The sequence below is a fragment of the Phascolarctos cinereus genome, unplaced genomic scaffold (genome assembly GCF_003287225.1).
Source record: "Phascolarctos cinereus isolate Bilbo 61053 unplaced genomic scaffold, phaCin_HiC Scaffold_2;HRSCAF=192, whole genome shotgun sequence".
NCBI lineage: Eukaryota > Metazoa > Chordata > Mammalia > Diprotodontia > Phascolarctidae > Phascolarctos > Phascolarctos cinereus.
In genome coordinates, this window is record NW_027555625.1 from 212,336,183 (window position 1) to 212,408,271 (window position 72,089).

The 72,089-nt window shown below is 37.3% G+C and overlaps 1 pseudogene; it reads right to left on the reverse strand.

Annotated features, from left to right (window-relative positions):
* Window positions 1-16,226: 16,226 nt before the first annotated feature.
* On the reverse strand, window positions 16,227-39,930 carry LOC110198190 (uncharacterized; annotated as a pseudogene).
* Window positions 39,931-72,089: the final 32,159 nt, after the last annotated feature.

Genomic DNA, 72,089 nt, shown 5'->3' on the forward strand with positions numbered 1-72,089 from the left:
CAGTCTTGCAAAGGCATATAGCATTTATTTCTCCATAAATATTCAAAGCAAGGTTAGTCAACCACAGGCAGGGCCATTTTTCACACTCAACTCAAAAACTCAAGGACATGTAAATGAGGCCAATTTAAAAGATGAGATTTTTTTTGGCCAGGTCATCCTACCAAATCAGCAGTGGACTGAATAAAAAATGTTCAGCCCCCAGATACAATCAAAACTGTTATTTGAGCAATTGCTCAAGGCCAATGCCCTTATACTGGCTTCAGAGAAAGACTGATCTGACCTCATGAAGACTCCAAGAAATTTTCCATTTCTACCTCCACAAACAATGCCCTCTGTAAATAAGCAGCATTCAGGTTCCAACTTAAAAAAGAAATACCCAAAGGAACATCCTGATACCAGCATGGAACCTTGGTTATTTGGGTCCTTTTGCTCCACAGGAAATCAAAGGGAAGCTTAAACCTAATCTCAAAGTGGCATAAAACATGTTTCCATTTGGAGTGTTGATTAAATCCAACTCCTCCAACACAATCTCAAACCACCCCCCACACCAGTCTCTCCATGCTCTTATCTCCAAAGCAATTGCTGAAATCTTGTATAAACAACTGAGACAGACTCTCCACAGCCCCTAAATTTTTTCTCTGGCAAGAGTTCTGAACTTATGCCCATGAACTTTTTTGGTCTATTTTAATAACTGTATTTATAATATAATTGGTTTTTGTAATTGTCTATTTTATTTTATGTATTTAGAAACATTTTTCTGACAAGGGGTCTATAGACTGCCAAAGAGATCCATGGCACAAAGAGGTTAAGAAATGCTGTTCTCTGGGAATAGATTAAGTGTTTAAGGAGATGAATTCGCTCTCTCAAACAATAAGATCTTTTTTTAATATGACTTTTACCATAATTCTTCCTTGATAAGAGGCAAAGAATTAGACATTAAAATCAAGTCATTAAGCATTTAAGAGCCTACTTTGTCCCAAGCTCTGTACTAAGCACCAAAAATACAAAGAAAGAGGGGGAAGCATAATCTCAAGGAATTCACTGACTAATGGGGGGCACAATGTGTAAATAACTGTGTACAAACAAGATACAGACAGGATAAATTGGAGATAATCTCAGAGGGAGGGCACTAAGATTAAAGAGGATTAATAAAGGCTCCTTTCAGAAGGTGGGACTTGAAGGAACCAGGGAAGCTAGGAAGCTAGTGAGGAGGGAGAACATTCCAGGCATAGCAAACAGCCAATAAAAACATACAATCAAAAAAGGCAGTGTCTTGTGTAAGAAAAAGCAAGGAGGACAGAGTCATTGGATCACAGAGTATACAGAGAGGAAAAGGTATAAGGAGGCTGGAAATGGAGAAAGAGGCCAGGTTATGAAGGGAATTAAAAGCCAAACAGGGGATCCTCTAAGTGACATGGTGTGACTGGAGTTTATTGAGTGTGATGTGATTAGGCCTGCACTTTAAGAAAATCAATTTGATAGCTGAATAGAGAATAGATTTAAGGCAGAGAGTGGGGAGTGGGAAGAGACCTGAGGCAGGGAGACTGACAATAAGGCTATTGCAATAGTCCAGGTGTGAGGTGATGAGGGCCTACACCTGGGTGGTGGCAGTGTCAGAAGAGAGGAAAGGACATATACAAGATATATTGTGAAGCTACAATTGGAAAGATATGGCAACTGACTGGAGAGGGCAAGAGAGTCAAGAGAGAGTCAGGAGTTGTGAATAATACCTGGTTTGTAAGTCTGGATGACTGGGAGGATGGTAATATCCTCAATAAGAATAGAGTAGTTGGGAAGAGGGGAGGGTTTGGGGGAAAAGATAATGAGTTCAATTTTGGACATGATGAATTAAAAATGTTTATAGGACATTTAATTCAATAAATCTAATAGACAGTTGGAAATACAAGACTAGAGGTCAGGAAATAGGCTGAAGCTAGACAAATAGGTCTGAGGGTCATCTGCATAGAAATGATCATTGAATCCCTGGGAGTTGATGAAATCACCAAGTAGAATAATATAGAGGAAGAAAAGAAGTGGGTCCAGAATAGAACTTTTGAGGACCACCACTAGGACCACCATCACAGAGGTAGCAGTGGTGACCTGGATGAAGATCCATCAAAGGAGATTGAGGAGTGGTCAGAGAAGCAGGAGGAGAACCAGGAAAGAGCAGTATCACAAGAACCTGGAGATAGGAGAGTATCAAGGAGAAAAGAGTGATTGACAGTGCCAAAGGCTGCAAAGAGGTCAAGAAAGGTAAAGACTGGCATTTGGCAACTAAGAGATCATTGGTAGCTTTGGGGAGAGCAGTTTCAGTTGAATGATGACAGCAAACACTTTGAGATTGATCCCATTCAACAATAGAAAAAAATGTTTCATTTAGCAACAAAACCAGGTGATTTTATGTTAAGTGATGTGGTGAAGTATATGGCATCTTCTTTGGCACAGAAAGAAAACTTGCCTTGGAGTCAGAAAACCTGGCTTCAATTCTGCTCTTTGAAAACTATGTGACCTTGGACAAGTCATGTAACTTCTCTGAGCCTTAAATTCCCCATCTGTAAACTGGGAATGATAATTATTTTTCATTTGTATCACAGGATTGTTGGAAGGATGTTTGTGTAAAGGTGTCGTAATCATAAAATGGTGTGAAAATGCTAACAATGATTATACTATAAATATCTGTTTCACTGAAGTGGTAATAACGAACATTTCCATAGCATTTTAATGTTTTCAAAGAGCTTTATATACATTATTTCATGTGATCCTAACAACTATCTTGTGAATTAGGTGCTAGTATTATCCCCATTTAATAGATGAAAAACTTAGATTCAGAGATCTTAGGATCATAGATTAAGAGCAGGACGGGACCTTAGAAGCCCTCCATTCCATCCCCCTCATTTTATAGATAAGGAAACTGTAGCCCATAGTGCTTAGGAGACTAGGTGACATAGCTAGAGTGATAAATCTAGTCAAAAAGTCCTGAGTTCAAATTCTGCTCCAGACATTTACTAGCTGAGTACCCCTGAGCAAGTCACATAACTTCTGTTTGTCTCAGTTTTCTCATCTACAAAATGGTGATTAATAATAGCATTTATCTCCCAGGGTTGTTGTGAGGGTAAAAATGAGATAATACTATATTTTTAAAAGTGCTCGGTCTAGGTGGCACAGTTGATAGAGCACCCGCCCTGAATCCAGGAGAACTTGAGTTCAGATCTGGCCTCAGACCAAACACTTGACACTTACTAGCTGTGTGACCCTGGGCAAGTCACTTAACCCAATTGCCTAAAAACAAAAAGTGCTCTCCAAACTTTAAAGCACTTTATAAATGTTCATTATCATCATCACCATCATCATCATCACTCATTACTACTGGGTGACTTGTCCAAGATCATCAAAATGATAAATGAGTAAGGTGGTGTTAGAACCTATGTTTTCTGACTTCAGATCCAGGGCTCTTTTCAGAGGTGAAGTGACTTGTCACATAACTAATAATTATCTCTAGTTCCTAAAGCTTCCTCTTCTTTATACCAGTTCATTACCTCCAAGTGGTAGGGGATAGAAATTATCAGGATTGTGGCCTGACTTGAACATGGTAAGTATAACAACAGCAATGAATGAATTATTGAAAAAAAAAACATTTATTTAGTTCTGACTCTGTGCCAAGCACTCTGTGCTTAGTGGTAGAGAAACAAAAACATAAAAGTGGGATATTTCCTGCCCTCAGAGAACTTAAATTCTAATGGGAAGACAACAAAGATTTGGGAGTAATATCCAGGGAAGGTCATGCCTAGGTAATCACGGCAATGGTGTGGTGATCCATAAGGCAGTAAATTGCATTGCCCCTTTCCAGGAACAATGTCATATGGTTGTATGGATTTGATTCCTGAGCTCAAAACATAAAATGAAGAGAGGGGGAGGGGAGAATAAGGAATGGGTTCTTAAGGCAGAGGATAAGATGGAGAAAGTGGACAGCTTGATGGAATGTGAAGCATTTCCTAACCTGGTAGTCTGGGGCCACCTAGATATGGTGGAATAGTTGAGTTTGCACTTAATCAGCTTGATAAATGGCAAAAGTTCCAAGAATGAGATGATTAACTCCCCCAGGGATTAGGGGTCTTTTTTTCTGGAAGTCCAGTAAGGGGAAGTCTGGGCAGGAGGCATCCCCTCCATAGGGAGAAGCAAGGTAGTGGCAGAACAGTTGGCTGGATGGGATGTGAAGCATGGTCTTTTGAAAGGGTTAGAGAAGGGAGAAATAGAATTAACTTCCTTGATTATCCAAATTTCTTCCCACTGTCTCCCCCACCTCCACTCCAAATGACATATAGCATATGACTATAACATTTATTTGCTTGTAATGTTTTTTTTAAAGGGGGGGGAGCAGGGTGAGATGGCATCCCCAGAGATGTTCTATTTTCCTAGTGAAAAGTTTTCCTTGCTTATGGGCCGATTTCTGCCCCACATCTTAGGGCTGTTTATTTACATTAATGTCACTGTTTCATATTCACAGGGGGCACTTTAGATGGTAAAAGTCTTCCATAATGTCTAAGCAGACTATTAAGAAAAGCTCAGAATGTGTCTTTTTCTCAAAAATTATGGCATTTTACAAGATTATTTGCATAATAAGACATTAATGACTGCAGAGTTCCCTAAGGAAGGCAACATTCTCACTAATAGATAAATCTTGGCATGTCTTTGCCCTAAAAAAGGTTTGCCAAAAGGGACCATCAGGCTTCTATGAATTTCCCTCATTGGCCTTCAGTTTTAACAGATAGGACAGCATTTTAATCAGTTCCAAATACCAACCACATTTCCCACTAGCCTGATAACATTTGCTACAAATGTCAACTTCCTCTTACTTTCAGTCTTGTGAAGAGTACCCTAATGTTTTGACCTTTGGTTTCCTATGGTTTTAAATGGAAATCAGTAAATCAAATAACCATTTCTTAAGTGCATATTATATGTCAGGCACCATGCTGGGTGTTTGTGTTGGAAACACAAAAATGAATTAATTCCTACCCTCAAGGAGCTTATAATCTATCACCAAGAAAAAAAAATCTCTCCTTAAATAAAATATAGTAGATATTCCAAAGGTTAAAAAAGAAGAGTTGTACTTTGGATTATGAAAAGTCACAATCCCCAAAGAATCAAAATTGAGAATGTTTAACAAGCAATGATAAATTTATGAGGACATGGGCAAGAGCTACCCAATTTAAAAAAGTTTGGATGGCTCTGATGTACTTTTGGAGGAAAAACCCACATTGACAACATCTTAGGTCCACTGACATATTCAAGTATAACAAGTCAGAGAAATATCCCTTTTTCTCACCTCCAAGACTCCCACAGTTTTTAATAATGAAGTTAACTGACACTTTACCTTAAATTAAGACTTTTGCATAACTGAGGTACAAATTGTTGGAAAATCTTAATTTCTTTTAAATAAATTATATGCTTTCCTTTTGTGGGGTTGGTACCTGTCTTAAAGGTCTCAAGATAAAAAGGAAGCATTTACATATTTGCCTACTCCTAACACTTTGAAGTTAATTAATGTAAAGTTCACATTGTCCAAAAATAAATAAATCCCTTCAAAGTTAATAAGCTTTGCATAGTGGAATGTCTCTCTCAGATTATACAAATATCACAATGATTCTTACCATAGTCGATAGTTACACTGCTTTATTTCATCGTATCTTGACCAAAAGAGATAATGTAGTTATAGAATTGCTCATAATTGAACTTACCAATGATATGGTGTGGAGAGAGAACACTGGTGGTAGATTTTGAAAAATACATAAGCGTTTCTGTCAGGTATTCATATGTTAATACACAAGTGATCTGTGATGCCATTAGTATAGACATTTCTTCCACCAGGAGGAATCCAGTGGTCTGTGACTTCAAAGATGAGTCTTGAAGCATTTCCAGACACTCAGAGAGATGAATCGTTTTGCCCAGTTACACAACTACCTTCCTACTACTACACAGCATTCTGTCTTCCACCTCTTGGCCTTTGCACAGGCTATTTCTATTCCTTGAAAGCTCTCTGTCTTTATCTCTGCCTCTTGTGACCCTCAGATCCATTCAAGGCTTAGGGCAAGTGTCAGTTCCTCCAGGCAACTTCTCATTTCTCTCTCCCAGCTCTTACATTGTTCCATATTTCTTTCACCTATCTCTTTGCCCCACCCCCTCTTCTAGCTCCTTGAGGACAGGACCTATTTAATTTAAATTTTGTTTTTGTAACCCCAGAACCTAGCATACTATCTGGTCATAGTAGGTGCTTAATGAATGCTTGTTGAACTGAATTGAATTGAGGCAGGAGGTTAACCCAGGTCTTCCTGACTGCAAGTCCAGCAGCTTACTACACCACAGAGTAACTTTTGTCTTCAAACGTAGAATAAAATATCTTCTGTATCTAAGAGAACTAGGCTGATCATAAATCTGCCATTAATTATGGATAATCTAAGGACAGAAAGGGTCCTACTAATGATGCATACTTGCTATAATGTAATAATGCAAACTGCTGTTGTAATTATTTATCTCCATCATTTATCCTACTCCCCTGTGGCTAATTCATGGATTTCTGCATACATTTAGCAGATGTGAGGAAATAATTGTTATTAGGTCACACTGCCTATTGAATATGAATTGAATGACTTTAAGATGTGATTTAACTGTTACCCACCCTGAGTGCAGACCCTGAGGCCTGTTAGCCTTCTCTTCTTCAAGATTTCTTAAATTATATAGGTATTAATCAGGTTCTTTTTTTCTACTCTCACTCCTATAACATTCTCATGTTTGAATGTCTTCCTCTCTTCCTTGGATTCTACACCTCCCTTCATCTATATAGCTAAGCATATAATTAACCCTAGAAAATCTGTATAGATGCTAACTGATATTATAATGGTACTGATCAATCAGATATCCCTCATTCTTATCACTGGCTCAGGGAGTATTAAAAACTATGGCAGAATAGAAAAAAAGGTAAATGAATTGGAGAAGAATCAGGTATGTATTCACAGCCATCCATAGTTAGAAAGTGTTTGTAGAGCCTCCCCTATTCACTGGTGTATGAAATTCCTTGAACAAGTGACAAAGTTGGGAGGGCAGAGCCAAGATGGTGGAGTAAAAGCAGTGACTTGCTTGAGCTCACCCCCAAATCCCTCCAAATACCTGTAAAAAATGGCTTTAAACAAATTCTAAAGCAGCAGAAGCCACAAAAAGACAGAGTGAAACAAATTTCCAGCCCAAGATAACTTGGATGATTGATCAGAATGGTATATTGCTCCAGGCTGGGAGAGGAACACAGTTTGGTATAGATGTGCAGGCCTCAGGAAACCTGGAGCAGGCTTCAGAGGACTGAATCTTGGACAGCTGTGGCAGTTTCCAGACTTCTCAACACATAAATGCCAAAGACAACTTAGAAGGTCAGTAGGAAAAGTCTGTGTCTGCAGTGAGAGAGAAGCTCTTGGTCCCAGCCCCAGTCCTGGAGCATGGCCCAAGGGTGGCTTCCAGCCCACAGACTGAGGGGAAACCAAGTGGCTGATCAGAGGAGGATTGCAGGGATCTCTCTGCAGGTGCAGGATTCTCTTGCTTTGCCCATGCTTGGATGTGGGTCACAATTCTGGATGGCAGTCCTGGGGCGAGTAAGAGTGCTGGCCTGGTGGAGCTTATAGTGGCTATAGAAATAGAATCCTCCTCATAGTTCCAAGATAGAAAAGAGTACTTGTAGTCACTCATAGATCAGAGCACAAGCCAGGAAAGGAGTAAACACCTCACACTTGATCACAGCACCTTGGAAGAACTGAAAATTTACAGGCCCCCTAGAAGTACCTCTGAAAACAGCTACACAAAACCCCAGAAGCATGGGACAGTACATTCTCCACAATGGAAGCAGACAGCTACCTTAACAAAGAGTTTATAACTCAAGTAATTGGCTGGGATCATAAGCAAGCAGCACAAAAAGAGTCAGACCATAGAATCTTACTTTGGTGACAAATAAGATCAAAACATACAACAAGAAGAAGACAACAAAGTCAAAGCTCCTACATCCAAAGCCTCCAAGAAAAATATGAATTGGTCTTAGGCCTTGGAAGAGCTCAGAAATGAGTTTGAGAAGCAAGTAAGAGAAGTAGAGGAAAACTGAGAGTGATACAAGAAAATCAAGAAAAACAAGTCAACAGCTTGCTAAATGAGACCCCAAAAAAAATGCTGAAGAAAATAATACCTTAAAAAATAGCCTAACCCAAATGGCAAAAGAGGTCCAAAAAGCCAATGAGGAGAAGAATGCCCTAAAAAGCAAAATTGGCCAAATGGAAAAGAACTTACTGAAGAAAAGCTTACTGAAGAAAATACTTCCTTAAAAATTAGTTGGGGTAGGTGGTACAATGGATAGAGAACTGGTCCTAAAGTCAGGAGGACCTGAGTTCAAATCTGGCCTCAGACCAAACACTTGACATGTACTAGCTGTGTGACCCTGGGCAAGTCACTTAATGCCAATAGCCTAGCAAAAAAAAAAAAGAATTAGAATGGAACAATTGGAAGCTAGTGTCTTCATGAGAAATCAAGACACTGTAAAACAAATCCAAAAGAATGAAAAAAAAAATAGAAGACAATGTGAAATATCTCATTGGAAAAACAATTGACCTGGAAAGTAGAACCAGGAGAAAGAATTTAAAATTATTGGACTACCTGAAAGCCATGATCAAAACAAGAGCTTAGACATCATCTTTCAAGAAATTATCAAGAAAAACTGCCCTGATGTTTTAGAACCAGAGGGCAAAATAGAAACTGAAACAATCCACCAATCACCTCCTGAAAGAGATTCCCAAAGGAAAACTCCTAGGAATATTGTAGTCAAATTCCAGAGTTCCCAGGTCAAGGAGAAAATATTGCAAGCAGCCAGAAAGAAATAATTCAAGTATTGTGGAAACACAATCAGGATAACACAAGATTTAGCAGCTTCTACATTAAGGGACTGGAGGGCTTGGAATAAGATATTCCAGAGGGCAAAGGAGATAGGATTACAATCAAGAATTACCTACCCAGCAAAACTGAGCATAATCCTTCAAGGGGAAAAAAATGGACATTCAGTGAAATGGAGCACTTTCAAGCATTCTTGATGAAAAAAAACCAGAGTTGAATAGAAAATTTGACTTTCAAATACAAGACCTAAGAGAAACATGAAGAAGTGAACAGGAAAGAGAAATCATAAGAGACTTATTAAGGTTGAACTGTTTACATTCTGCATGGAAAGATGATATTTGCAACTCATGAGTGCTTTGTCAGTATTAGAGTAGTTGGAGGGGAAAATTGTATGTATGGATAGATAGGTAGATAGATAGATAGATAGATAGATAGATAGATAGATAGATAGACAGACAGACAGACAGACAGAGGGCACAGGGTGAGTTGAAGATGAAGGGGTGATATCTGGAGAATAAAATTAAGGGGTGAGAGAGGATTATATGGGGAGAACGAGAAAGGGAGAGGTAGAGTGGGGTAAATTATCTCACATAAAACAGACAAGAAAAGGCTTTTACAGTGGAAGGGAAATGGGGGAAGGTGAGAGGGAATGAGTGGAACTTATTCTCATTGAATTTGGATTAAGGAGGGAATAACATACACACTCAATTGGTTATGGAAATCTATCTTATCCTACAGGAAAATAGGGGAGGAAGGGGACAAGAGAGCAGGAGGATGATAGAGGGGAGGGCAGATTGGGGAAGGGGGTAATCAGAAGGAAACACTTCTAAGGAGGGACAGGGTCAAAAGAGAGAATAGAATAAATGGGGGGCAGGATAGGATTAAGGGAAATATACTTAGTTTTTCACAACATGACTACTATGGAAGTGTTTTGCATGACTACACATGTATAACCTGTAGCGAGTTGCTTGCCTTTTCAATGAGGTTGGGTGGGGAGGGAGGAAGGGAGAAAATTTGTAACCCAAAGTTTTAAAAACATATGTTAAAAAAGTATTGTTTTCACATGCAACTGGAAAATAAGATATACAGGAAATGGGGTATAGAAATCTATCCTGCCCTACAGGAAAATTGAAGGGGAAGGGGATAAGAGAATTGGAGAGAGATATAAAGGAGGGCAGATTAAGAGAACGGGTATTCAGAATGCATGCCATCTTGGGGTCCAGGGAGGGATGAGATGGGGAGAAAATTTGGAATGCAAAATCTTGTGGAAGTGAATGTTGAAAACTAAAAATATATTAATTTTAAAAAAAAAAGAAATAAAAGAAGGTACTAGGTGATATTTCACTTGAGCATATGCAAATAAAAATTACAAACTAAAAAAAAAAGCAACAAAGTTTTTCCTGTCACCATTAATAACAATTTACATTTATACAGTGGTATTATGGTTTCAAAAACATTTTCCTTAAAAGAACTCTCTAAGGTAGTTAGAACAAGTATTATTATCCCTAAAGCAACAAGGCAACCTGAATCAAAAATAGAAGGTGTTTCAATATTAGAAACAGATATAGATTTATCAGTGGAAATGACATTAAAGAAGATGTATTTGGTTTAAGGTTTAAGGAACACAGGTATTTTCCATATGACTTGCAGCTGAAACTTCTTATATGTGTCATCTGTCTGCATTAGCATGTGAGCTCCTTAAAAGCAGGGATTGTCTCTGCTTTTCTATTTGTATCTCCAGGGCTTAGCCAATTGCTTTGCACATAAGAGCTTAATAAATGCTTTATCATTCATTTGCATGAATGAAATTTGGACAACATGATATTTGATAAGAAATGCTTTTTTATTTCATTTGTGTGAATGACATTTAGATACCCTGTGTGGACATACATACCTCATATATTCATTCCTGTAAAAGTGAAAGAAATCTACACATTGTGTATTTTTTTCTTAAAAAAAAAAAACCAAGACTCAGATAAAAAGAATTCTAATGGAACAATGATGAAGTTATTGTCCTGATTCTTTTTTGGGTTTAGGAGGACAACAGTTGTACACCAAAACAAAACTATTCTGGCTTTTTTCTCTGTCTTGAAAATCCATCTAGGTCATTACCTGATTTGGCTGATCAGAAGGGGAAAAATCTTGAGACATACACTCTGTGATGATGAAGAGGACAATCTGGTGCTGAAAAATAGATGGAAGCCACTTTAACGTTATATCAATACAGTGACAAACATCAGGAGCTTATGTAAAAACAACAACAACAACAACAACAACAAAACTACCCAGATGATTGCATTTTTCATATGTCATTCAGATGTTCTGGCATTGTGTTAACAAAGACTAAAAACCAAGGAAAATCATTGAAACTTATGAAGTCTCTTAAGAAGTTCCCAAGCTAATTTTTGTAGGTTTGTCCCTTCAGAAGGAAGCTTAGGAATCAAAGATAAACTATAGACCAAAATCATTCCAAATGGAATAGCTCTCTGCTTTTTATGGATGGGGTGGGGGTACAGGGGAAAAACTATCCTAGAAGATTAAGTTCTAATTAGAAGGACCTCTGGGGATATCATGCTTAAGCCATGTTTGTCTTAATTTTATTTGCTCTCACTTCTCTTTCCTAAGTTTACTGCACAGAGACAGTATCTTGTTCCCCTTTTATTATTTTTCAAAAGAGACATCATTTGAGATCCAAGGTCTTCAATGTTTCTTGTAGAAACTGTTAGTTTTTTGATCTTAGCAACAATTCACAATATTCATGCCATAATTGTACTTGGCACTGACATTATCAAGCTTGGAGGTTATTGTCAGTAGTTGAAACCTCCTGGAAAATGATACGGTGTTACCAGAAAGTCAAGGGTTCGCAGAGGACAATGTAATCATGTTCTGAGCCAATCCATAAAAGCAAAGCTTAAAAACATGAAGGAAGCAAGTCAAATTTCCAACTTTCCTCACAATTCAAATTAGGCAACCGATAACTAAGTGTGAGCGATCACAGGTAAAAGAATTTGGTAATTGCCGTAAATCTGAGAATTGACAAATGACAGCAAATTCAGAAAAATGAAGGAGGAAATCAGTTCTTAGATGGTTAATATTACACAAATACTCAGGGGAGTTTTTCTGAAGGCCTAATGGCTCTTATTTTCAACATTATACTCCTTTGTTTCTACTCTTAACCCAGGACAACAACTTTTAGAACAGAAAATCAGCCTGCCACAAAAGATGCTTTTGACTCATTCTGGTATTAACCTCACACAAAGACAGAAAAGAGACATTATTTTTATTCACACAGTTTTATTAGTGAAAAGTGCTGGCTCAGATTTTCAAAGGGATCAACAACGAAGAGAAGGAAATCAATAGAAAGGACAGATTAATGGCTGACTACTGCAAAGCTCTGTATGAACAGTATACAGCTGGCAGGAAGGGAGAGGAGAGGAGAAAAAATGCCTACCATAAGCTGAGGCATAATGACAGAAAGGTAGGTAAGATTTTAAAAGAGAAAATGAAAAACAATTAGGAAGTGACCATTCAAATACTTTTCTGCACTTACCTTCCATTCAACAATTTCTTTTGATTCAGTCAGTGAAAATGGAATGGCAGATACATTCTGAAATTCCCTCCAGGTTAAAAAAAAAAACATGAGGCCTTCCTTCCCTTTCCTTTTTCTTTCATTCTATCATTGCTTCTTTTCTTTCCTTTTTTTCTTTCTTCTTACTTCCCTTTCTTTCTTTCCTTATTACTCTTTTCCTTCTTTCTTTCTTCATTTCTTCCTCCTTCCTTCCCTCCTTTCTTTCTTCCCTCCTTCCTTCCTTCCTTCTTTTTCTTTCTTTCTTTCTCTCTTTCTTTCTTTCTTTCTTTCTTTCTTTCTTTCTTTCTTTCTTTCTTTCTAATCACATCTCCCCTTAAAGATTGAGGAGAGTAGGAAAATGTACTTCTGTCCCTTGTGGAGGACAGACAGGCACGTAAATGATAAACCTTCATTAAGTACTTATTTCATGCCAGGCAGTGTGCTAAGTTCTAAGCGTGACAGACTGCGGTCTAGGTGCTTCTTCTTATCTTAGATTCTTCTCCATCTTGGTTTTGGGTTGAATTTGGGCCTACATATACACAGCAAAACCTTCTCTGTACTCAGCAAGATAAACTTGATAAATAAGCAAGCAAAATAGGTCACATTTATGTGCAGACAAGCTGTAAAGAGCATGGCTCTGGAGAATCTCAGTGCAAAACTCACCTCTCACGTGCATTATTTGTGTGAACTTGTTTAACCTTCCCGGGTCTCAGTTTCTTCATAAGTAAATGAGAAGGTGGGAGAAAATGATCCCTGAGGTCTCTTTTCCTTCAAAGTCTAACATCCTATCTAGCACTTTAAGTTTTACAAAATCATTAGACTGAACATTGTGCCCCCTTCCATTCTCCCTTACCTCAAACTGCACCTACTCCCATAAGCCAAAGGCAGTGACTTTCCTTTCTGCATTTGTATCCCCAGAGCTTATGTTGGGGCTTTGTATAGAGTAGGTACATAATAAATACTTATTGATTAATTTACATTCCCAAATGACCGAGGTAATTCCAGAATCTGTATTTCTCAAAAGTTTCTCTGACCCAGTGACTGATAAGAAGAAACAAGGGAGATATAAAAAATAAAAGTATCAATAGAAACATTAGATTTAAGCCAGAGGACCTAAGTTCAAATTCCAGTGCTGCTATTTACTACTTGTGGGACTTCAGGCAAATCGTTTCACTGTTTTAGTCTTCAATTTCATCCTATAATTCTAAAATAAATCAAAACAGCAATCATATTTCTATTTCTATTTACAGAACAGCTCTGAAAGATTTTTTTCCCCCACTTTTCAAACCTTCAGGTTCGAAGTAGGCTAAACACCCAAGAAAGTTACCTCTCTCAGGGAATCCATTACTCATACCAGCAGCAGCCCCTACCCCAACCTCATACCTGACATATTTGTCAATAGGAAGTTGCTATTTATTTACCCAAAGCCCAGAGGTTATGTCAATCCTACAGAAGTTAATTTACGTATTCAGTGTCATACCAATTAAACCACCAAGAATTATTTTATAGAGCTAGAAAAAAAATTACAACAAAATTCATCTGGAAGAACAAAAGGTCAAGAATATCAAGGAAATTAATGGGAAAAATGTTAAAGAAATCAGTATAGCAGTTTCAGATATCAGATTATATTACAATGTAGTAATAATCAAAAAATTTTGTACTGACTAAGAAACAGAGTGATGAATAGTGGAATATATTATATGCACAATACATAGTAATAAATGACCGCAGTAATTTAATGTTTGGTAAACTCAAAGATCCAAGCTTTTGGGGTAAGAACTTAACATTTGACAAATATTTTAACTGTCCTAACAATGATGAAGTTTTAGAAAATACACGTATCCTCTTCTCATATAGGAAGGTAAATGGTTTAACCTTATTAAGTTTCTTATGATTTCTCTTTCATGTTTACCTTTTTGTGCTTGCCTTTCTTGAGTCTTGTATTTAAATGTCAATTTTTCTATTCAGCTCTGGTTTTTTCATCAGGAATTTTCGAAAGTCCTCTATTTCAGTGAATACCCATTTTTTCCCTTGAAGGATATTTAGTGTAACTGGATAGATTATTCCTAATTGTAATCCCAGTTCTTTGCTTTCTGAATATTATATTCCAAGCCCTATACTCCTTTTACATGAAAGCTGCTAAATCTTGTGTGATCCTCACTGTGGCTCCATTGTATTTGAATGGTTTCTTTCTGGCTTCTTGAAGTATTTTCTCTTTGACCTGGGAACTCTGGAATTAGGCTATAATATTCCTGGGAGTTTTCATTTTGGAATCTCTTATAGAAAGTGACCAGTAGATTCTTTAATTTTCTAATTTATCCTCTGGTTCTAGGGATAGCGGCCAGTTTTCCTTGATAATTTCTTGAAATATGATGTCTAGGCTTTTTATTTGGTCATGGCTTTTGGGTAATTCAATAATCCTTTAATTATCTCCCTTCAATTTGTTTTCCAGGTCAATTGTTCTTCAGATGAGAGATTTTACATTTTCTTCTAATTTTTTTTTCATTCTTTTGGCTTTATTTTACTGTTTCTTGATGCCTCGTGGTATCATTAGCTTATACTTGCCCAATTCTAATTTTTAAGGAATTATTTTCTTCAGTGAATTTTTATACCTTTTTAAGGAGTTATTTTCTGCTTTTTTCACAATAGCGATTTTATTAAATTAGTTGCTTTATAAAACATTGCAGAGGTCATAATTGTTAAAATAACAATTTACCCAAACTGTAGTAACTGTTGCAGTTTGCTAAGCATGTTTGCAAAGTTTAAAGTGCCAAAACCCTGTGAAAGTTGTTGTTTCAGCCTAGGAGAACAAAGTAAGTTTTGTTTGCCAGACATTTTGAATTAGGCAAATAAAACAGGTTAAGAATTTTCCCGCTCTTTTTTTTTGGGGGGGGTTAAGTGACTTGCCCAGGGTCACACAGCTAGTAAGTGTTATATGTCTGAGGCTGGATTTGAACTCAGGTCTTCCTGAATGCAAGGCCGGTGCTCTATCCACTGCGCCACCTAACTGCCCCCAGAGTTTCCCCCTGAGTTTCCCCCTGAGTTTCCCCCTGAGTTTCCCCCCAAAGTTTCCCCCCTCTTAAGAGCTGCAATAGTAGAAATATCCTGGTAAATATGAATTAGACTGTTTATACACTTGAAATACCACAAGCTGGATTTTGTCAAATGCAATAATGGAGACATTACCTCTGTGGCTTCAAGGTTGGTAGGTTTTGGTCATTTTTTTTTAAATGTCAAACTACTAGCCATATAAAACACAGTATCCTTACTCTGAAATAAGCAGTCTTCTTTGCAATGTATTTTTTAAAATCCTCACACTCTACCTTAAGATAAAGCCATTTTAATACTAGGTGCACACCTACACACCCTTGTTGCAAACTGCTTTTGTTGACAAGCTATGAAGTACTTCAAGGAAGTATGGTTAAGGCTGTATTATTGAAAGGTGCTGATTAATACTGCATTTTTTTTGTTACATTGCAACTATTGTTTCCAATTTAGTAACTGCTGTCCTGGAACCAAATATCAACAGTGACAATATTATTAGGATTTATTTTACTGTGATTTAGTAGCAACCAAGTTTCCTGATTTTAACCCCTTGGCAACAAGAACCAAGTTCCCCACTGCGTTAGCACCTAAGTGTCAAAGGGTTAAGTAATCAGCACAAAGATGCTGCACTTTTGATTATAGCATTTGGCAGAACTGAAAGGAAAGGAAGTTGCGCCACATGTTGAAGAGACTGGGGCAACAGAAGAAGACAATGGGGAGAAGATGAAATGTCACATGAAGTCTTCAAAGTCTTGCACATATCCTCCATCACAGCCACCAGAGTCTACAAGATCATCTTTCATTGTAGCCTTTAATCCCCCTCCAGGAACCACACCTGTCTTCTATTTGGCTTTGATTTGCTTTTTGTTTGTTTGTTTGTTTCTGTTTTTCACTGCATTGTACTGTCAATGAATTGGTAATCTTTTTCAAGTCATCAATTTCCAATGAAATACACACATCTTGAACTAATACTTCTAAGAAACTGGCATAAGAGATTTTTCATAATGCATAATTTCATCTTTTAGTAACTCTCCAAACTCTGTGAAGTCATCTCTTGAAGAGGGGTTCATGGCATCTATACCACAGATTGTGTTAATATTTCTTTAGCCAGTTTACCTGCTAATTATATAAGCTCTTTAGATTCTTCAACTGTTCCTGCCTTTCCTTAATTTCTTCTTGTCTTTTCCCCTGTTTCTGTTCTTTCTCTTTGATTTTCTCTGGTATTTTTTTCTTTTCTGAAACTTTTCTTTCTCTGACTACTCTTTTTTCATCATCATCATCATCATCATCATCATCATCATCATCATCATCATCACCCTCCCAGTGGTCCCCACCAGCTGCACCCCCCACCAAGAATGTGTATTCATTCCAAGAGTCCTAGTCCCCCTTGCTGCCACTGCCATCTCAGGCAAGGTGCATGTGAGTGCGAGAGAGAGAGAGAGAGAGAGAGAGAGAGAGAGAGAGAGAGAGAGAGAGAGAGAGAGAGAGAAGAGAGAGAGAGAGAGAGAGAGAAGGGGGAAGGAGAGCCCTGTTTTCTTCTTTTTTAAAGAGTTATTTTCATCAGTGAATTTTTGTACCTCTTTTGCCACTTGGACAATTCTATTTTTAAGGTATTATTTTCATCAGCATTTTTGTTCCTCTTTTACCAAAGTGTTAATTGTCATGATGTCATAATTTTCTTCCCTTATTTTCATTTCTTTACCTAATTTTTCTTCTTTCACTCTTATTTGATTTTGGAAACAATTTGTTAATATCTTCCTGGAATTTTTTTTCTTTTTTAAAAATTTATTTATTTATTTTTAGTTTTCAACATGCACTTCCATAAGCTTTTGAGTTTTAAATTTTCTCTCCTTCCTTCCCTCTTCCCTCCCCAAGATGGCATACAATCTGATATAAACTCTACATACACATTCATATTAGATATATTTTCACATTAAGTCATATTATAAAGAAGAATTAGAACCAATGGGGGGAGCCATGAGAAAGAAGAAACAAAATAAAACAACAACAACAACAACAAAGAGTAAATAGTATGCTTTGATTTGCATTCAGATTCCATAGTTCTTTCTCTGGATGTGGAAATCATTTTCCATCATGAATCTTTTGGAGTTGTCTCAGATCCTTGCATTACTGAGAAGAGCCAAGTCTATGAAAGTTAGTCATCACACAATGTGGTTTTACTGTGTATAGTGTTCTCCTGGTTCTGTTCACTTCACTCAGCATCAGTCCACACAAGCCTTTCCAGGTTTTTCTGAAATCCACCTGCTCATCATTTCTTATAGCACAATAGTATTCCATTACATTCATATACCACAGTTTCTTCAGCTATTCCCCAAGTGATGGGCATCCCATCAATTTCCAATCCTTTATCACCACAAAAGAAGCTGCTGTAAGTATTTTTGTACATGTGGATCCTTTTCCAATTCTTCCTGGAATTCTTGTTGGGCTTATACGTAGTTGACATTTTTTTTTCCTTTGAGGCTTTGTTTGTCACTGTTTTGACTTCAATGTCTTCTTCTGAGCTTGTTTCTTGATCTTCCCTGTTACCACAGTAGCTTTTTATGGTGGTCTTCTCCTCCTCCTCTTTCTTCTTCTTCTTCTCCTTCTCCTCCTCCTCCTCCTCCTCCTCTTCTTCTTCTTCTCCTTCTCTCCTCCTCCTCCTCCTCCTCCTCCTCTTCCTCCTCCTCCTCTTTGTCATCTTCCTCTTCCTCCTCCTCCTTCTTCTTCTTCTCCTTCTCCTCCTCCTCCTCCTCCTTCTCTTCCTCCTCCTCCTTCTTCTTCTTCTCCTTCTCCTCCTCCTCCTCCTCCTCTCTCCTCCTCCTCCTTCTTCTCCTTCTCCTCCTCCTCTTCCTCCTCCTCCTCCTTCTTCTTCTCTCCTCCTCCTCCTCCTCCTCTTCCTCTTCCTCCTCCTTCTTCTTCTTCTTCTCCTTCTTCTCCTCCTCCTCCTCTTCCTCCTCCTCCTCCTCCTTCTTCTTCTTCTTCTCCTTCTTCTCCTCTCCTCCTCCTCCTCCTCCTCCTCTTCCTTCTTCTTCTTCTTCTCCTTCTTCTCCTCCTCCTCCTCCTTCTCTCATTTTTCCACCCTATTATTTGATTTGGAACTTTATGTTAATGTTGGGCCCTATTTCCAGAATGGGGCAGGGAGGGACACTGTCTCAAACTCCAGGCTTTTACACACTGCTGTTTTCAGAGCTAGTTCTGGAGATTGGGTACTTCCAACATGGTGTGATCTGGCAAGAAATGTGGTCACTGCTTTCTTGATCTGCAGTCTGATCCTTACTCAGGAATGGACCCTGATCCCTCAGGACCAGAAATGATACTGTCCCTCAGTGTCCCTGATTCCTTGGAGTTGAAAGTGACACTGCTCCTCAGGGCTTCCACTCCCTCTTGACTGAAAGTGCCCCTCTCCACCCTTGAACTATGACCCAAAAGTGGATATAGGTGATAAAATTGCCCAACAGCATCTTGTCCTACATTCAGGACTAGTTCAGGGGTCCCCTGTAATCTCTTTCTGACCAGTTTCCAGGCCCTTTTACAACTCTGGCTTGAGAGTACCTGAAGCTGCTGCTGATTCTTTAGCCGCCACCTAGTCCCACTACTGGTGTTTCATCCACATGGCTTCCAGACCAGCCTCCTTCCCCATGTCACAGATCTCTCCTTTTATGTTATCTTGGGCTAGAAGAATGTCTCACCTTGACCTTTATTTGTCTGTGGGCTCTGCAACTCCAGAATTTGATCTGAGGTGTTATTTTAAAGTTGTTTGGAGGGGAATGTTGGAAGAGCTCAGCTGAGTGCTTTCTCTATTCTGCCATCTTGGCTCCAGCCCTGGAAATCTCATGAGATAATATTTATAAAGTGTTTAGCAACAATAGCTAGCACGTAATAGGTATTACAGAAATATTAGCTATTATAAGGTATTAAGGCTTTGAAAGCTAATATTTTGAGTCATATATTAATTACTATCTAGTCAACAGTCAGCAAGCATTTATTAACTATGCACCAGAAACTTCAATAAGTACTGGGAATACAAATAGAAGCAGAAAGAGTGTCCCTGTCTTCAAGGAGCTAAAGAAGGAAGAAAAACCCATAAAGAAACTAAAGGCAAGAGAGGGATGGAGAGTCTGGAGTGAAGCCTGGAGAAAAATGAAGACATAAGTAGCCTGAACACTTTCCTTGAAATGGAGGTTCTGGGAGGAAATAGGCAATCAGAAAAAAGGATTACAGAGTTATAGTGACCTTCCAGGATGAGAAGGCTGCTATAGCATGGGGGAGAGAGTCCAGATTCAGAAGTAAAACTGAAAGAGGAAGAAACACATAACAGACACTTAATAAATGATTGTTGATTGATTGTTAGATCCAGAACCTTGTGTACTACCTTGCATAAACTACTCAGAGCATGTGACTTTATCAGTGTGGTAATATCTTCCATCCACACAGGTCACAGATCCTTTACAATTCGGTAAAAAGTCATTAATAGGTGTTGTGACCAAAACATTCATCACTTTATAGCCAATCTGGAGATGATTCTCTCTCAGTTTAGCATAATCCCCCAGCCCCACCCCACCGCCCTTTGAGCTTATAGAACTTGTTCAATATTATGCTCCTGTGGCACAGTTTTCAAAAACCCAAGGTCACATTTAGGCTATGATGAGATATCAGAGGACCACTTCAATGAAAATTGATGTTTACTAAATATTTATTGAATAAATGAGTAAATATCATTCCTCCCCTCCATTAGTGCGAGTTAGCAAGAGTTATCTACATGAATAGACTAGGAAAGCCCTTTCTGAGGATTCCTGATCTCTGTTACAAATGCTAGGGTTCTTTCAGATAAAAATGTGTTCTGTATTTTGTTTTGTTTTGTTTTGTTTTGTTTTGTTTTTGCTTTAAGAGTAGCCTATACACAATTGGGTTGTTATTCTTTTAAATTTTGTTTTTGTTGTATCCTTTGAAAAAAGCTCTATCAGAACCTGAAGTTTCTACTTCAGGAATAATGAATGCCTGCACAAAGTCTGTGTGGGGATAAAATTTTCCCTTGACTCGAAATGACATTGGTTGAGAGAAGGTATATTACTAATTTTATTTGACCTATGGATATGTGCAAACAAAATAAGAAGGTTGATATAAAAAATGAAAAAAAGCATGCTATCACTACACAACTTACCTCACAGAGCTATGGAGAAGAAATAGATTTGTAAACTATTAAGCAAGGTCTGAAAGTGACCTATTGTCAGCATTGTTATTGGTATTATGATTTAGCAATAAACCTGCCAAGTACTTATTTATTCTCAACTATCAAAACCAGAATATAACAAATTGTAATAGGGACAGATACAACCCATCTCAGTCAGAAATAGTCACAGTATTTGTTAAATAACAAACTTTAAAGAAATAGTTTGGCGTATGTGATTATTTTTCCTAGAAATTATGATAATTTACTACAAATTATTAATCCATTATCAGTTAGAGTCACAGGATTAGAGTTGAAAGTGACCTTAAAGAGTCTAAATGCCACCACAATTAACAAAAAAAGAAATTGAGGCTCAAAGGGGTTAAATGACTTATCCAGGGCCACAGAGCAAGTAAATATCAGAGATGAGATTTGAATACAGATTTTCTTGACTTTAAGTTGAACACTCTACCTACCACACCATGCTGCCTCTTCCAAGATCTTTGTACCAAGAAGAGGTCAAAGGGATTTGATGCTTCTATAAGATTTCCTTGCCTAAATAAACTTTAATAGCTTTAAACTGCACTAAGACTTTTGGGACACTCTGTACTCTGAGAGAGAAATTGTTTTTCCCTTAATCCCATTAGTATGGTAGGCCAAATTATCCCTCCAGTAATCAGTATTCTATGGTTAAAATGTTAAAAACTAACTACAGATGTTCCTTGTGTTCATCAGTGCAAGGTGGCTGAAATTTGAGTCTTAATGTCTATTACAATCTGGCCTGGGGGACTCAGGAATTGACTTGGCCTGATTTCCTGAAAAGCACTATCACATTCAAAAATGCTCAGTCCTCTGCACTGCTTTGGCTTCCCCCCCCAAAAAAAAAAAAGAATAATTTAGAAAAACTCATTGTATGTCTGAGGCTGGACACCAAGCATAGGTCACCTTAGAACTAGGTACATACAGGTCATTGCAGAGGGCTGATATTCCAATATACATTTGAATACAGCAGAACTTTCACTGAAACTATAACAATCTGGTGTCCACCCTCAGAAGACATCCTACTCTGCATTATTTTCTTGCTGAAAATAATTTAATCTAGGATGTTAAAAGATAAAGGTGCCTGACTGAGGTTGGATATTCATCATGTCTGTGTCCTTTATCTCCATGACTCAAAGGAGGTCTTCAGAGGTCTGCAGTACCTCTAAATTCAAAGTTTAGATCAGAGGAGTCTTAAAGCATCTGAATCCACCAGAAAGGGTTTTTAATTTCTGAGCCAAGTCATCCCCAGAGATGAGCAGGATTCCCCATGAGTCAATTCCAAAGTGAGGGAACTAAAAGTTCTTCTCGCCTATGGAACTTGATTTAGTCCCAACCAAACTGCCCCCACCTTCATGTTTTACTCTGTCAAGTAGTAACACAGAACCCCTGGAGACATCTAAGAATAACTCAGTTATCCAAGATCTGTCTTCACCCAGACCTGAAGACAATGACTTCCTCACAACAGCAGCAGCTATAGATTTACCAAAAAAATGCTCCCATTTACACAGAAACTAGTTGTGCCAAGATCTGTAGGAGCCAGCCCATGGTCCTAGGGTTGACTTTGTGGTCTTATTTCGTAGCAAGCATTCAGATTCTCCTATGGGAACAGCTCCACTTTCCTCCAGAGGATTTTTCTGATTTTCACTGTTGGCAGTGCCTCCCTCAAAATCATTATTTATTTGGGATATACATATGTGTGTGTGTGTGTGTGTGTGTGTGTATTACATGTATGTGTGTGTATATATATATATATATACATGTAACTATTGTATGTACTTCTTTGAACATGCTATATCCCTCATTTGCATGTTAGAGCATTTAGAGCAAGGATGCTCTCACTGTTGTATTGTTATCTCTCCCATAGTGCCTGGGACATAATTAGCAACTAGTAAGCGGATCATAGGGCAGCTAAGTGGTTCAGTGAATAGAGCACTGGGCTTGGAATCAAAAAGACATCTTCCTGAGTTCAAATCCTGCCTTAGATACTTGCAAGCTGTGTGACCCTGGGCAAATCACTTAATCCTGTCTGCCTAAATTCCTCATTTGTAAAATGAGGGAGAGAAGGAAATGGTAAACCACTTCAGTATTTTTGTGAAGAAAACCCCAAATGGGGTCCCAAAGAGCCAGATATGACTGAAACAACTGAACAAGTTGATCATATAGAGTAATAATAATAATAATCTCTATATAATAATCCAACTATAATAATCTATAATAATATAACTATAATAATCCAACTCTCATTTTATACTTGAGGAAACAGAGACTGGGGGTTTAAGTGACTTGCCCAAGGCAATTTGAGTAATATATGCCAGTGGTGGGTTTGGAATGCAGGTCCTCTTAATCCAGAGAAAATGGTTATTCACTATATACTTTGCCTCTTGATCTGAGCACTTTCCTGGATTCAATGAAGGCTTTTAGATTCCCACAAGGCAACACTCAATCATCAAGTCAAAAATTTTAAATTTTTTAAAAGACCCTTTTCCCTCTTCCCAAATCCTAACCACACATTTAAGAAAAACATTTATAAAAGCCAAGCAGAAAGATCCTCAATCACCACCCTCGGGTGGGTTCTAATGGAAATGACAAGACACACAGAAATGAAAGACACACAGCCTAGTTTTTTTTTCATTTCCCCAAATCCATCATAGGGTTGTGTAACTTTGTGTTTCTGACACGTTGGTCGTGCATTTCAAGTTTTCCAGGAACAAAGAAGTCTGAATGGCAATGATGGATGGCAGAGCATCTGATAATGCAGGTATTCCTCATCCCAACACAGTTTGGATGTCATTAAAGTTTCTTTTCAATATCCTTTTCCTCCCTCTTTCTTATGCTCACCAATTTCTATTTCCCCAAGTATGACTACTTTTCCAAGTATACAATGGTCACTATTCATCAAAAATGACACTTTCAGTTAAACATAGTTGAAAGTGGCAGAAATGTGTGTCAAATAGCTCACATTCTAACTTAGGCTTGTGTTGCTCACTCTGACTAAGGGGTCAGGGAAATAATACTAGAGCAGCTTTCTCTAGTCAGGCCATCTATTCCTGTTGACATATGGCTCCGATTTCTACTTTGCCCCCCAAAATTCATATTATTGAATTACCCCAAAGAAAAACCAGAGGGGTGTAAGATGGCACCAATTCACATTCCCTGACAGGACTTTTCATGATGCTTCTGCCAAAACCAGAGATTCAGGCTGGTGTGGTGAACAGAAAACTGGACATAGAGTAAATAAGACCTAGAGGCAGATATGTGTTGGCAGACAGAGTTTCTTCACCAGGAATTCTCTAAGCACAGGTCCAGCTCAAAAAATAAATGCTGGATATGATTATTCTATTGAGCCCAATAAAAATGCAATTCAGGATCCTTGTTCATCACCAGGAATATGACTTTAATGAAAAATTCCTTGGATTGAGTATTCAGTTGCATTGAACAAACATTTAAGCACCTACTTTGTGTTAGACCATGAGAGGCAGTGTGATATAGAGGCCAGGCTTTGAAGTCAGGAAGACCTGACTTCTGTTCCTTCCTCTGACAAGTACTGCTCATGTGACTTTGAGTGAATTCACAAGTTCAGTGCTCTGAGCAACTCTCTAAGACTCTAAGTCATTATCTAGATGCTTATTTACCTCAGTGGACAGAATTTTCACAGTTAGAGTTCCTTAAAATCAAAAAGAGGGAAAGGGAAGGGGAGTAGGTAGAAATGGTGAAGAATTGTCAAGTTAAAAGCAGAGCTAGAAGGATAAAAAGGATGGTTGGCCTGGGTTGTTCTCCAAAATAGAGGGAGTACCTCACCAATGGGATAAAGGAGGAAGAGGGGTAGAGAAATATTCTAGAGTGAGAAGGCCCTGAAAGAGAGACTATATTTGTTCTATCTGGCCCCAGAAGAAGGAACCAGGAGAAATGGGTGGAAGTTACAAATAGGCAGATTTGGGGGGACCTGAAAATCTTCCTAATAATTAGAGCAATATGAAAGCACTAGCAGTCTTGAAAGGTAATCAGGTTATTTGCTCACCCCACCATTGGTGGTCTTCAAGTAAAGAATAGATGGCTGTATTGGGCAGGATGTAATGAGAATTATTTATTGACTATGGATTGGAATACATGGCTGCTACATTCCGGTGATTCTGTGCTCTTAATTTTCCATCATCCTTCTCTAAAAGATTCTACAAATGAACTTATGTTATAATCTGATATTCACTTTGGTTGCTCTAAAATGGATGTTTATTACAGCCTTATATCTATACTTGAGAAATGAATTACTGCTCTCTGCTAATGCCCTGCCTCTCAAACTACCTTGTATTTAACTGCTTTGTGCATATTTCTCATTATTCACTAATATTTGTTCTGCATATTTGCTTCCCTCATTAGAAGGTGAGGTCCTTGCAAGTAGGTACTTATTCACTCTTTTTATCTCCAGCACTTAGCACAGTGTCTTGCCAGCATTATAGCAACTAGGTATCACAAGGTTTGGAGTCAAGAAGCCTTGAGTTTGAATCTTGCCTCAGATACTAATTGTATGAGCCTGGGCAAGTCATTTAACTTGTGATTTAGTTTTGTCATTTGTAAAATGGAGGAAACAATAGCGCCAAATTAATGAGGTGATTGTGAGGATTAAATGAGTTAACATAAACAAAGCACTTTGCAAATCTCAAAAAATATATAAATGCTAGCTACTACTAGCACTTAGTAAATATTTGTTTTGCAGTGATTGCCTGAGGTAAGTTTTAGAATATTGTTATCTCCTTATTATGGGGACTGATTTATCTGTTAGAATTATTTTAGAAATTGTTATAATTTGTCTCTGTGTCCAGTCATTTATCCATTTCCCATTCTTTATACTAACAACTCATTACTATTGAGACAGCAACAATGATAATACTAATGCTTCAAGGACCTATGATTTCAAATGTATGGGCTCTTTCCTGACCAACAGCCCAGGGCATCACAGTGTCATTTAAGCATCATAGCATAGAACTGGTGCTAATAGGGAGTGGAGTCACAAACACACACTCCAAAAAAAGGAAAGATACTAAATGTAAACTTCACAATCATATCTAGAGTTTATGCTAATCATCAGTGTAATATCTAGACTTTTGGTGGCCCTGGACAAACTCTAAATAGTGTTGGGTTTCCGTTGTTTAGTTATTTTTCAGTAATGTCCAACAGTTTGTGATCTTTTGGGGGGTTTTCTGGGCAAAGATACTGGAGTGCTTTGCCATTTCTTTCCCCAACTCATTTTACAGATGAGGAAACTGAGGCAAACAGGGTTAAGTGACTGGAAAGTGAGGAGTGCAGCCTGAGGAGAAATATAACATAAATATAGATTGTCTTGGAAAGTTTGATAGAATTCTCTTGCAAATCCATCTGGATCAGGAGCCTTTCCTTTGCTAATTCTCTTACAGCAGGTCTATTTAGCATTCTGTTCATTGGGATATTTCACATTTTTTTCTTACATTTGAGGGGAATAGATGGGAATATGTATTTATATACTATTTTCTATGTGCCAGGCACTATGCTAAGAGCTTTCCAAAAATTTTCTCTTTTGATCCCTACAACAACCCAGAAAGGCAGGTACTATAATTATTTCAATTTTACAGTTGAAGAAATTGAGTCAAATAGAGGTTAAGTGACTTGCCCAGGGTCATACAACTAGTAATTGTCTGAGGCCCAGCAATCTATAAACTGAGCCAAATAGCTGGTTGCGTACCTACATTTGTAGATAATCCTATATTTCTTTTTAATATCCAGTTTTGTTGGTATATAACTGTGAATTATCAATAATTGTTCTGATAAATTCCATTTATTTTGGGATTGTTGTGATTTTGCCCAGTTCATTTTTTAATTTTGTTCATTGGATTTTCTATCTTCCTTTTTATTTAGATTAGTTAAAAATTTATCAGTTTTATAAGTTTATTTCAAATTATCAGATTTTTGTTTCATTTATTATATTTTGGTTCCCAATTTATCTTTCTTCCTTTTTGAGATTTGCTCATTTGTATTTATTTTGACATTATGTATTGACTTTCTACTTTTCTTAAATGTCTATTTGGTTCATTAGTCCTCTTTTTCTATTTTGCTAATATAACTTTTAAGGCAATATTCATTCCTCTATATCTTGCTTTAACTGTATCCCAGAAAATTTGTTATATTATTATTACTATCATTTTTATATAGCTACTAATTTTTTCTATCATTTGTTCTTTGACTCACCTATTATTTAGGATTTCAATATTCTCACCATTTATATTTGTCTTTTGCATATGTTCTTTAAATTCATTTATAGTTTTATTATATTACATCCCATAAAATACGTTTTAGCATTTCTATATTTTATATTTATTTAACACTTTTCTTTGCCATAATAAATTGACTTATTTTTATAAAAAGTGTATAAAGTACTGAGAAAATGCGTATTCTTTAGTGGTCACATTCAGATGTCATAAACCTTTTAGCTCTAAATTCTCTAACACTTTATTTAGTTTTAGATGATCTCCTTTGCTTATCTTTCTATTTGCCCAGTTTTGATCAAGGAACTATTGTTCCTTTTCTATTATTATCACATTATTTCCTTTGTCCCCATAATTAACTTTATTTAAACTATTTGACATAACCCTATTCCCACTTACATCCCATTTCATCACTTCTGCTTGCACAGACTTTATACTCTCTTATAAAAAAGATGTGGTTAGTTTGATTTAACCAATCAAGTTGGCTTTGAATCCCCATAATACTGAAAAAATCCCATTTGATGATTATCTTATCTGTTTACATTGTGTTAGTTGTGTGTTTGTGTGTATCTCTACTAACTTCACTACTTACTTGTCTCGACTTACTTCACTCTGCATCATGTAGATTTTCCATGCTTCTCTGTATTCAGCAAATTTGTCAATTCCTACAGCCCAGTAATATTCCATTACATTCACGTACAATAAGTTGTTTGGTCATATAGCATTTGATGGGCATCTACTTTGTTTCCAATCCTTTATTTTCACAGAAAGTGATGCTATAAATATTTTGGTGTATATATAGGAATTTTCTTCTTATGGATGGCCTCCTTGGACCTAGCAATGGAATCTCTGGGACAAAGACATTTTAAATAATTTAGTTTCGTTTGCATGACTCCAAATTGCTTTCCAAAAAGGTCCTGCTCATTCAAGGCTATGCCAACAATGTGCCTATCTACCCACAACACCTCCAAAATTGACTATTCCCATCTTTTGTGATCTTTGTTGATTGGCAGAATGTGAGGTGTAACCTTGGGGTGTTTTTATTTGAATTTCTCTTATTATTAGTGATTTGCATCATTCTCTCATTTTTTGTCATAGCTTTTAATTCTTTTGAGAACTGTTCATAGCCTTTGACCAGTTATCTTTTGTGGAATGGCTTTCGCATACGTATTCATTCATGCATGTACGTTTGTATATGTCTGCATATATATATATATATATATATACACACACATATATATGCGCACAATGCAATATATACTGTGTATGTATTTGTATATGTTCATATACATACATGCATATTTATATACATGTTTATATATTTATATACACATGTTCATACACATGCATGCATATGTATATATATGAGTGTTAAACACATACACATATATGCCTATATGTACATCTACATACATATATTTACATATATACATATGTCTTAGATTCCAAACCCTTATGAGAGAAATTTGGTAAAAGGTTTTTTCCCCATTCAGTTTTTTCCCCATTCTCATTCAAAGTACATTGATTCTGTTTCTGAGAAAGGCTTTCTTGTTTGTTTGTTTCATGTAGTCAAAATTCCCTTTGTTATCATTTGTCTCTATCTTTTGTTTAGTTAAGAATACATTCCTGCACATAGCTATGAAAAGTATATATGTATCTCTATTTTTTTAATAATAGGATTTTTAATATTAAGATCTTATGTCCATTCAAAACGTATTATGAAATAAGGTACAATGTGTTGGCCTAAGCCTAATTTCTACTACAAGGATTTATAGATTTCCCCAAAATTTTTATCACATATGAGTTCTTTCTCAAGTAATATATGTTTTTCTCTTCATCAAAAACCAGGTTACTGTACTGTTGCTGATTCTCACTTGCCTAATCTGTCCCATTGATTTTCTGTCTCTTTTTTTTAATCCAATACCAAATAATTTGGATGACTGCTAATGTATAATACAATTTGATTTCCAGAAGTGTTATTCCCTCCTTGTCCCTATTTTTCCTATTATTTTCCTTGATATTCTATTTTTTTAATTTTTCCAAATGTATTATTACTATTGTTTTATTGAAATCTATATAGTACCCCTTTGATAATTTGATTAGTATGGTATTCAACCTATAATTTAACATTGTCAGTATTGTCGCTTTTATTGTATTGGTATGACCTAGTCATATCTCACGATCACTGAGTACTTCTTGAGCTATTTAAATTGTTCTTTACTTAAGGACCATTTTTTAACTGAATCTCTACAAGTCTTTTCTGTGATTTGTTAGATTGACCCCCAGATATTTCATGCATTTTACAATTATTTGCAGTGGGATTTCCTTTTCAATGACAATTTCTTGGATTTTCTTATCATTATATAGAAGTGCAATTGATTTTTGAGAGGTTGTTTTGTGGCCTATAATTTTGCTAAAGCTATTCAATATCTCAACTAGAACATTTATTAATTCTCTAAGATTTTCTAAGTAAACCATCATGTTATCAGCAAATAGAGATTTTTTAATTCCTATTTACCTATCTTTAAGCCTTTAATTCTTTTATTTTGTCATATTGCTATTGCTAAAATTTTCCAAAAGATATATGAAATATTAGTGGGAAAAGTGGACATCCTTGCTTCATTCTTGTATTCACTGAGAAAGCTTCTTGGGTATTTTCATTGACTTTGATAGTTGGTTTTGGTTTTAGATAGAGAATTCTTTTTTATATTTAAAAAGTGTTCCTATGCCTGTATTTCATAGGATTGGGTTTTTAAAGTATAAATTAGAGCTAAATTTTAGCTAAGGCATTTTTAAACATCTATTGTGATAATCATGTGGGTTAGCAATTTTTATTTTCTATATTATTAATCATGTTGATTGTTTTCCTAATATTGAACCATTCTTGCATCTCTGATAAAATCCAACTTTGTCATCATGAATGATGTGTTAGATGAATTGTTATGATTTCCTCAACAAAGTTTAATTTAATTTTTTAAAATCAATATTCACTAACAATTTAAAACAAGATTCACTAATGATGTTATAGTCTCCTATGCTTTATCCTTCCATAATTTATCAGGATTAAATTTATATCATAAAATGAATCTTTTAAGGTGCTTTCTAAATTTTTAATTTTTTTATTTTATGAATACTAAATGTTTTTAAAAGTTTAATATAATTATGTTAATCCATTAGGGATTTGATTTTATTTCTTTGACATTTTCTTTATAGATTATTCTATTTACTTTTTAGGTATTAGATTATTTAACCTTTCTATTTGGTCCCCTATTGGTTTGTGCACATTATATTTTTTACAGTATTCTCTAGTTCATTTGTGTCCTCAGCTTTATTAGCATTGAATCTGCATAGTAAGTCTGATAATTCTTTTAATTTCTCCTAAATTTTTGTGATTGCATTTTGTTTTTTGATTTTTTTAGCCCTCTTTTTTAAATCAAAGTAACTAGAGGCTTATCTAATTCATTAGTCTTTTCAAATAATTAGGTTTTAGTTACATTTATCATTTCTATGTGGTTTAAGTAGCTTTCAATTCATCTATTTTGCCTCTAATTTTTGATATCTTCCCTTTTGTGCTTATTTTAGGTTTATTTATTTGTTGGCTTTCAAATTTTTCAATGCATATTCAGTCCATTAATACTTTCTTTTTCTACTTTGTTAAAGTATGTGTTTAAAGATAAAATTTTCTCCCTGAGAACTATTTTCGTGGCATCCCAGAAATTTTGGTACATTATTTTATCGTTGTAATTTTTTTCACTTAATTTTTAATTATTTCTGTGATTTATCCTTTGACTCAATAATTATTTAGGATTACATTGTTACATCTTCACTTGGGTTTGTGTCTTCTGTTTGTGTGCCCTAAACTGACAATTAGTTTTACTGAATTATGGTCTTAAAGGGTATATTTCTATTCTACCTTTTTACTTTTGTTTGCAGTATCTGTGCCTTAATATTTAGTCAGTTTTTATATAAAGTTTTGTGTGATACTGAAGGATATGTATATTCTCTTGAAGTCCCACTTAGAAGATGTTATAAGATTTTTATCTCCAATTTCTCCAGCAATTTTATCTTTCTGCTAAATTTATCCAAAACTGAGGAGATACTAAAATATTATGTGACTATGGTTTTATTGTCTATGCCTTCTTATAATTTAGTTGATTATTTCTTTTTGAATTTAAATACTAAGGCATTTGAAGCATATAAGTTAAAATATAATATTAGTTTGTTGTCTGTGGTTCCTTTCAGGGTAATGTAGTTTGCTTATTCATCACTATTTCATATTGTGAATGTTTGTTTTTCTTTTGTCTTATGTCATAATTGCAGCTCCTACTCTTTTAAATTTACCTGTTGCATAGTAAATTGTTTTTAAGCCCCTATGTGTGTGTATTCTATATACATACATATATACATTTATATGTATATATGTATATATACACATACACATTTGTTTTATAGATGTGTTTCTTATAAACAATATATTCTGGGGCTTTATTTTCTTATCAAATTTGCCACTTTTTATTAGATGGCATAATCTATTCATATTCAAAGTTACAAAAGTAAGGTTTATATTTTTCCATTTTTGTCAATTTTTTTTATTTCAAAATTAGGATTTTCCCCTCTTCCTTTATAAACACAGTAATTTGTCTCCAGTTATTTTAGCTTAATCTACTTTAAGACAGCCAAATTTCCACCAGCTGTCTTCATCTCATCCTTAAGCCCTTATTCTATTGTGCTTGTTACTCCTTTCCATAGTTTTGGCATTTTGCTTATTAATTACATTTTTCCTTCTATCTAGTTTTAAGTATTTTAATACTTAATATTTTAACTAAATTGAATCTAAATTTCTTTTTTTTCTCTCAGTTAAGTAGTCAAGTAAATTTCCCATTCATCTGCTACCCTTCAACTTGTTCTATTTTCTACTTTTAAATTTTCATTTTCTGTGCCTTTCTCTAAAAACTTTTCCCTCATTCTCTACATTCTTTCTCTTCCCTTTCTGTCTTTATGGGCTTTAATCCTTCAGTTCAGGGTCCTTATTTATTTCCTCTTTAGTCACTGCATTCTTCATGAAGTTAAAGTTTCTAAGGTAACCATTCTGAGTTCGCCTCTCTAAGCAGCTTGATGTTATTAACTTGTAGTTCTTGCCTCTTGCCCCCTTTTTTTCCTGTTCTGTCTCACTCAGAAATACCAACAATTCCTAGAAATGATAGAGAGAATAGAAATATTATCCCAAGTAGGGATTTCCCTATGCCTCTGATTTTGCAATTCATTACTATGCTTTGCCCTCCTTTTAGTCCTTTTTCCCCATTTACCATAAAATGTCCTCTCTGGTTCCATGTCTTAGCACACTTCTGAGCGTCATTTGCTCTCAGAAGGTCTGATTTTCCTCCTGTGGAGGAATGAATGGTCTCTCTAAGCACCAAATCCCTGGGGTTTATACCCGTTTCAAGGTCCTCATCTTCATCTGCAGAACATCTCTTCCCCCAAAGGAGTGCTCTACAGGAGTTCCATTAATGAAATGAAACTTGCCTTTTTCTTCACCCCTGTTTCAGTTCCTCCCTTTGCCTCTAGGAGTTATTTTCCCTCCATGGGTGACGTTTGATTTGATTGGGGTAGATCATGTTCTCCTCTTTGTTCTTCCTCCATTCTCCTCTCTTATGTACTCGCCAATGCTGCAATTTAGTCCCACCAAAAAAAAAAATTATTCAATCATAGGCCAGGTGTTCTGAGGTTGAGACTGATATTTCACACCTGTTTCATCACCATCACTTTCATTTAAGGCAACTCCTATTTTCTTGTCTACTTTGAAAAAGACGTTTCTTAATAACTTCTCCATTGTTACTCTGATGCTTTGCAGAGGCTTTGCTGTCATTGTTAACCCCATAGGTTTCGTTCTTTTGGTAGGTTTTCTTTTTTTGCCTTTTTTTCTGGAGTAATTTATTTTGTTATCTGTGCCTTCCTCAGTTGCTATATTTGTTTATCTTTCTGTATTTCTGTTATCTGGAGTATCTCCAAAGCAAGCAATTTGTTCAGGTCTGGTTTTCTTAATAGGGATGCATTGAAAGCTTCTTTTTTATTGAATGTCCTTTTTTCCAACAATAGTTAGACTCAGGCAGGGTATGTCACCTTCAGTTGCATCTTGAGCAACTTCCCTTTTAGGAAATTATTATTATATTCCTTCTATGGCTTCTGGTACACAGAAAAGTCTTTTTATTCCCAATTTCTTTTCCTTTATATTTAAATGTCTTTCCCCTGGTTGCTTGCAAAATTTGCTGTTTATCACTTAAACCAGGTATAGGGAAACTTTTCATGTCAGAAGGCCACATTAATATTTAGCTGTAATCAAAGCCACATTCAAGAAACTTCAATTAGATATACTTTAAAAATGTACATTATTTTGTAAAAAATTAGCCACTATGTACTTAATAATTTTAAAAAATGAAAACTGTTCATTTTAAAGTTAAATATCATTTTAATGACTTTGTTGTGTTTGCTTTTTGTTGGAAAGCATTTGAATATTTGCTTGCAGCATGGAGGTCTGCAGTTTCAGTTGATCCTCTAGAGGGATATCAGTCATTTGTGACCTTAAGGGCATCTTGATTTGGGTTATGTAGGAGAATATAGATTCAGAGCAATAAGTGATGGAAAGCAAGAAAGCATTTTTTAGGCAAATTGCCGAAGGTGTGAGTATTCTACTTCATTTTTCCATATTTCACTTGGACGTTTCTTACCATCAAACAATGACTTTAAAATGCCATCTACCGAGAGCCCAATCAATTCTATCTGTAGTTCTTTAGGTACCTTGATGATATCAACTAGGTGAGGCTGAAATGCTAATTTGAGTGTGATGTTGTGATTCTTAAAGTCAGAAAATCTTTCACTGAATTCTCCAATTAATAGGTCTATAACAGCTGCATACTCTTCAAATGATACACATACATCATCCTGCTCATCAATGACCTTTGTTAACTGGGGAAAATGTGCATCTGAAATGTCCTTTTGAAGTAGTGTTTTGGGAAAAAAATAGAATTTCTCAAAATGCTTGGATTTTTTGCCATATACCATATGTAGACTTAGTTTTACCTTGCAAAGAAATATTCAAGTCATTTTTATTTGACATGATATTCCACAGAAATTCAGCATTCCTATAAAAATCTTCTTTCAATAATTCACGTCGCTGATTCTGTTCTTCATAAAATTTAACTATCTGTTTTCGCAGAGATAAAATTTTGGCTAACACCTGTCCCTACAATAGCCAATTGTAGGGACTTTAGAATGATATGGTAAATCCACACTGAATGCCTCATTTTTCAAGTTTAGCACGTTACAAGCTGATGATGCTGTGTTGCATTCGCACGAATATAGTTAACAGCACTTATAATTTGTTGCAAAGTGTCACTTAAAATAGAAGCTTTAGCACGTAGATTTTGCTGATGCAAGATACAATGAAAAGAAATGAAAGCGTTTAGATCTGTTAATACTTTTTTTTTATCTGTGCAATAAACCCTTCATGTTTTCCTGTCATGGAAGGTGCACCATCTGTGCATCTACTCAATAAATTTGCCAAATTCAGTCCAACTTCGTCATTTTATCTTGAAAGTTGTTGAAGATATCTATTCCCCATGTTCTGTTCACAAGAGTGCCCAAAGCAAATAATTCTTCATAGCAAAGAAAATCTTCTGTTATGATCTGAAGGAAGTATAAAACCTGCGCTAAGTCAGTAGTATCAGTTGATTCATTCAAAGCAATTAAATAATACGTATTTTCCTTTTGAAGCATTACGTGAAGTTGTTCTGTTAAGTTGAAGGCTAATTCATACTGCTATGGTTCTCTTTGAAAGAGACAGTTATTTTTACTTTGAAATGTCATTGGAGTCTAACCATCCGACAACTTCAACAATTCATTCTTGCACAATTTCTATATTGCTGAGTAGCTTCCTTTTTTCCCGTTGCTTCAATGGCATTATTTCCAGGTCTTATTGCTGCTTGCAAGAATCGTCTTTGCTTTTGCTTTTCATCTTTTAATTTATGCAATACAACCTTTCATGCCTCTCCCTCTAATTTCAAATGTTAGTGATCTTTATGAGTGTTATAATGCTGATGAGCAATGGATTTCTTTCATGTTGATATTGCAGTATCACAAAGCAAACAATTCACCTTATCTTTAGCAGAAACAAGATAATATTGCAATTCCTCATTAAAAAAAAATCTGTTTTCTCCCTTCAACATTCTCTTGGTCTTCTTTGACATAGTGGGCTATTAAGGAGACCGAATTTAAAAATACTGTTGAGCTGTGCAACTATTCACAAATTCACTTCAAACAGAAACACAATACACCATTGTCAAAAGCTGATAGTAGACTGGCACATTTCACCCCCATAAACTATCACCCACCAGCTTTTTGTGGTAATGGCACCAGTTAGATGGGGGGGGGAGTTAGACCTAAATAATGAGCATAGCAGCTATCAATTTAGCCCTTATGGCTTACTAATGTTCTAATTGTGCTGGTCAGTTGGGGAGGATTATTTTGTTGAAACTTATTTTATTCTTTGGCATTTAAAATACGTTCATTTTAAAAATAAAAAATACTAAAGATGGACAAAAATGTATTAATAAAAATTTTTAAAAATCTGTTCTGTAAATTTTAGATTCAGTCAAAAGGCCACACTTAAGGACCTAGAAGGCCACATGTGGCCTTAAGGCCACAGGTTCCCCACCCTTGACTTAACTATTAAATTTAATTGCTATATGTCTTGGAATTTGCACGAAGTAATCTTTTTTTTTTCTCCTTGAATCAATCTGTGAATTTTTTTCAATTGGCACTTTGTTTTCTGTGTTCAGAAATTCTGGGTAGTTTTCTTGTATTATTTCTTGCATCTTGGTATTTTTTTTTACTTGTCATATTCTTCTGGAAGATATATAATCCTTAAGTTTTCTCTATGCCTCCTGTTTTCTTGACCAACATGTTTGTTTGTTTGTTTAACATTATTGCCTTTTCTTCTTCCAGACCACATTTCACTTCTGTGCATTTGTGCTCCCAATCTGTTGTTTTCCCTTTCATTTCTTTGGTGTAGACTATGGATTCAAATTTCTCTATTTTCCCACTTTGCTATACAGGTCAACAATTCTGCTATTATAATTCTTATTTCTTTTTTTAAACTATTTTAAATCATTCAAGTATATCCTTCTATGGTTCTAGGAATCCAGAGTCCTCCATCTCATCAGGTACTGAGACATTTTTATTCATTTTGCAATATTTATTCATAGATTTATGAACTCATGTAGCTGATCAAAAGGCCATATTCTCTTCTGTTATTAGTACCTTCCCTGTTGGCTTATCTGCTTATGCTCAAGATCTTTGAGTTCTCTTCTTCCTGTAATCATTAGTCGTTTCATTCCCCTATTCCCTTATTATATTTCCCCATTGTTCACTTTCTGCCTCTTTTCCTTTTGAGTGTTGTTTCCCTGGGGGCTGGGATTACAAGTTGATTTTATAGCTCTCCCAGCCTCTTCCCATGCTAGGCAAATGATAGTTCGCTACCTTTAAGCTCTGCCTCAAGTGACCTCTGGGGAATAGCATTGGCCTTAACTAGCTATTAGACCTTTTCTATCTATCTTAGGGGAGGTCCACAAAACCACACCTGCTGATATTCTGCCTCAGTTCTCTCTGTTTTTCAGTTCTCTGCCTGAACTCAGTTGCAGAATAGAACTATGCCACACTGCAATCCCAGCCAGAAACAAGCTTCTGCCTTTAGGTTTTCTGTAACACAGGGAGGATGAAAGGGCACAGACAAGTTCTGCTACAAGATTTTGGATCTTCTTTTATAGCGCTGCCAGAGCAAGATGGCTAGTGGAGGAAGGAGTGGCAAGTGAGCGGTCGAGAGTGAGGGATAAGCATTCTCTGATGTTAGATCATCCCATTTTCTCCTCATTAGATTCCTTGGTGTCTTAGACCATGAAAACAATTAAAATTGTTTTGTCTCTTGCATATAATTTTTATTTTAGAAGAGCAGAAACTATGGAAGGTCCTAAAAAGTGAGTAAAAGCTGAACAAAGGATTGTCATCTACAGATCAGGTTGTGGATGTGATAGCTAAGGAACAGTCTAGCTAATGTAAAAAAAAAAGTTCAGAAATGTCTTTTTGACCACAGCATATCATGAAGAACACCCATTATGGCATGCAGAGATTTCAATGTGAATTAATGGAAATAGCACCCATATCCATGGAATTTAAACTCTTTTGGAGTATTAAAGTAAAATTGGTTTAACTTGCTTAGCATCTGGGTCTTGCTCTTGACAGGATCTGCCTATCTTTCAGTAATCTCTCTGCTGACTTCCAATCCTGCATCTACATCTGCCTTTCAGACATCTCGAACTGGATGTCTAGGAGACAAATTCAACATGTCCAAAACCAAAATGATTATCTTTCCTCCTAAACTCTCCCTCTCCTTCTTCCCTATTGCTATAGAGAACACCACCACCCAGTCCCCCAGCCTCACAATATAAGTGTTATGCTCTAAACCTCACTATCTCTCACCACCACCTTATATCCCATCTGTTGACAAGGCCTGTCAATTTCACCTTTGTGTCATGTCTCAAATACGCCTCTTTCTCTCCTCTGACATTGCCACCACGCTGGTGCAGGTCCTCATCACATCATGCATACTGTATCACAATGGCTTGCTGTTTGGTCGGCCTGCCTCACGTTTCTTTACCCCTCTAATCCACAGGAATTTTATGGTGTCTTAAGACTTGGAAGAACTTTACATATATCTAGGGCAGTTAGAAAGAGTACCAGACTGGAGTCAGGAAAACTCTTCTTCCTGAGCTCAAATCTGGCCTCAGACACTTATTAGTTGTGTGACCTTGGGCAAATCACTTAACCTGTTTTCCTCAGTTTCCTCACCTGTAAAATGAGCTGAAGAAGAAAATGGCAAGTCACTCCATTATATTTGCCAGGAAAACCCCATATGTGATCTCAAAGGGTCAGACATAACTGAAACAACTGAAGAAGTACATATATCTGATCCTCATAACAATCCAATAAAATGGGTAATATGATTATTCCCACTTTACAGATGAGGAAACTAAGGTTCATAGAGATTAAATTACTGGCCCAGGTCTACATAGCTAGTAAGTCTTTAAGAAGGATTTTAACTCAAATTTTCCTGACTGATTTCAGCACTCTAGTCACTATGCCCCCATGCCATCTCATAGAAGATAGCAATATGAGGGAATACTTAACATGTATGTTAGAAGTAAGTTATTCATGATATTAATACTCAAAAGTCACTAGTTTAGACTTTATTCATTAGGTAATTAGTGATGGTGGTGGTGGTGGTGGTCCTTTATTTTCTTTTTTTTAAACAATTAATTTATTTTTAGTTTTCGACATTCACTACCATAAGTTTTTGAGTTTTAAATTTTCTCCCCTCCATCTCCACCTCCCTCCCCAAGATGGCATGCAATCTGACATAGGCTCTACTTATACATCCATATCAATTATATTTTCACATTAGTCATGATGTAAAGAAGAATTAGTACTAATGAGAGGAACCATTAGAAAGAAGAAACAAAACAAAACAACAGGGGCAGCTAGGTTGCACAGTGGTTAGAGCACCAGCTCTGGATTCAGGAAGATCTGAGTTCAAATCCGGCTTTGGACATATAACACTGTGTGACCCTGGACAAGTCACTTAACCTCATTGCCTAGCCAAAAAAAACAAAAACAAAACAACAAAAGTAAAGGAGAGCTACTAGTACACTTCCATCTGCATTCAGATTCCAAAGTTCTTTCTCTCCATGTGGATAGCAATTTCCATTATGAGTCTTTTTGGAGTTGCCTTAGATCCTTGTATGTTGAGAAGAGCCAAGTCTGTCAAGGTGATTCATCATACAATGTGGCTGTTACTGTGTACAGTGTTCTCCTGCTTCTGCTCATTTCACTCAGCATCAGTTCATATAAGTCTTTCCAGGTTTTTCCGAAGTCCTCCTGCTTATCATTTCTTATAGCACAATAATATTCTGTATACTATATACCATAACTTGTTCAGCCATTCCCCAATTGATGGACATCCCCTCAATTTCCAATTCTTTGCCACCACAAAAATAGCTGCTAAAAATATTTGTGTACATGTGGGTCCTTTTCCCATTTTTATGATTTCTTTGAGATATAGCCCTAGAAGTGGTATTGCTGGGTCAAAGGCTATGCACAGTTTTATAGCCCTTTGGGCACAGTTCCAAATTGATCTCCAGGGTAGCTGGATCAGTTCACAACTCCACTAACAATGCATTAGTGTTCCAATTTCCACACATCTTCTCCAATATTTATTATTTTCCTGTTTTGTCATGTTAGCAAATTTGATCAGTATGACATAGCACCACAAAGTTATTTTGGTTTGCATTTCTCTAATCAATAGTGATTTAGAGCATTTTTTCATATGACTATAGATAGCTTTAATTTCTTACTCTGAAAACTGCCTGTTCATATCCTTTGGTGGTCCTTCATTTTCAAAGACAACCAATGACATCATGGGGTGATGTCTTGACTTGTGAATGATTTGGATTTAAGGGAGGCAAGTTTTGTAAAGTTGTCAGCCTCACTCTCTCTTCCAGAATCATTGAAGTCCAGGGACAAGACAAAATTCACGATGACTGGTGATGGCCTAGGATACAGTAGATGACCTTGGTGTCTTCAATGTCTGACCAAGCTCTAAATGCTCCACAGAACCTGCTTCTGCTGCCTTCATGAGCATTGGAACAAATTGTTCTCATCAGCCCATTCTACCAGAGGAAATCTTCAAATGCTTGGGGTAGACATCCCCCTAACTCATCAATGGATCTGAGGTCTCAACCTAGTTTAGACCATCTGCTGAAATGGTTTACCAGGGTGTAGTTACTGTGTGCTGTAGCTTCTTGGAGCCGCAGGTGAGAATTGGGTGAAGGTGAACACCGGAGGTGAACGAGCATCTCTGAAAAGGTCTTGGCAAGCATCACACCACCGTGCTAGCACTCCCTGAACATTCCATATACCTCCTCTAGGTAATAGGGAGCTATTGAAAGTTTCTGTTGGAGAAATAACATGATTATAGCAATGTAATAGGAATCAAAGAGGAACCCTTCAGGCAGAAATATGGTGAATGGATTAGAGAAGGAAAAGATTAGAAAGAGAAAAATCAGAAGTCTTTTATAATAGTCTAAATGAGAAGAAATGAAGGCCTAAATTTGGGAGGTTGCTATGGAAATAGAAAGGAAGGGAAGTATGTGAGAGACACTTGGAGGATAGAAGCAACAAGATTTGGCAAATAATTTCGTTGTGAGATAAGGAAGAGGGAAGAGGTAAAGATGATTCAAACATTTTCCATTATTCTATTTATATATTTTATTCATGAATTTCATACTACCAATTCTAAGTTGCACATGAGATCTTATTTGTGTTAGAACTTTGCATTAGAATTTCAAGTTCATTTTACTTGTTACCTAAACTTTCTCTCTTTGGCAAATAGATATTTTAGGACATAGGTGTTTTTCCCAACATTCTACCTGATTATTCTCATTTAAGAGTTAACGGTTATGACTTCCATTATGTAACCTCTTTCTATATTATATATTTTGTCCCATACACACACACACACACACACACACACACACACACACACACCAATCCCTGCTGGATTTCAGTTTCAACAGCTTGAACAGATTGTGCAGTTGCCTGACAGAAGCATTTTTCCCCATATTTATAGTATGTACACCATACTTTTCCAAGGCCCACAGTCTTGGTTTCACAGGCCAAGGTCCAGACAAGCAAATCAAATTAAACTATATCTTGTCAAATACAAAAGATAAACTACTTCTGGTTTAAATAATACTTTCTTAGATTGAAAACAATAAATAAAATAATCTGTAAATATACATCAATACAGCCTGGCTGAGATTATGTTACTGTTGATGGTCTAATTCTACTATCATTTAGATTTCCTTAAGTCTTACATGGGGCTTTTCATCTTCTTTTTTCCTCTTAAAACTTCTCAACATAACAGAATAAATTTTAAAATTTAAACATTCATTTTCCAATATAAGTGGCATATGGAAACTTCCTTCAGAAAAGTTATTTCTAGCATGAGGTCAAATAAACTCTGTTGTTGTTGAGTCCTTTTTCAGTCTTGTCTGATTCCTCATGATCCCATTTGAAGTTTTCTTGGCAAAGTTACTGGAGTAATTTACCATTTCATTCTCCAGCTCATTTTGCAGATGAGGAAACTGAGGCAAACAGATTTGAACTGACTCCAGGCCTTGTGTTCTATCCACTGTGCCATCTAGCTGCATAAAAAATTCTTTGTAGGGTTGGCTATTTAAAATAGTCTGAAGTCAATGACTGAGCACAGTATTCCATTTGGAACATAAATCTTATTATTTCCAAGGTCAAAGGTGATAAATGGAGTTTCTCTAAAATGATTTAAAATGTATTCCAGAGTTGGGATTGTATTATCTCAATACTTTAGATCTAGGGAAAGATTGATTTTTTTAAGTATTTTTTTTAATCCACAATGGTAGGTTGTGCCAAAGCTTTTTCCCATATTGATGATGGTCTTCCAAAATGACTTATTTTTCAGATCAGTGAAGAGCAATAGAAGCTCAAATCATTGCAGAAGATGAAGATCCTTACAGAATTGAATAGATTGCAAGTGACAGCACACACAGACAAAATCTCCAGCAATGTGTTCAGTTATCAAACCTCAAAAAATAACATCTGGTGGAATTTTTCATACCTAAGTGGGTTTTCAGATTTAGTAACCAAACCAATACATTTCAAATATGGGCAAATGTTTTAAATTAGCCTAGGTTGGTATGGTCCAGTGATAGGTAAAGAGATAGAATAAATAAAGTAGAGAATTTAGAAATAGCATTTAATTTATTCAAATAGAAAGGTAGTACGGACTAGAGAGAATAGAGAGCTAGATTCAGGTCATGCCTCTGAAACATACTGGTTATGTGACCCTGGGTAAGTAATTTAATTTCTCAGTACTCTAGGCTAGTGGTACCAAACTCAAATAGAAGCAGATCCCACTGGGCCACATTTTTATTTAGAAAATCACAAATTAACACCATTTGTGTTGTAGTGTATATGTATGTATTTTGTTAAACATTTCCCAATTACATATTACGGTTTCACTACCCCCTAGAGTATTGGGGCCCAGGCCAGGCCACCCTGTGCATTTGACACCTTTACTCTAGGCAGTTCAAATTGTACATATTACAAGTTGCAGAGAACATGATGAACTAAATTGGTAGAAGTTTCCTCATCCAGATGTTCGCTATTCTGATAAAATTATAATTCTAATCCTTATCCCTATCCCTATTGATCCAAACAGAAATTTTCCAAATGGAATACTGTGCTCAGTCATTGACTTCAGGCTATTTTAAATAGCCAACCCTACAAAGAATTTTTTATGCAGCTAGATGGCACAGTGGATAGAACACAAGGCCTGGAGTCAGTTCAAATCTGTTTGCCTCAGTTTCCTCATCTGCAAAATGAGCTGGAGAATGAAATGGTAAATTACTCCAGTAACTTTGCCAAGAAAACTTCAAATGGGATCATGAGGAATCAGACAAGACTGAAAAAGGACTCAACAACAACAGAGTTTATTTGACCTCATGCTAGAAATAACTTTTCTGAAGGAAGTTTCCATATGCCACTTATATTGGAAAATGAATGTTTAAATTTTAAAATTTATTCTGTTATGTTGAGAAGTTTTAAGAGGAAAAAAGAAGATGAAAAGCCCCATGTAAGACTTAAGGAAATCTAAATGATAGTAGAATAGAATAGAAGTAAAGTAGAGTGCAGTAGAGTAGCAAAGAATAAGAGGATAGGATAGAACAGGATAGAATTGAATGAACCTTAGTGGTCATCTAGTTCTACTCCATATTACATGTAAACAACTGAGCCCCAGAAAGCTGGAATAGGATTAATATACAATTGAGCTAAAGATAGGTTAGAACCAGGTTATTAAGAGCTGCTAACAGAGAGATAAGAGGAAGCTGCTAGAGTTTATTGAGTAGTATAGTGACACGACTACATCAACATTTAAGGAAAATCACTTTGGTAGTAGTGTGTGAGGACTGGTGTGGGGAAAGATTTGAGGTAGGGAGACCAACTAGGAGAACTTTACAATAATCTAGGTGAAAGGTAATGAGAGTCTGAATCAAGGTGGTAGCTGTATGAATAGAGAGGAGTCATAGGTAAAATATCAAAGTATTAAAATTTTATCACTGTATTTGTAGCTTATATTATAAATAAAGTGGCTTTGGTGGCAACTAAGAGTCACTTCGAATTTAGTTTATAGACAAGAAGAGTTTTAATAGTCAATAAGCATTTATTAAGTTATACTCTGGGTAATATTTATTATAATCATAATAAATCATGTGTTTTTCCCATTCTGACTTATCTTTAGCATTTTTTCTAGCTCCAGGAAGACAGAAAATCATGGGTAGGAGGTTAAAAAAAGACAATTTCATAAATACTTCTCTCCACTACTAAATTGGATTTCCAACAAAAATTCAGTCATATTCATCAGCAATGCAATGTTATGTTTACAATAATTATACCTTTTCAGATAAACCATTTATAAAACTACACAATTATATTACTTTCCTCACCAGGAGTAAACAGTCTGGCCATCAATGAAACAGATTGATTCCATAAGGTCCAGTACTCTGCCGCTGCCACCCTCCAAGCTGATTATTTATTTCTGAGAAGTTATGCCTATAATTCAGGCAATCAACGTTCTCTTGAACAACTACTGAGCCCCAGTAGGGCTGAGGAAGGCTAATAGAGTTCTGCTAATGCTCACACAAATAGTGGTGAGCACATTTCTACCTGACAGGCTTCATGATAGGGTTGAAATAATATCAACCAACTCATCAGAAGACCTGTGTCCAGGACTTGTCTCTGCTACTAGCTACTACTACCACTTCATTTTTCTTTCTTTTATGCGGAAAATGAATTAATTGGACTAGATGACCTCTATCCAACTTTTCTGATGTAGGATATGCTAAGAACACTGCTTAGCTATTATGATCCTAGTTTATTCTCTGCCAAAGCATTTCATTTTTGTCATGAAGATAGTTAGAGACGTATCATCTACTGCACAATAAAGTCCTCTGAAATTTCATACCTTAGAATACAGTTGTATGAAGAAAACTTTTTAGAAAACTTTTTAGATCACAATTAGTTTTACATCAATTATTCCAGATGGATTTTCCTTTGTTTCTTGGATTGCTCTATGAGGATACTATTTAGTTGTGAGTCATGGAATGCTAGTCTTGGAAAAATTAAAGTTGAGGATCACCCAAAGAGTGTTCTGAAATGTGGGCACATGGCAGTTGTGAGTAGCCTGCAGCCCATTACCACATGAGAGCTGTATAAGAGAAGTGGCCTAAGGTAGAAATGTCAAATTCTTGGCCAGTAGGCCACAATGTGATAGCAACACTCACAAGTGTGGCCCAAACTGGATTAAAATATAATTGAGAAATATTTAACAAAATAAATAAACATACGATAAATATAAATAACAGCTACAATAGCAACAAATAACTGGAAATATTTAACAAAATAAATAAAAATACAATAGATACAAAATAAAAATGCAAAAGATAATATTAATATGTGAATTTCTAATTTAGTGTGCCACCACAGGGATCCTTATGTATGGTTTAGTGGTCCCCATTTTTATTTGAGTTTTACACCACTGGCCTAAGGTATGTCATCAAAGATATATGACCTGGTTACAATATGACCTGGTTACAAAATGAGAGTGACAGATGACTATTGAACAAGCCCCCATGTTTCACTGGTGTTTACAGAATGTCAAGAAATCTAATAGAAGAACCTCTGGATTTTAGATGGATGCAGTGGAGTCACACAGGCTAAGATGGCATGGATGGTAGTAATCTCCCTTGCTTGAGGGAATATCTATGTCAATAATCAAAAAGCAAAGGATGATGTAACCTGGGACAATTACTCTACCTATTTTACTCTACTCTGAACTCAAATTTCTGATCATAAACTGAGAATTTGGCTAGATGGTACCTTAAGGTGTTTTCAGGGCAACATCCTACAAACTGAATCAATAAGCATTTATTAAGTACCTACTAGGCATTGTTCTTTTGTAAACAAGAGGAAGAAGAAGGAGGAGGAGGAGAAGGAAAGAAAGGGGAAAGGCAAGGGGAGGGAGGGAGAGAGAGAAAGGGGGGGGAAGAGAGACAGAGAGAGAGAGACAGAGAGAGGGAAAGGAAGGAAGGAAGGAGAAGGAAAAAGGGAAGGAAGGAAGATGTTAATTTACAAAATGTGTGACTTCCTAAAGAGTAGTATATTGAAAGCCCTACTAAGGAGGAGACAGCCATGAAAGGATATCCCTTTGTCCTACTGTAGCAAAAAACATGAAATGTTTCTTCAATCAAATTTCCAAATTATAAAACTTATTCACTTCCAGATTTATCACATTTGTGCACCTTTCCTCCCTAAATCTTTTCCCTAACAGTCCTATAAGGCCAGAAAGAAAATTAAATGCAAAACTGTACCCCATACTCACTTAACATAAAGTTCGGAATTCCAGATAAACTCTGAGGAAACAGAGAAGGTAAAATGTGCAGCCTTACTGAACTTGTCTGGAAGGTACTTTGAGCCTAGGGATAAATGGTTTTGTAGAATGCAGTGTAACCAGTCTTATTTAGGATTATTCATTAAGACGATGCACATTGTGTCTCTGCATATAGCCTAAGTCATTTGAGTAAACTAGAATCACAATGTCAATTTCAATGTGTGTGGAATAAAGAGAAGCATGCTCCTCTTACAATGGCATGCTGGCTCCGTTTGCATCTACAAACTGAGATTTGCATTTATCATCAGCGTTCCCTTCCTGCCTTTTGCAGCTTTAGATCATCTATGGTAGGCTTCCTCTGTATCCACCTATCAAGCTCTTACCTGTCAATCATATGCAAATATTTTGAAATGTCACCTTCAAGCAAACCTTTCCCAACTTCTGGGGAGATCTTAGGATCATAGATTTGGAGCTAGTAAGGACTTTAGAGGCCACTGAGTCCAACTCTCATTTTATAAATGAGCAAACTGAGGCACAGAGAAGTTAAATAACTTGCCCAGGGCATACAGCTAGTAAATGTCTCCTAGCATCCTATCTACTTTCTCCAAAAGTTGCAGTTTCTTCTTTACACCACTCTGATGAATATGCAACAGCCCAAATCTCTGAATCCATTCACCTCTCACTAAATTCATTCCTTTTTGTTTAAAAGTAATGTTAATAGTTTGATTTACATTTCTATCTAGTGTTGATTTCCTTGTGCTTTCTACAAGCAAATCATTAAATCAAGAATGTGGATTGAGCTCATACTATTCTCACTAGAAAAATGGACTTAATCAAAAACCATTTAGCAAGCACATACTATGTGCCAGGTACCATATTAAGCTCTAAGGCTACAAAGAAAGGGAGGAACAGCTTCTGTCCTCAGAAGGGTCACATTCTGATGAGAGAGAAAACAAGTAAATAACTACATACAAATATATAGAGTAAATGGAAAGTAATCTGAGAGAGGAATGCATCAGAAGCTGTGGAACTGGGGGCAGCTAGGTGGTGCAGCCTTGGAGTCATGAGAAGCTGAGTTAAATTGGCCTTAGACACATGATGGATGACACTTACTAGCTGTGTGACCCTGGGCAAGTCACTTAACCCCAATTGCCTCACAAAGAATAAGAAAGAAGAAGAAGAAGAAGAAGAAGAAGAAGAAGAAGAAGCAGCAGCAGTTGTGGAACTGGGAAAGGAGTCTTACACATGGAAAGATTTGAGTGAAGTCTTCAAGGAATCCCAGAGCCAGAGGTGAGGAGGGAGAGAATTCCAGGTTCTGAGATAAAGATATGGAGATGAGAGATATGTTGTTATATGTGAGAAATAACAAGTAGGCCAGGAGGGAACCAAGTTATTAAGAGTTTTAAATGTTAAAGGACTTAGTAAATGGAATTTTCTAAGTAAGGAGATAGAAAATTGCAAGCTGAACAATAATAAAGTAAGGTATATTCAGAATTGGTTAAATGACTTGATCCAAAGAACATTCTTTAATGATTCATTGCATTTAAGAAGGAGACCTCCAATGGTAATGGAATGCCCCAAGGATCTGTGTTTGACTCTATGCTATTTAACATTTCTTATTAATCAGGTGAATAAAGACATAGATAGAAACATCCTTATCAAATTTGCAGAGCTAGAAATGATAGTTAACACATTGGTTGACATCATCAGGATGCATAGGTCAAAACATCTTGTTGTCATTGTTGTTGTAATCATCATCGTTTTTCAGTCATTTCAATCTCTGCCCAACTCTTTAAGACTCCATTTTGGGTTTTCTTGGCAAAGATAGTGTAGTTGTTTGCCATTTCCTTCTCCAGCTCACTTTACAGATGAGGAAACTGAGGCAAACAGGGTTAAGTGATTTGTCCAGAGTCACACATCTAGTAAGTGTCTGAGGCCAGGTTGAACTAAGGTGGGCTACCCTACATCAGAACATTAGTCTATTCTAATAAATTTAAAGGTGCAGGTAGGTGGCACAGTGGATAGAGTGTTGGGCCTGAAGTCAGGAAGGCTATCTTCCATAATTCAAATATAGCCCCAGACACTTACTAGCTGTGTGACCTTGGGCAAGTCACTTAACCCTGTTTGCCTCAGTTTCCTCATCTGTAAAATGAGCTAGAAGTAAAAAAATAGCAAACCACTCTAGTATCTTTGCCAACAAAACCCCAAATGGGGTCAATGACTGAAAAACTGAAAAACAACAAAAAATAAAGTTAAATTAGTGGGGAGAAATGTAAAGCCTTATGAACAGATTCAAAAAACTCAAATTCACAAGAATACTTTGTTCCTCATTTTGGGGAAGATTTTAGGTCACCTGGAAAAAAGTTCTGAGGTTTTTAGGGAAGGAAAGAGGAAATAAATAACCATTTATTAAGTGTCTAGAATGTGCCAGACATTATGCCAAGTTCTTTTTACGAACATTATCTCATTTGATCTTCATAATAACCCTGGGAGATGATGATATTATTGTCTCCATTTTACAGGGAAGGAAAGTGAGGCAGATAGAGGTTAAATGACTTACCCAGGGTCACACAGCTAGCAAGTGTCTGAGGTCAGATTTGACCTCAGATCTTCCTGACTCTAGGCCCAGTGTTCTGTTTAGTGCTCCATTTAATACTGCAAGTCCTACAGGAGTCATTGGTATAGGGATATGGCGGCCTAAAAAGCTACTGCAATCTTAGCCTTCATTGAAAGGAACTATATGAGTTGTACTAGATAACGTCAGAAGTCCCATCTAACTCCAGGATTCTTTGATTCTGTGATTCTAGGACACATGAGATCTTTGTGCATGGGTAGGGGTGGTACATTTATGACAAAGAAGGCTATGTATTTATCATTCATACTTAAGGATAATAGACAATGGCCTGAGTAACTTGAAAGGAAGAGAAGAATGGAATGAAAGACCTCAGGACTGGGTTTCCATTTTCATCTCCAAGTCACTATTTCCTGCATGACCTTGGATAAGTCCTTTCTATTCTATAAAAGAAGGACAAGATGATCCCCAAGGTTTCTTCTAGCCTATTGTACCATATAATTGATCCCAACTCCCAAAGGTAGAAGTGGACTTGTTTGCTTGTTTTCATTTCACTCAATCTCCTCTCCATCCCTAGTCATTTCCCTCCCATAATTTTGAGATGATTAACAGGAAAAGAAAACTGGTTTCTGGAGATTGATTATACCCTTTCTCTGGTTTCTCTGTCCTCATCTTTTTTGTGTGACATAAAAGGTAACGTAATGTTAAATTCATCAGTACTACATGAAGTGTTGAACTATAAGAGCTCGATTAGTTTTTTTATCAGGAAGGCCTTATTTTTTTCCAAATCACTGTGGAGCACAAAGTTTTCTAATGCATGTTTTAAAATAATTCTCCTGCATTAAAAAGAGAACATCTATACTGACTTCTCCAGCCCATACACCCCTCCCTTTTAGTTTAATGTCTTCTATAATTTAGCACTGCTAGCTTTCTTTATTAGAACCTACAGGATTCTAACATCTCTTTCTGATAGAATATTGAAAAAGAGTCAACAGAAACAGAGCCACCTTTTGTAGTTTCCATTGAAGTAAAACACACTGAATAATCTCTCAGTTCCCTTCTAGCCTGACATCTGTGATCCTCTAAAATTTATTTCAAATGATTGTAATTGGGTTTGCAATGACAGATTGGAATTTAATGATATACCACATTATGGTTGATAGATTTGCAAACTAATCATTAGCATTGAAAGGAAGGCCTTTGACTCAAAATTGGGTGAGCTCTAATTAAGGTGTTAGATGTAAGTGTTTACAAAGATATAAAAGGCTCATCAGTTTAAAAGATTCAAGAAAAGTCAGTTCCTGTGAAATGATGCAGATCAAGATTTCATTAGCAACAGGGAAAGCTACCATCAAAGGTAGCAACCGTGGAATTTAGAGATGGAAAAGACCTTAAAGATCGAGTCTAATCATTAATTTTAAAGATGATACATCCAAGCACAATATTCTAATATTAGTGATTGTGATGATGGCATCTAGGGGTGGGAAAGTAAGGAGTATATATAACCTAGGGAAACAGGTATCATAAGTCTTCACCATCAGACAATCCTTATTTCTTTCATAATCAAGTTATATTATTACCTGACCTTAGGTTAGCCATTTACACTTGTGAATTTTCTTATCTATAAAATGAGAAAACTAAGATGTTTCTACCAACCTCACCAACATATAGCTTCTTCAAAGTCTTGGTCAACAAGCTCAGTAGGATTCAGTAGTATGGCAGTAGGCATCCAAGAAAGCTAATACTATAGTTAGCTATTTCTTAGTCAGGCCACATTTTGAATATTATGTTCAATTAATCAACTAAGAAGTATATATTAAGTGTCCACTATGTTTCAGGGCGCTAGGGCTGGAAACACAAAGGTTGAAACCATCTTTCAAGGAGTTTATATTCTGTTATGAATTCTTAAAAGCCTCCAATGCTGGAGTTATGCTTCTGGGAGCCAGGATGGCGGAGTAAGAAGTAAGTCACTCTCACTGTCCTTTATTAACCTCTGAAAGCCCAGAGAATATCGCCCCAGGAAAAACCCTGGAACAGCTGAACCAGAAGAAAGATGGGGTGCAGCAGTCTGGTAGCCCAGGAAGCTTGAGGAATTAATGGGAAAGGCCCCTCTTGCCCTGGGGGAAGGGGAGCAGTAAAGAACAGGAGGAATCCCAGCAAGCTAGCAGAAAGCTCCACCTCAGCATACCAAGAGGAGATCCTGAACCCCAGGTGGTGGAGCAGGCAAGTACCAACACCAGGACCCCCGACTGCCTCAGTACAGGCAGGGGAACCAGTAGAAACTGGCTCAGACATCCACCAGGTGCCAAGGGCATTCTATAGCAGCCAAGTCTTCCAGTGCCTCAGCAAAACTCTGGGACCTCACTAGACATGTCTTGTCTGGACCAGTTAAGCCACTGGGATGCTTCTTTGATGATCTGTTCCCAAACTGTTCCTTGACTTAGCTGGCATTGCTCTTTAATAGCAGCAGTAGTATCCATCCCTTCCAATTTCAGATTTAGCTGATGCCTTTAGATGAAGCAGTGTTATACTCTTTTAGGAAAAGACGATGATCTTTATCCTAAAGTTAGCAAAAGTCTCTCCCACTCTCTATCTTTTTGGCATTATTCTTCTCCACTTTTGAGAAATAACGGAGCAGAGTAATATATTCTGAGTTTTCTCTCTTTTCTCCTCTCAGTAGCAAATCATAATAGCAAGAATAATATGTTTTCTCTATTCCTTCTTTTTCTCTCTCTCTTCCTTCTTCTCAACTATAGATATCAAAGGAGAACATTCCGAACTCTTACTGTCCAAGCAACATACATGGTAACAAATCACAGAACAGAGAGGGTTATAGTGTCTTTAATGCAGTCATGAAATTTGTACTTTAACCTCTAATAACTTTCTTGGTTCAGCAGCTGGATTTTCTCTGCAAAAGACCTCACCTTATAATTAATAAACAAATCCTCATCTTCTTACTATAATCACATAAACTACATTAGTTCCATAATAATAGAATAGTTCTGGCATCCATTATTAATTATTAACCTAGAAATTCTCCAATTCTTCAAAAATAAATCACTAAAGAAAATCATTCTCCATTCACTCTGATGTTCTACAGTTTGTCACATGAAAATAAATAACCACTGTCTCACAGTTATGAGTCAGACTTAATTCAGTAACTGATTCTTTAAAAACTTTATCACAAACTTGTAACCCACACAAGTAAACTGTTTAAAGCAGACAACCTCATCTACCACTTTTTTTCAGAAGCAGATGCACGTCCCTACACAAGTTACCTGTTGAGGGTCACTCCCCTACATAGGGACAGGAAGTTTTGCAGCCAAGTAAATATAATCAGTCAGGCTTTTATCAGTGGGGTAAAAGTTAGATGGTAGAAGTTAGGGGGGAAATCTTGCTCTCAAACTCACAGGTATCCTAACAAAAAAATTACAGATACTTCCCACTCAAAGATTATTTTCCATTACTATTTTCCAAGCCTTCCAAAGAGGGGAGGAAGGGAGGAATAAATATAACAACTATTTAAAGATTTGACCATGTCTTATATTTCTCTGTAGTCTCTACAGTACTTAGTATGGTTCCTTATTAGAATGAGAAGAGGTCTGTATTTGAAGTCAGAGAGATCTGGGTTCAAATTTGCTTCTGACACTTATGACCATTGACAATTCATGGAGCTTCAGTTTCTTCATTGATAAAATGATGATAATGATACTTATGAAACATTCTACCAATATCAATCAATCAGTGAGCATTTATTAAGGAACTATTATGTGCCAAGCACTTTGCTAGGCACTGAGGATAAAAAGATAAAACTAAAATAACCCTTACTCAAGTAGTTTACATGCTATTGAAGGGAATGACATACATGCATACAACTAGATACAAAATATATACAAAAATTCAAAGTAATTGGAAATTCTAAAAGGTAAATTCTAGATATGATCGAAAGGCTGTAAAAAGGCCAATACATAAAAGGAATGTTGTGTGAAGGTTATCAAGTGGGTCAGTTTGGCTAAAATATAAAGTGTGCAAAGGGCAATAAGGTATAATAATAAGATGTAATATAACCCACAAACATAGCCTGGAGTAAGATTCTGAAAGGATTTAAATGACAAATACATGCATCTGCATTTCATCCTAGAAGCAATAAGGATTCACTAGAGCAAATGAATGGGATAGTTAAACTGGTGTTTTAGGAATATAATTTTTTTCAAGTAGGTGAAGGCTGGCTAGGCTATAGAGTTCAGGATTATGAAAGCAAATTTCCCCCCCCCCCATTTTACAAATAAAGAAACTAAAGCCCAGTGAGGATAAGTGACTTCCCTAAATTTAAACATATAATAACTGGTAGAGCTGGAATATGAACCCAGGTTTTCTGACTCTAAACACATTGCTGTTTGGAAGAAAAAACTTATTAGGATACTACTATAGTGGTTTAGGGAAGGAAAAATAGGAGGTAAGGATCTGAACTAGAAGGGCATCCATATGAGGGAGAAAAAGGACTGGCTGTGAGAGATATGGAAGTAGAATCAAGAAGATTTGGCAACTGATTAGATATGAGAATTGGGAGAAGTAGAACAGTTAAGGATAACTTTGAGGTTGTAAAGCAGGAGGAATGGAAGATTGGTGGTGTCCTTAACAGAAATAAGGAAGTTTTGAAGTGGGATAAGTTGGAAGGTGGAGAGGAGAAAGTTCTGATTTAGACATGTTGAATTTGAAATACTTCTGAGATACTGGGTTCAAAATGTTGAATAAGTGGTTGGTGATGTGCAACTACAGTTCAGGAAAGAGACTAGGGCTAGATATATGAATCTTGAAGTTTTCTGCATAGAAATCATTAAAACCACAGATGCTGATGAAGTCATTGAGAAGGTGAGCATAGAGAAAAGAGGAGGGCCTAGGATGGAGCCATGGATTACACCAGTATTCAGGGGGTGTGATATAAATGCTTATCTAAAAGTGAGACTGAGAAATAGTAGCAGTCAGATAGGTAGGAGAACTAGTAGAGAGCAGTATCATGAAAATCTAGAGAAAGAAAAAGATGTAGATGGAAAGATTGTAAAGAGTCAGATACTTTGGAGAATTCAAGAAGGAAAGGGGTGGAGAAAAGGCCATCAGATTTGGCAATCAAGAGATTTTGAAGATAGTCATTTCAGCTAATGTGATAAGGTCAAAAGGGAGATTGCAAGTCTAGCCATTCTAACACTAGGATTTGAGAAGTGAATGAGAGTAGAGAAAATGGAGGCAACAAGTTTTTTCTAGGAGTTCAACTGTGAAAGGAAGGAGAGAAGTAGTAAGATAGCTTGAAGAGAAGGTAGAGTTAATGTGATGGTTTTTTAACAAGAGGAGAGATCTAGGTATGTTTTGTAGACAGCAGGGAAGGAATAAGTAGACAGTAAAGCATTAAAGATTAAAGAGGGTTGGAGATGATCATAAGAAAAATCCACCAGAAGAAATTGGAATCTACAAAGATGGGAGGGATACTACTATGCTGTAAAAAATTTAGAAGAGGACACATTCAGAGAAAGCTACAGACACTTGTATGAGATGGATAGAACTGGGAGAATAATTTATAACACAACGTTGTAAAAATGAGATGCTTTGAAGGATACACACTCACATCCATATAGGATGGATTACATGCATAATAACATTTGGGATATGGTCAGTATGAAACTCTGTATTGCTTGGCTATGCTTATTTGTTACAATTTTTCACCTTTTTTCAGTGGGGCAGGAGAGAAAGAAGAGAAAATATATGTTCATTGCAAAAAAAAAAACACTTAATGAAAAAGATTGGGAAGGAAAGAGACATAGAGCACAAGTAGAGAAGTTGGCTTTGCCCAAGGAGAAAAGCTGCCTCTTCATCAGAGAATGGATAATAAAGAGAATGAAGTTCTACTCAAATGTTTCATTGTGGTGTGGAGGTAACCCTGGCTCTAGGAGGTCATGCCAACACTGTAAGCTCAACTAAGTCAGAGTGAGCTAGAAAGGTATCAGTTAAGGATCTTATTGCCAGTCACAGTGTATGCCCTCCTGAGGACCAGTCTACATCATTCAAGAATGACTCATTTCCAGTTTGATAGCTGAATGCTGAACTTTTTAACTATGGTGATTCCTACCACAGCAATTCATACACTAAGTTAAGGAGAAGTAGAAAGCTATTAATGAAAGGAGGACCCTTAGTTTTGAAATCCTAGAACTTTGAAGGAAGTGCCTACCTTATAAGACTATTATGATGATCAACTGAGATAATAAATATAAAAAAATTATAAACTTTAAAGCTTTATATAAATGTCAGCTCTGATTACTGTTAAATATTGTTAGTCCCCAAACCTCCCATCTCATTATCCCATTTTCTTCTCTAATTAATAACGTACTCTAATTACTCTCAACCCTATTCTTTGAGACAAACATGACTCAGCAATTTCTCCACTTCTGTGGCATTAAAAAGTTTTGTCTTTGTTATGACTTTGCAATTCTGGTTCATTTCTATTAGTGCTGATCCTATATTCTAAAGGTCTCTGATCACTTTGCAGCTCATTTTTGTTCTAGTGTTGCTGCTGTATTGTTCTAACTTCATACATTAAAACCTTACAGTCCAAGGCATGGGGTGGTACCAATAAATATCTTCATGGTTGTTTGATTTCAATAAACACACCACACACAGCACGCACACGCACACACACACACACACACACACACACACACACACACACACACTCATTCACTCACCAAAATACTGAGGCACTCAAGTTCTACTTGGTTTAAATTTAATCCCCATATCACCCATGAGCAAATAGAACACAAAGTTAATCTACTTGTCATCAGAATGTCAAGGAAGAGCTCAGCACAGGAGGCTGGATTAGAGTATCAGCTCCAGCAACTAAAGCCATGGAACTTTAAGCAAATCACATAATTTCACTGAGCTGTACTTGTATTATCTGTAAAAAGGGAATAATATTATTTGTCTTTCATAACCCTTCTGGTGGTCGTGAGAATCAAATAATACATGTAAACTAATTCACAACAAAACATTTTGTATAAATATAAGTTCTTTTCATGTAATAGCAATTTGGATGATGACGATGGTACTGACAATATTGTGATGAAGAAGAAAAAGAGAAAACAACAAAGAAAGATGTAATAGAGTTACATGGGGTCATCTACACTCACTTGTAGTTCAGCCTTCAGCCTATTACTTGACTTGTTTCATATTTAATCTCATTATCTTGAGCTCCAGGGATAAGCCAGGAATATATGTGGATATTACTTCTTTAATTTGTAAACTTTCAAAATAGCTTTCAATTAATCAACTAAGCTCAGAACACCCACCCCCAGTTTATCAGATAAACTGGATAAACTTCCTTTCCCAATAGTAGTTATTTATCTCTTTATATATTAAATCTCTTAATCTCATAGAATTAAATAAATAGTAAAGTTACAGAATATATGATTTGTTAACCATGAAATTCATAATAAAATATAGATATAAATATTTATGATATTTAAGTGTGAGAAAAATCACAGCAAGTCATCTCAATCTTTCACTGTAACAACAGATGACTTCTCTGCATTTGAGTGCACACCCCCGTACCATTTATTTAATCCAGGATAAACAGAGTCTTCACCACAATCATCTTCATCCTCTTCTCAAAATGGTAACAATAACTTCATAAAGTAAGAAGTTGTATTAATCTATTTTCTTTCTGTTTCTCTCTGTTTTGTCTCTGTTTCTTCTCCTAGTTTATTTCTGTGACAAGAAATTTTTTTCCCCTTTGGCTTTTTTTTCAAGCCCTCCCTCTTAATATCTCTCCAGACATGTTCTTCATAAAATTCTCTTTATAATATTTCTTCATGAAATAAGTTGACATTTCTAAATTGCTAAAGGTTTTACTCACCTTCCACTCTGCCTTCTGCAAATTTTCTCTTTCAGTCATACACACACACACACACACACACACACACACACACACACACACACACCGGCCCCTTTTAGTAGCATGCTGGAAAAAACCCTACATTTATAATCAGAAGATGTGACACTAGTTATATGATCTTGGACCTTTTTATATGGACCTCAATTTTCTCATCTGTAAAATGAAGTTGTTGGACTAGATGATTCTAATGTATTTTCCAACTCTAAATCTATGATCCAAGATCTCTTACTCTCATTTGTCTTGCATCTTCTGGTGCTTACTGAAACCTAGCTTGTGCCCTAACACTACCTTCTTTTGGCAACCTCTCTAGGGTTGGCTATTTCTTCTGCCATGCCTCTTGACACACAGAGCCAGGAAGGGGCACTGGCATTCTTCTTGCTCTCTGCTGCCATTTTTACCATCCCTCTGCTACCATCATTCAGAAATCACTTCTCCTTCTTAACATTCACTCTATCCTCTATTGATACATGTTGCTATTATCAATGAATTTCCAGAGATGACTTTCTGTTTTCAAGTAAATTTCATTACTACGTCATGGCCTTCATCTCCACCCCAATTTCTGCTCCCTATTCCCTTCAAAACCTTTTCCCCCACCCCCAAGTTTTTCAACCTCAAACTAATAACCTCTGGCTCCAGTCTATCTCAAGCACACATGGGAACACAGGAGTAAATATGCCTTAGATACCACCCACTGGGGGAGAGAGAGAAAGACAGAGAGAGAGAGAGAGAGAGAGAGAGAGAGAGAGAGAGAGAGAGAGAGAGAGAGATTCTGGAATTTCAGTTTAATAGCAGACACCATTAGTTTCCACTCCTCAGGGAAAGGAACCAGTATAAGTATCAGATCCTATAACTAGAAAAGAACTGCTCATCCTCATGCACGTATGTAGATGTTCCAACAAAGCCATGAGCATTAACAGTGAATAGCTATTGATTGGAATGGTGTCACTCACACAAAAGAGAGCAAGAGCATAAATGGTAAATTTGTGAGAGTAACTATTTTACATTCTGATTTGATAAGCTGATTTTCCAGGGACATTTTTAGAGTTATAATGCAGCATCAAACCTGGAGCTTCCATTTCCTTCTGCCCTGTTTGACTACACTCAAGTGGCTGGATGGAATGAGCAATCAACTTTGCCTTTTCCTCTCTCTTCTAACCCACTTTTAAAAGGAGATGTTTCAATGGAACATAAATATTCCCCCAGGGAAATATCCTGGCACTCATTCAACTCAGCTTGTATTAAGTGCCCATTATAAGGGAGGCACTATTCTAGGTACATTATATAAAAAGATTAAATGAGACACTGTTCTCATTCTCAAAGAACTTACATTCTAATGAGGGAATAAAATAGGTATGGCAATAACAATGATACAAAGTATAATATAAGCAGTTCAAAGGAGAGATCAAAATTTCTATAAAAAAGTTTAGAAGGCAGAGATCAATGAGCATCTGAATTATGACTTGAAGGAAGGGAAAATTCCTATTGGTAGGGCAACAGACGATATTCTTCATTTGTGCATCTGTAAACTCAACAGGATATCAGGGAATGAGTATTAGAAAGTAAAGCAGAGGAGTAAGGTGAATAATAATAATACGGGCAGTGTAGCCAATATTTCCATCATTCAAGAACCTAAAATCGGAAAGAAATATGTCAAATTAATAGTAATTCAGCCCAAAGTTATTTTTGCTATTGTTCATCCTTTGTTTTCAAAGAGGACCAATGACATCATGGGTGCTATCCTGACTTCTGCATGAATTAGTGAGGCAGCATTGTGCAAAGTCATCAAACTCACTCTCTTCCAGAGTCATCAAAGTCCAGCAGCAGGACAAAAGTCAAGATGACTGGCAATGGCCCAGGACTCAGTGAATGACCTTGGCGTCTTCAATGTCTGCCCAAGTTCTAAATGCTCCACAGCACCTGCTTCAGTAGCCTTCATGGTCATTGGAATAACTGTTCTCACCTGCCCATTCCACCAGGGGAAGTCTTTCTATGTTTGGGGTAGATATTCCCCAGCTCACCGATGGGCTTGAGACCTGTGGCTTACCCTCAACCTGGTTTAGCCTGCCTACTGAGATGGTTTTACTGGGGTATGACCACTGCACATGCTATAGCTTCTTGGAGTCACAGGTGAGATCAAAGTAAGAAAGAGAAAACAGAAGCCCCTCCACGGAATGGAAGTAATAGAAGAGCCAAACTATTCTTACTTCCTATCAACTTACTTCCTATCTTACTTCCTATCAGCTATCAACTATCCCTAGCCTGCACATCAGCTGCACATCTAGCACTAACAATCTAAAAGGTTTGCATTTCAAGCCTCAATTGTGACAGAAAGCTAATACGAATAGTTCAGAACTATTACACATCCAGAAGAAACCACAAGAGATCTTAGAACAGGATAATTTTTAAAGAAAAGTAACTGAGGAAACTTCCCAGGACGACATCCCACAATAACATGTCCTTCAAAGCTGAGTCTAGGGGCAGCTAGGTTTCAGTGGCTAGAGCACCAGCCCTGAAGTCAGGAGGACCTGAGTTCAAATCCATCCTCACACCAAACACTTGACACTTACTAGCTGTGTGACCATGGCAAGTCACTTAACCCCAACTGCCAAAAAATTTTTTAAAAATTGAAAAAAAAGCTGTCTAATCATAAACAAATATTGACCTTCAGCCAAAGAAAGCCATAAATCATTTCTCCAAAAGAAATCAGATAGGAACAGAGCATCAGACCTGCAAACACAACTCACAAGAGAAACAGAAGAAACACACATGTAGTTAACAAGAATACTCTAAGCAAAGAAACCAATTCTCTTATGTTTTTAGATCAAGATAAAGTTAATTGGCTGTTTTTTTAAGTGTTATCAAGGGCTAAAGAGAGAACTAAAAGGGACTATAATGAGAAAAAATGTTCTAAGGACAAAGTTTTAAGAGAGATTTAAAGCATCAGGATGAGTGGAGGAAAGACTGATTAAAATTTGACTCACTAAAAATAATTTCTATCTATAGTTGAAATAATATTTGGGAATGAGATAAAATAGAAGGAAGTTACTTGAATGGGGAGAAAAGAGGCAGGAGACAGAAAGGAGTGAAAGACTGTCTCCAATATTCCCTGCATATGAAGAGAGAACAGGTGGTGATTTTTTTAAGTCAGTTGGTGAGTGTGGAGGCTTTGAGAAGATGGATTAAGAGGAGTAAAAGGGAAAGATGAGATTTGAGGTGTTACTCTAGCAAGCTAATCATGGACTGCCATTAAAACATGAAAATGTCTTTTGTTTAGGGTAGGCAGTATGGCATTGTGAATAAGGTACTTGATTTGGAGTCTTGAAGACCTGGGTTCAAATCTTACCCCAGACCCTTATTTCCTGTTGGCACTAGACAAGTCATTTAACCTCTCTGTGCCTTTTTTTCCTCATCTCTAAAATCAGAGTTTGGATTCCATAGCCTTTAAGATCTCTTCCTGTTCTACATCTATGAACCTATGATTTATGATCTATGAATGGGTACCTTAGGAAAGCATCTTCCCAGGACTACATCACACATTAGAAGGGGGGGATAGGCTCTAGGGGATTGCGAGTATCTAAGGACAAAGAAAAAATACAAAAGTAGGTTATATTGGCTATAGGAAGGATGACCAGTGACAGTAAGGCCAGGGGGTAAGGTTAGGCCTCATGATTTCATACATAAAGTGGAGCCTTCTGTACCACACTGCTTCCTTCTTGAATAGATATTTGTAAAAATTTAGCAGATTTCCATAAGAAAATTTAAACAAAGCACGTATAAAGAAGAAAAATAGGTGTGAGATCAACAAATTCACTACTATGGAAATTAGGTAAGAAGGAAACACAATTCTTCTTTTCCAAAAGTCTTACTTTTTCACAGTCTATTTTACAATCCATTAGTAGTACAGAAATAGAATAGCCTGACTCTGTGGACCCACACTTGTAAAGCTTGCAAGTCCCCACTAGTGTGTTTACCATTAGGAGTCAACCAATTGACCAACTACTTAGGTCAAAGCAAAGCCATTTACTAATACGTCATCATCATAACAACAGCAATAAGAAAACATTCCCCCATAAGCTTGAGACTGGCGCACTTTCCCACAACTGCACATGACATCATTGGGAAGAGGAAGTATATACATAGAATATACTAGTAGAGAGTCATATCCATAGGGAGCCTACACAGCTGACAACTCATGCTTTTGATGATCCAAGGCCGCAATGTTCTTCCTCTTTGTGTCCTCATGCTGTTCTCCTGGGTGCATCCCTGCTAGAAAAATCACTCAGTTGCATTATCCAGTACTGTTCCTCTGCAAAGCTGGACTTCCAACAGCCAGATCTATCTCTGTCTCAATTCACAAACCTCCTATCTTGTGTCTCAAATAACTAAAAGTGTTGCCTGCAGCATGCAATATTTCCCACTGGAATAATGCCTTCTCAAGGATTGGATTGTTCATCTGTATTTGGCTCTTCTCTTGACTGTCAGAATTCACACTTCTCAGAGCTGTCTCCTGCCTGCCACTCTCTAGAGAATGTGTTACTCTTTAAATGGCACCATGCACATGACCTATCCTTTGTCGAACCAATGGCTAGCCACTCTGTAAATCTTTTAAGTTTGACTGAGAATTTTCTTCACATCTCATAAAGAGGTAACAAGGTGTATATACTTCTTTCCACTTCATTTAAGACCTTAGTATCTCATTGTCTCTATTATCTGTCCTCTTACATCTGTAATTTGATTAGCTGGGCAGAGGGAAACTAACTGATCAAAGGTTTAATATTTAATTCTTCCCACTATAGGTCAATAGAAATACAAAAAGGTTTTGACAAAATCCAATACTCATTTACGCTGAAAAAATAATCCTAGAAAGAAAAAGTCCTTAAATCCTGGCCAGGGCAGCTTTTCATCCCTGTTGCCATTAGTTGCAAGTTTCAGAAGTGAGTGTAAAGGAAGAAATGATTTATGACAACCAATGCCCTAGGTTTTATCCTCCACTGAATTATTATCCCTTCTCCCCAGGTAAACAGGGGCCAACCTAAGGAGGGTCCAATCTGATCCAGGCAGAAAGTAGAGCTCAGGGAACTAACAAAATGACTAATGAAGCAAGAGACTATTACCCCTAAGGCAGTGGGAATACACAGCTAAAACTAGTTAAGATCATCTGGTTGTGGAAAATTTAATCTTAAAGTGAAATCCACAAGGGAAAAATGCAGAAAGATGCTGGTGCTATGAATGGAAAGGGCCCTTTATTTGGGAATCAGAGGATCTGGATTCAAATCGCAATTCTACAACTAACTACCTATGTAATCTTTTATTTTCTTCTTTTTTTGTGTGAGGCAACCGGGTTTAAGTGACTTGCTCAAAGTCTCACAGCTAGTTAAAAGTCAAGTGTCTGAGACCATATTTGAGCTTAGGTCCTCCTGACTCCAGGGCCAGTGCTCTATTCACTGTGCCACCTAGCTGTCCCACTACCTATATAATCTTGGACAACTAACTTAACCTCTCTAGGCCTTAATTTCTTCATCTGTAAAAAATGAGGGGATTGCACCAGACAACTTCCAAGGTCCCTTTGCGGTCTAAGTCTATGATCTCACAAAATTAGTTCTACCTACCAACGTGGTGGAGAGATAGAAAATCTCAAAGGCACACATCAAGCAAAAGGCCCAGGTCATAGGCAAGCAGAAATATAAAGAAAACTAAAATTCATTTTGCAGAATTACCCTTTGGACTTGAAAAAAAACAGGTTGATGAAAAAGTGGTTCTGGGAAGGGGGGGAAATATTTCTTTTGATTGGAGCTTTCTATCTTAATCAAATTCTGAGAAAAATCAGTTCCTCAATGAGTTGTTTTTAAAAACATGACTCACTCTGGAGGTGTTGCAAGCACCATTGAGCAAAAATACCATAATCCAAAAGCATTAAAGTGGATTGGAAAGATGAATAAGATATAGCCCCAAATAAATTTCAGCAAGGAAAGTGCAAACTCATGTTACTGGGATGACCATTATGGCCCAGGAACTATGAAACAGTACTGCTACAATGATGAAAACCACCTAGGGGGTGAGAGAGCTAGTGGTCAGTTAGAGAAGTTTATGACATTTAATAGGTCATTCCTTTATAGATTCATGGTAGAACAAAATATAAGGAAATTAGGAACAATAAAAACGATAAGGGAGATAATAAACATTCCCAAAGAGAGAATTAGAGGGGAGTGGGAAAGGATAATAGGATGTAGATTTAGAGGTGAGAAAGACCTAAAAGGTCACAGAATTGAGAGTTGTGAGAGACCTTGGAATCCCAGCTAGAACATACCTGACAAGTGTTCATCCATTCTCTGCTTTAGAGTTTCCAAGGAGGGGAACCCATTACCTCCTAAAACAACCTCTCTCTCTTTGGTATAGATTTCATAGGAAGTTTTTTTTCTAAAATCCAACCTAAATTGGCTTCTTCCCAGCTTCCCCCTATCACTCCTGCTCCTGCACACAGAGGTCAAAAAGAATAAATGTCATCACTCCTCCACAGAACTGCCCTTCAAATACTAGTGGGTGACTAAATTGCCACCCCGATTCTATTCTTCATGCTAAGCATCTCCATTTCTTTCATGTACTTCAGTTTCCAGCTTATTAATGTCCTTCTTAAATTGTGGTGCCCAGAACTAAACACAACACCCCCACAATAAACCACAAAGCCACACCTAAATCTTATCTGGTCAGGGCAGAGTACAGAGGGTCTATCACCTCCATGTTCCTGAAGCTGTACCTCTCAATGCAGCTCATGGCTGCATTCATTTTTTTTTTTGATACCCACATCACATTGCTGACTCATATGGAGCTTATAATCCCCTAAAGCCAACAAATCTTTTTCAGATATACTACTATATAGCCATGCCTCTCTCATCCTGTACTTGTAAAGTTATTTGCTTGCTTGTTTGTTTCAACTGAAAGGTAAAACTTCACAATTTGACAATTTCTTTTTTTTTGGCTTTACCTTTTGTTCTAACCTGGGAATAGCTTCCTGTATCTTGACTTTGTGACCCAACATGAGCTATCCATCTTAGCTCTGGGCACATGAAATGAGAGAAAGTATTATTTTACTATTATATTAATAGCCAATTATTAAATTGGGCTCCAGGTTTTTCTCCTTAGTTTCCTCATTAAGGCCCAATTCTTGTTAAATTCAGTCTCTGGAGGACATGGCTGATTGAGGAGATGATTCCTAGCCCTCAGGGAACATACTTTTCAATCTTGGTCAGTACTCCACCCAACTAGAAGACCCAACTTCTATTTAGAGTATAAACAGAATCCAGTGTGGACAAGTTTTTACCCTGGGGAAAGGAGCCCGTATCCTTGTACCCCTCTTTTAGAGCTTAAGGTGACCCAGTTAATGAAGGAAAAAACCAACCAGATTGGTCTGAATGGAGATAGATTTCTCTGTCCGGATTGCTAGAGATGGCTGAGTCTCATGATCAAGCTATATTCTCAGCAGGATTAGCTGAAGACTTTTAGCCTACCTTATCATTAAATTCCACCAATCAGGTTTGATTTTCAGTTGTTAAGGGAATTCCCTTTCAAGGGTTGTTTAAAACTTCCAGGCTTTCGATGGGGCATCTTTGGTTACTGAGAGAAACCACTGGTCATCAATTTATTGATTGCTGGCTAGCCTAATCAATAAATTGATTATTAACTACCCAGAAACTCTGTCTCTTGGGAGTTTTCATTCATCTCAGCAAATAGAATGAACATACTATGAATGGCTTATCCACACCACTGATAAAAATGTAAAAGAGGGCTCAGATCCTTAGAATCTAAACAATACCTCACAGGTGCTCAGATTCCTTAAGAATCTGGCCAATATGGTGGATCTTTGTAAACCTTGTCTTTGGCTGAAAGAAGGCTTGGATTGAATTCTTTCAGGCAGGATCCACACGTCATGATCTCGGGGTCTAAGCACCCCTGGACCTCATCATTTTGGTGGCCTGTACAGGGAAACTGCCTAATCTCAAGTTACTTCTCCAGCCAAGACTGGAAGGTATGTAAGTCTCCTCCCACTTCTTTCTTGCCCTGCATTTGGAGTCACTCTCCAAGCACCCAGGAAGATTTGGAGATGCTTTTTGGGCAGGCAGTTATGAGGCTGTCTCACAGACGCTGTCACTGGTCCAGTGGTTGGATTCAAAGCCATGGACCTGGGTACACCTTCCACAGCATAGAGGACAAGGATGGACTCCCTATCCCGAAGCATATGCCTAATTCTATAAATTCTCTTGGTGCTAGGGAATTGGGAAAAACTGCAGATGCTTTTTGGTTCCCTGAGGCTTACTTACTCCTTTCCCTCTACACCCCTGAATTCTCCTTCATGGAGGTTACAGGGAAAAGTTAGAACAGCTAAAAGCATCTTGGCAGATTCTGGAGGTTTTGTGATTGATCATTATGGAGTTTTGAAACACCTCCTCGAAACCATGGTCACTCCCTTCCTTTGAGTCAAGAGGATATCTGTTAACCCATCTCACAGGAGAAGAGAGTTTCACCCTTTCCCCTTCACCTTTGATTTTGCCCTCCTCCACTTGGGGAAAAGAAGAAGGGGGGTGGGTCAGCAGCTACAGCACGAGCCCCACTGGCAATGGCCTTGAGCCCTGGGGCAACCTTTGCAGGAAATCACTCAGGCTCAGCACATCCTGCTCAAGCTAGCCTCCAAACTTGGGAAAGCATGCTCTTCTTAAAGTTGTAGTTTTAACCACTAATGATGAGATGTTGATTCTCTGTGTAAAGTAACTTGGAAATGCATTTAACAAAACTGAAGTCACCTGATTGGTAATGGGTTTGTTTCAAGTTTCAAATTGGTGAACATTTTGTATCAGTTATGTCAAGCAAATTTTCATAATTTGGTTACCGCTAAAATAATTTGGCTACTGTTGATGATTGTTTTAATTTGTAAACTAGCCACAAAGCTTGTTTGGGTTATGGCTTGCTGAGAATTTTCAAGTGTATAGAAATCTCTAATGACTGGCTTTTCACACTAGGACAAATTTAAGTCTGAGATATAAATTCTGGAAAGGATTTTCCTAAGCTGTGATTAGTGAAACTTGCTGTGTGAGGTAAAAGCTCATAGGATTTTATTTTGAGTTATCTGATGGATCATAACAATCCATTGATAATCAATAATCCACCATCTGAGAGAAATGCCACAAGTTACTCAGAGAATGTGATGCTGGTGGGAAGTCAGCATTGGGAAAAGCTGAGAGGACAATTTTAGCCTCAATCTAAGATGAGATTCTCCTGGCTCAGTTTTCCCATTATATTCCTTTGAAAAGGAGTGTTACCCACCTGGCTATTCCTGAGTCTGGCTATGAGGTGGGTTTGATACTGCATGGTTGGAAAACTGAATTATCTGAATCCAAACAGAGCTAAAGATGTTTTATTTTGTCATATCTGGGGCCTACAGTCTTTTCTGTAAGCTTTGTGTCTTCCAGACTATGAGCCATTCACCTATAGTTGGTAGCAAACAGCAGGTACCAGCCAATGTCCTCCTATCATTTCCTGGATGCAGCCTGTGCTCTGTTCCAGTCAACCTCTTTGGGATCCCCTTGAGGCAGGGACAGCTCTATGCCCTTAGCCAGCAGGAAGCAGTTTCAGAAGCCAAGACTTTCACCCCTTACCCCGAAAGAATTTGGGTCCCATTTGTTTGAGGGGGGAATGAGGAGAATGGGAGCTAAACCCCAAAAGGGAAAAACCCTGGACTTTCCCACATGGCCAAGTCTCTGGCGTTTGCCTGAGGCTATAATCCCATCAACTGGCCTTTCATTGTAGCTATGCCCAATCTCCCAATTCTGTTACCCTTAACCTAACCTAGCCCTCCATTGCCTTACCTCCCTATGGCCCCTGGCCATTTCCCACCCTTAATCCTAGCTAGGTTCCATTCTCCCTTGGCCAGAGGTCCAGGTCCCAGGAGTTCTATTCACTCCAGCTTACTGGCCACTCCCATTCAGATCTTCCTTAGACTCCCTCCTCCAGTCATCCCAAACTACTTGACCACTCCTAGATCCTTCTTATAGTCTTTCTGTATATAAGGTCCATCTTGTCTCCATTAAGGTGCTCAGATTCTTAGAATTTAGCCAATGCCTCACAGTTGCTCACATTCCCTAAGAGTCTGGCCAATATGGCAGATCTTTAATAAACTTTGTCTTTGGCTGAAAAAAAAATGTAAAAGAGGTTATTCCATTCTGGCATTACAGAATTCAGAAAATTAGAAGAGAATTGGAGGAAAACTCAGAAACCATTGAGTCCAAGCCACACCCAAAAAAGGTTCCTCACTATAACAAACTTGCCCAGCACTCAACCACTTCATTCTACAGATGAAGAAACTAAAACCCATAGAGATTAAGTGATTTGCCTAGCTCACACAGGTAGTGAGTAGCAGAATGAGGATTCTGCCCCACTCCCCCAGTATTTCTGACTCTGAATACAGTGCTCATTTCCACGATATCAAGTGTGGGAGCACAATAGGAAAGAAGCAGGGATTGATTTTGTTTTTGTGTTTGTGCCCCAAGAAGGTGTTCAAACATATGCTTGTTGCATGTAATTGCTGAATTGAGATGGAAAGAGTTTAGTTAACAGGAAGGTTACAAAGTCCATGAAATGAGTCTATTGATATTTGAAAAGGACAGTATCAATAAAGAAGAAGCATAATAATGAAGAGAAGGAGCATTTAAAAAGGGAATATTAGTAAGGGGAAGGACATATACAAAGTACAGGGAGGTTTGGGAACACAAAAGAAACTTGGAAGAATTTATCATTTTGCTCACAGTTGGTTTATCTACCCAGTGAGTTGAGATGCCTAGAGGCTGTATACTAACAGATTTTTTTTTAACCCAAAGCTACAACTACTAGAAGCTCTGCTCTTGTGATTTATGAAGGGGTTTTTTTTATTTTTTTAAAGATGGTGACTGCACATAAGACAGCATCATTCCCAGAGGCTTCATTAACCTAGCTATCACAGTAATTACATTCAATCTTCCTGAGTTCTCCCTGAAGTTTCAGCTAAAACCTGTATTTTTCACTTTTTTTTCTCTCAAACCATTGCACTATTTCTATGGAATAACTACAGCCTCAAGGGGAGAATTATGGCAGCAGACATAGTGTTCTGCTTTGAGTGTTATTTATCCTCTTCTAGATGTTAACGTCAGGAATGACTGAGGGTAGTGGTCCTCAGTTTTATTGAAACCATGAAAAACATGATTGTGCACAAAAAATTCTGCCTTCTGTAAATAACGGAATCATAGCATAATGGAGTTGGGAAGTACCTTAAATATTATCTCGTCCACCTTCCCACCCAACGCAGAAATCTCTTCTACATAATCCCTGACAGGTAAATTTCACCTCTAATTCTTTTTCTGTCAATATGCCACGGATGCTTAGGGTGAGGAAGTGTGTTAGAGGAGACAAGTTTTCCCTAGAGCCAGATGGAACTGGTATGTTCTTTTTCAGACAAAGAAACATTCAAATGGTACCTGTGGCACCACCAGAATTGGCAAATGTCAGGTGTTAGGGAAAATATTAAGGGCTCTCCCCTGTGCTTTGCATTCTGATGGTGTTTTGGTTTGAAAGACATGGACAGCTTTCAGTTTTATGTCTGACACAGATTGGTACCCTAGGCTAGTTTTCTTTTGCTTCTTACCTACTCTGGGCCTGATGCCCTCTACCAAACTCTGTCAAGGGTTTTGTTGTGCTTAGAGAATGTCAGTATCACCCTATGTAAAAGAACATGATTAATAAGATAAATCCACAATGAAAACAAAAATAAATGAGTAGCCATTGTTTGGGATTGTTAGTGTCCCTGATCCTTTCTTTGTTTTAAGACTTCAAGGTACAGTGCAAAAAGGACTTTTTGGTTCTATATAACATATATGTAACTATAATTATATAATTGTATAGTCAGAGGTTACCACTTATGAGAACTTCCTGTGTGACCTTCAGTGAGTCACTTAACCTCCTACATCTCAGGTTTCTCATTTACAAAATAAAGAGGTCGATCTAGACTGCCTCTGAAGTCACTTCCAGTACTAGATCAATAATGATGCCACTGGACATTGGGTCCAGTCCTCAGAGCATGACCAAATGCCTTCCTTAATAGAGCCAGCAAGGTGATAGAGCACTGGGCCTGGAGTCAGGAAGTTGTTGTTGAGTCTTTTCAGTCATGTCCAACTCTCTGTGATGCCATTTGGGGTTTTCTTGGCAAAAATACTGGAATGGTTCATCATTTCTTCTCCAGTTCATTTTATAGAAAAGGGAACTGAGGCAAAGAGGGTTAAGTGATTTGTCCGGGGTCACCCAGGGAGTGTGGAGCCAGATTTGAACTCAAGTCCTCCTGTTTCCTCCTGGTGCTCTATCCACTGAGCCACCTACCTGTCTAGGAAGACCTGACTTAAAATCTGGTCTCAGACACTTACTAGCTGGGTGACCCTGGACAAGTCCCTCAACTTCTCTCTGTCTCAATTGTAAAATGGGGATAATAACAGCACCTACCTCAAAAGATTGTTGTAAGGATCAAAGGAGATAATATTTATAAAGCACCTAGTGTAGTTCCTGGCACAGAATAGGCACTTACTGATATTTGTCCCCTTTCCCTTCCCTTCCTGGTGGGTTATATATATGCTGTTTTTAGCCACAATGACTCAGGATTATTATAATATGATGTTGAAAACTGGCTGGCTGAAGAGCAAGAAAGTCTGATAGTGCAGTAGTGTTTGAGCCAAAACTAAATATGTATACAAAAGGTTCTAGTAATTTGGTTTTCACTCTCTTTCCTGGTGGCTTTCAAGTGAGGAGGTCTCTTCTTTTCTGCCAAGTGGAAAGGAGAAGAATAAGCTGTATTTTCCCACGTCTCATCGTGTGAGAGTCCCCTACATATTCTCCTATAAATCTTCCATGGAGGATTCGAATCAAAATGCTAGGAGATTTCTTCTAACTCTATGTCATTTCACATTCCAAATATATTAGTTTGGCACGTGGCTGTCACTTTCATTGTATGACCTTTCATCCTCTTTTCCTGGAAGATATCCTTTAGGTCACTTCTTACATGAAAGTCACATTAGTACAATACTGCAACCTTTTTATGCACATGGGCATCTTTCAATGACCTTTGGTTCATCTATGATTTAAATTCTGCAGCTTGTCCTGGTTGTGGATCACATCCTACTGATTACATCAAGTCCCAGGAGACTGCAGGGCCTCTTCATTGAAATTGAGGACCACTCAGAAGAAATTGCCTTAAAATTCTGCACAGTGAGAACCAAATGAATGAACCATACCAAATTATGACATCTAATTGAATGGGAAATCCATAGAATTAGACCATCAGTAAGGGATAGATAGATACATAAATACTTATTTTGTAGACTTAGATATATGTTTAAATTCATAAGGCTAGATATTGTATTTATATATTTATGTAACTATGTATTATAAGGTACTGGCCCTTTTATATATGAGCAGTTCGGTTGCTGAAGGTCAGAAAAAAACTTTTAAGCATGAAAAAACTGAATAAATTTGATTTGTGAAAAACTAGTTTTTCATTAAAATGAGAGGAAAGAAATGGATTGTTAGGAGTACTGGATAGAGAATTTTTCCCTGAGATAAGTGGCCAGGGAGGACTTATTTGAGGGCAAAAAAAATAAAATGACTGCATCTGAAGGACATTGTGGTTTCTCAGCTCATTTGCATGTGATTCTTTTTGGAATTTGAGAGGATAAAACTCATGGAACAGCGAATTGAATAATCATTTAGATAATTTGAGAAGACAAAATAAGAACTGTTGCTTTTAATTGACAGAAAAGTAGATTCCATGATTTTTACCTCATAATGAAAAGGTGAGTCACTGAATACCAGGAGGTTCTGACTTGAGGTATTAGGAGTACTGGAAAAGCCAATTATGATGTGACTTAGTTAAAAAGCAAGCAGGAAAGTCAGGGTGTGCCTAAATTGATAAGAGCACAAGAAATTTTCAACAGCTTTTTTTGTAGTCTGCTGATTGGAAAAGATTCATGGCTTTGGCATGTGAAGAAGGCCGGGAGCCTGATGACTAGAAGAGAGCTGAACTGTGCTACAGATTGAGCTACTGTTCTCTACTGTCTTCTCTGATTCATATTTTTCTTGGAGGCTTTGGATGTAGGAGCTTTGATTTTGTTTTCTTCTGGTTGTGTATTTTGATCTTCTTTGTCACCAAAGTAAGATAATATAGTCTGACTCTTTTTGCACTGCTTGCTCATGATCTGGCCAATTACTTGAGTTTTAAACTCCTTGTTAAGGTAAGAGTCTGCTTCCAATGTGGAGAGTGTACTGTCCCAAGCTTCAGGGGTTTGTGTAGCTGTTTTCAGTGATACTTGTAGGGACCTGTAAATTTTCAGTTCTCCCAAGGTGATATGATAAGGGGTGAGGTGTTTACTCCTTTCCTGGCCTGTGACCACAAGTATTCCTTTCTGTCCTGTAACTGTGAGGAGGGGTTTCTCTCCACAGCCACTCCAAGCTCCACCACGCCAGCGTTCCTCCTCACCCCAGCACTGCTGCCCAGAACTGTGACCCAGATCTACACACGGGCAAAGCAACAGATTCCTGCAGTCCCTCTCTGATCAGCCACTGGATTCCCCCTCAGTCTGTGGGCTGGAAGCTCGGGAAGCAGCTGCCCCCCCAAGGGCCAGGCTCTTGGGGAATGGAGCTGAGACCCCGCTTTCCTTTCTCAGCACTGACAGAAACAGACTTTTCCCACTGACCTTCTAAGTTGTCTTTGGCATTAGTGGATTGAGGAGTCTGGAAACCTCCACAGCTGCCCGCGATTCAGTCCTCTGAGGCCTGCTCCAGGTTTGCTGTGGCCTGCGCGCCCACGCTGCACTGCGCTCCCAGCCCGGCGCGATACACCTTTCTGATCAATCATCCAGGTTGTCTTGGGCTGGAAATTTGTTTCACTCTGTCTTTTTGTGGGTTCTGCTGCTTCAGAATTTGTTTAGAGCCATTTTTTATGAGTATTTGGAGGGGTTTGGGGGAGAGCTCAAGCAAGTCACTGCTTTCACTGTGCCATCTTGGCTCCGCCCCTCTACTATTTTCTCTGATTTGAAAATGAGAAACAGACAGCTTTGTATTAGTTTATGCTATAAGAAGGGCCTTGAATCTGATAGGACAATACAGAATTCTATTGATTGAGGAGCTGGCTGATCTTGTTTCCATTGGCCAGAAAGCCAATCTGAGAAGATTTACTGTGAGCTTCATTTTCCTGTAAGAAAATGCTGAGTGCTAATTGAGTGGCACTGTATCTCACTAAGTTAAGAGCTACCTCCACTTATCTACATTTCTCAGGGAGCTGCAGTTTTCTAGGTTAAAAGAACTGGTTGATGCTACAAAAAATAAAACTTAATGTCATTTTTAAGAATGATTATGAGTTGAAATGTTTGCATCAAAATTTCTCATCATTTGAGAGCAGAGATAGAATGGATTTGTCCTTAGAAAAGTGAAAAGGACCAGAATGGGAGAAGTTAGCAGAGAAGTGGTTTTGTGTGATACAGTTTATTCCTGAAGGAGCTAATGATATGTAGGTCTGAAGTTCAAATTTATGAGTTACTCTGAGCACACAGGTTTTCTTCACTCAAGTGCTTCCCTGCTATGTTTCTAATGTGTACCCACTATTCTCCACAGACACTGAGTATACTGGTGAGGGAGTTATCACCAGTTTCTATGTCAACTTTGACATTTTCATTATTGCTATTTTGACTGATATTGAGCAATGGTGATGTTTTAATTATTCTTGTTTTTGCTTTATTATTAAGTAAAAATTTTATGTATCAGCTAATGACGCCATAGTGATTGAGTTTATGTTAAACACTTTGATAAGGACTCATGAGCTTCAGTGGCAGGTGGTATGCTGGTGGCATAGAGGATAGAGAGCTGGGCCTGGATTTAGAAAAACCTGGATCCAAATTTAGCTTTAGGCACTTACTAACTGTGTGACCCTGGAAAAGTCACTTAACTTCTGTTTGCCTCA